Raw genomic sequence first — 72089 nt, 5'->3', positions numbered from 1 at the left:
AGATGGCCCGTCGGCAGATTTTTTTTTTCTCAGCTGGAGCTGCACAAAAATAAAGCCATCATCATACTGCCAGCGCTGGAGGAGTGAAGCAAGGCGGGGAGATTTGATCGGAGATGAAATATCTCGGCGCGGATGTAAAATAAGCCCTTTCGCATGAGTTATGGCCCGGATTTGGCGATGCTGAGAGGGGGGGGGGATGTATACTATATTCTCTCTCACCCCTCCCCATGTCTCTCTCTCTCTCTCTCTCTCTCTCTCTCTCTCTCTCTCTCTGCTCGTGTTCCTTCACTCACCCCTCCCTCTCCCCAGCAGAGGTATCGTCATAGTTGATGTATCGCCAAGCTCCATATTACCTTTACAAAACAAAAGATCATCCGTTCGGTTCGGGGGGGAAATATATGTCCTATAGGCCTATGTCCTTTGAAATAACTCACTTCAAAATTGTATTCAAATACAATTCAATTAAACAAATTCTTACTTCTGAAGTTATTATTATTATTTTATTATTATTATTATATTATTATTATTATTATTATTATTATTATTATTATTATTATTATTATTATTATTATTATTATTATTATTATTATTATGCCTATAGTGTTGTTGTTATTATTATTATTATTCATACACTGATGAGCAATTATCTCTCTCTCTCTCTCTCTCTCTCTCTCTCTCTCTCCCTCTCTCTCTCTCTCATTTACCGAGAGGCCTATTCTAGTTCCTCGCCACACGGACTAAATTAGCCCAAAAGATGATGAGAGGAGCACAAAGCATTATGATTCCATGGGGCTCCTCCCCTCCTCCTAACCATGCGTCCTAATTAATGGGACACCCCAACTCGCCAAAAAGCCCCGCACTGGACTGCAACATAGTCAAAGAGTGTGACAGAGAGAGAAACGGGGGAGAGAGAGAGAGAGAGAGAGAGAGAGAGAGAGAGAGAGAGAGAAGCGAGGGTGAAAGTGCCACCAGAGAGATAATTGATTACCTCCCCAATCAATGATAACTTGTTAGTAGTCGTCAGATCTATGTGCAACTCTTTTCGACCCTCGCCATTTTCAAGGAGGGCGTCTCACTCAGTCACTACTCCGGACCTGCTCTTTCCTTCTCCTTATCCGGGGACGATATACTTTTAAAGAACCATCCCATCCCGTTTTGGAATAAGAGCTTTTTTTCCCCTCTGCTCCGCAATCGCGCAATTATCCACAATGCGGGGTTAACTCCTTTACTGTTATGTGACTATTTTATATTTTCTTTCGATAGCCTTTTGTTGCTGTTTTTTATTATTATTATTATTATTATTATTATTATTTCATTTGTTTTGTTTTTGAGACTGCTGATATATTACAACGAACTTAGCAGCACTAGCTGGAAACATGACATCCAAAGAAGTGTCCAAATGCGGCGAGAATGCGATGGAGAACAGGCGGCGAGGCAGTCCGCTGGACCACCTCCCACCGCCTGCCAACTCCAACAAGCCGCTCACTCCCTTCAGCATCGAGGACATTCTGAACAAGCCGTCGGTGAAGCGAAGTTACGCGCTCTGCGGGACGGCGCACCTGATTTCGTCCGAGAAACACCACCGTCCCTCCGGCCTCAGCTCCCTGTCGAGCCGGGCCCTGCTCACGCAGACCTCCCCGCTGTGCGCCCTGGAGGAGCTGGCCAGCAAGACGTTCAAGGGACTGGAGGTCAGCGTGTTACAAGCTGCGGAAGGTATAGGTAACATGATGTCTTTAAATGTTTGCATGGCTGTTAAACATTGGATTTGGAAATTGGAATTGGTTGTAACCTATATTGGATGATGCTATTAGTTGAAGCCGCGGATCTCGTCCATTGTTTTTACTCTACCTCATTTTTTATATGGGCTAACATAATTCATTATTATTATAATTATTTTGCTGAAAACACCTGACCATTTTTCACGAGTAGCCTACATTGGCCAAAAAAAAAGAAAATAAATCACAATATTTACGTTACGTCGATCGTTTATATGATTTATTTATTATGACCTGCATGTTGTATAGAGGAAGAGTATAATTATACAAGATCAGATGTCACCACGGCATAATGCTATAGCTAGGCTATTGACGGAACTAACGCATTATGCATGCATTTATAAATCCAGTTAAAAAAGCATAAAATGCATTTGTGCACCTGCACCATGTTTGAACTATTTAGCCCTCTTCATTCACCTATAGGCCATAGGGCTGCTGTTTTAGCCTGCAACGCCCTTGGCGCAGTAAGAGAGAGAGCGAGAGGCGCATGAACATATTAACTGACATGTCGTTGAACTAAACCTTTTCTTTGTGTCTTCCCCACAGGAAGAGACGGGATGACACTATTCGGCCAGAGAAACACACCGAAGAAACGCCGGAAGTCTCGCACGGCGTTCACGAACCACCAAATCTACGAGCTGGAGAAACGGTTCCTGTACCAGAAATACCTGTCGCCGGCCGACCGGGACCAGATAGCCCAACAGCTGGGCCTGACGAACGCCCAGGTCATCACGTGGTTCCAGAACCGCAGGGCCAAGCTAAAGCGTGACCTGGAGGAGATGAAGGCGGACGTGGAGTCGGCCAAGGCGACGGGGGTAGTGCCGCTGGAGAAACTCGCCAAGCTCGCGGACCTGGAGAAATGCGCCAACGGGACGCTGGGCCTGCACTCGCGCCCGTCGTCCTCCTCCCCCGCGCGGGGTGGTAAGCGGGAGCACGAGCTCGCTCACAAACTGCGGATGTCCCCCCTGTCGCCGTTCTCGGACCACACAACGACTAGTAAAGAGTGTTCCGAGGACGACGAGGAAGACGTGGAAATTGACGTGGATGACTGATGGCACTGTGGGGTTGGAACAGTCAAAACGGACAAACAAAAGACGGCAAATATCAACCCCCACATGGAAGACTTGTATCTTGTTCTTGTACTGCTTATATATTGTATACCATCTCTCAGAAACATGTACCAAACTGTTATGACCTTTTTTTATATCAGGCAACAGATATAGGCCTATTCATAGTAAAAGCATGAAGAGAAGAAATGCAGTGGTACGATTTATTCATTGGCAAGGTATTGTCTCTTGCAATCAAAGCAATATGGTCTGAAAATGATAGGCTGTTAAGTTATTTATTTTTTATTATTTTGTCACATACACACACACGCACGCACGCGCGCACGCACGCACACACACACACACACACACACACACACACACACACACACACACACACACACACACACACACACACACACACACACACACACACACACACACACACACACACACTTAGGTCATGTGCGACACAATGTCTCCCTTATTTTTTTATTTTTTTGCATGGGAATGCATGTTTTGATTTGTGCCCATTATCATTATCTATTTATTTTTTTGCGTTTTAAATTATTTAGCTTGTTTTATGTTGAGCCAAACCACCGTGTGACACTCCAGGCTCCTTTTCTTGCCCATCTGTAACCTTGACTTGGATTTATAGGCCTATACCTTCTGCTGCAGATGCATGATCAGAGTGACAAACTCGGTTATTCACATTATGCATTTTATGGGAATGCTCAAGCGATGGTATCAAAATAAAATTAATTTAGCCGTGATTTTGACAGCTACACTTTCTAGATTTATTGTTTGGATACAATATATAGAGTTACGGCTGATATAACTTTATTTTTATTTTATTTTTACACCTGAAAGTGCCTTTCTAGAATCAGGACAGTAATTTGAAAACCAATGCACAAACTGTAATGTATATATACTATGGGAATAAATGGCTTTTTCTGAACATTTATTTTATATTGTTTAATTAATTCATTACACCAATAGTCGACTTTGTTACAACAGACAAAAACATTTTTAAACGCATCATTTGCCAATTTGGGCGTATCCTAATCAAAGCAACCTATTTAGCGGAACACTTTCAGCAGGCTCCACTTTTTCAAATATTTCTGTGCCATTCATTGTGCCTTTTCTAATAGGCTAGGGTTTCTTTAGACATTTGGTGGCTCGGAATCTCTCAAATCTTTCACTTTCTAAAAGCGTGTCTTGGCTTTTTGACCCCGCGACGTACTTCCCCCATTCGGGACAAAATTTATGTGAGAAACACAAATCTGGTCCCGGGAGAGGAAAAAAGGAGACGTGGATGCCACAAAAACACAAAGTTTGGGCCAGTTTTCTCTCGGGCCTTTATAGACCCCGTTTTTGTTCCAGGGGACTGGGCTATAATTTTAAGCGTAAAGCATGAAAACTGGGGACAAATGAGCAGCGTTCCCTGATGTGACAAGTCACAATGGAGCATGCCCAGTCTCCCGCAGGCAGCAATACTGAGACAAGTGTGTCCCGCCGCACAGAAAGGACGCAAACGTTTGGAGGCCATATGGTTTTTGAATTTTCCCCTCACAATTCGAGACAATTTGATGGATTGAGTTAACCCTCCTTTTTAAAGTGTTTAACTCGGCGCGAACAAAGGCCATAATGCATACATAGACTCTCGCCTTCACGAGGGCATCTGCGACTATTAATGTCGAGCCTCCTTTCTTCGCCTGGCGTTTTGAACAAGTCAATGAATTACAATGAAACTGACTTCTCTTTTTTTGTGAGCCACTTGTCTTTCTTCGCTTTTTAGCCCCGGAATAATATGTTTGACTTTTGTCCAAGAAACGTTTTCTAAACAAGAAAACGCCACACATTTTCGTTGAAAAGTGTTTTTCATGTTAAGCGGGGAGCCATAAAGAGCATGGAGACTGTGACATTTATGCCAAAGTCTGGTTAGGGAGTTCTTTTGTTTGTTTTCTTCTCATCTCTTTATTCTTCCCTGCTCTTTATTTCCTTTGTCTTTAAGGGGTTTAATGAGGCTGAAAACATGATGATGTGAGAAAGCGAGTCCAAAAAGCCAAAAGGACTAAAAAGATAGCCTATACGTCCCGTTTAATCGTGCCTGTTGTTGGAATAATTGATGATAACTTTGTGAACGTTTTTTGTTTCTTTTTTTTTTGTTTATTTGCTTGTTTAACCAAATAGAATATATAAGTTTACGCTATAGTTCCTGCAGTTTTGTTTGACAAAGTTTAACCACTTAAACCTGCATTGCACTTGGCCCACTCCGCATTTTCCCCTGTCACAAAATCATCTCTTCACCAAAAATAGCTTATCCAATCTACACTTGTAGATCAGATATTTTCTTTAAATGTTCTCACAGAATAGTTAACAGAATTAAGAATATCTTTACATTTGGCAGGCTATATTAGAGGTCAACATTATGATATGTGATATATGATATGATATGATATGATATGATATGATATGATACGTTTATTATTCTCTAACAACATATCTACATGCAGAAATGCTTTTGATATACATTGAATCTTTATCTGCAGGATCTGGACCCCTTGTAGTCTAAATTAATATTTAAATGCACAATAGCCATGAGATTATGTAGCATAATATATTATCATATAGGCCTAGGCCATTTTATATAGTAGCTAATATTTATAGGCTTATAGCTCATATTCACAACGGTTCTCGTGCAACTTTGTGTGCGTGCAAAGTGTATAGGCTACGTGCGCGCGCCCGTGTGAGCGCATGCCAACTCGCAAAGTCTCTCTCTCTCTCTCTCTCTCTTTCTCTCTCTCTCTCTCTCTCTCTCCCCTCTCTCTCTCTCTCTCTCTCTCTCTCTCTCTCTCTCTCTCTCTCAATCCCCTCCCAGTCCCATATCAGTCACTCCTCTGCCACCGGCGTGACGCCTGCTCTGAATAAAGCGTATTTATGACTGGGTTGGGAGGTAAGGCAGGCTAACTTTATGGATCTCACTAGTTTATTTTATGAGGGGTTGTCAGGCGGGCTCCAGTGATAAGTAATACCACCGTCTGAGGAGCCAGTTCATGGTAATTAATGCGGAGGTTTTAAGTGTATTTCAGTATTTTCAGTTCAAGATGGAAAAAATCACTAATTCAATCGTCCGGAAAATTGAAGTTTGATGCATGAGTCCCCTGCTGAAACAATAGGACCATGGCTGAAGCACACCACTCTCATTTCATCTCTGTGCCTCCCCCTTTGAACCCCTTCTTTTTTAACATTTCTATGGCTTTCTTATTCGGTGTTGTAGACTCAGGTGAAGTAGCCTGGGTGGGGAGAAATATTAGAAGCGCATGTTACACTCGTTAAGGGCAATTCACTCATTTTCAGGGTAACTGAATGATGGAACGTCATTTACATTTATTAACTTGCATTTACCCAGGTGGAGGTGGTCCCATTGAGAAACAGCCCTACACACATGCAGCCACAAAATATTGTAAATATTTATATAGAGCATTTTCTATTATGGCACTGCATGTACATTACTTTATAAAGTGCTGAAAGTTGTATTATTATTATTATTATTATTATTATCTTTTGTTAAAACCATAGCCTATACAACACACATACCTGTTGTAGGTCTGTCTGCACAATAACATAACATGCCTATAATAATTCTCCAATAAAACTTTGATCTATTGTAGCTAAATCATTCCATCCTCAGCTTAGCCTATGTGTCTTTAAGTCTAAATGGAGCTGAAAGTATATAGGCCTATAGCTGACTAGAGTTGTAGAGTTGTAATCAGAGCCTTCCCGTCGAGCCAGTTAATACTTCAAACTTCAATTTTACGGGCGATTGAGCTAAGCATGTTCCTGACAGAGTTGATGTATGTATTAATTTCCTTTAGCAGCTGATTAATTAGGCTCGAGCTGAAGGCCCGAACTGAACGCCTTTGCTTTCGAATTTGCATATTAATCAAATTCTAGTTGATCGTTTCACATGCGATCTAGACTTTATAGTATAGGGCCTAGGCTATATGTGATTTAAGAGACCTCGCTGGTGCTGCAGTCGTCTGTCCACTGTATAAAAGCAAAGACGCAGAACGGAACGGTTTGGCCCGGCATGCAGTTTGTGAGACGGCAGAAAATTCACCTGTCAGGCAGATCAGAATGTCTCCGACAGCCAGAGTTTTAGCAATTATACGTGTGTGTGTGTGTGTGTGTGTGTGTGTGTGTGTGTGTGTGTGTGTGTGTGTGTGTGTGTGTGTGTGTGTGTGTGTGTGTGTGTGTGTGTGTGTGTGTGTGTGTGTGTGTGTGTGTGTGTGTGTGTGTGTGTGTGTGTGAGAGAGAGAGAGAGAGAGAGAGAGAGAGAGAGATTCCCTAAACAATATAGCATGTGTGTCTGTCTGTGACTTGCGTGTGAAATAATTTCACATTTCTTCATATTTCTAATTATTATACAAATATCATGTATATTGTATAATCATTTTAGTGAAGATGGCGGGGGGCGGGGGTATGGAGAATGGCTCCATACGGGGATGCTGACTGTATTTGAACGGACGTTCCTGGATCACAACAAGTGAACTCAGTTTCTGTCAATGAGAAGGGGTAAATGGAGCCATCTGCTGGTATAGTGACAAACAACAGAGAATGTGGTCTAGTCAGGTGGGTTGGAAATTTAAAACGATGCATTTTCAGAATTACCATAATTTTGAATTCCAGTTGATTGATTGAATTGAATATACTTTATTAATAGTTTGCAGAAAAATATAATATAAAATACAGTTCAATACAAGGTCTGTTAAGAGGATTTAAACCCAAGAAAGCATATGGCTTGTTTCCATTTGGGTCCTTTATTAATCGAGACATTTAATGACATTTAATGACATAAACGGTTAGGAAAATAATAATACCGAATATAAATAAGACGACGCCAATATTTAATTAATTTGTGGAAAAAGAACACTCAGGTCAGGTCCCTTTTCCACCGGTTGGGAACCAGTTAAAGGATCACTTCACCACTTTTCAACGTATCTTCATATAATAGGTCCTCACTAATAATCATGATAAAATGGCACGATTTTTTTCTACTCAGTCTGTGTCTCATAGGAGGGCTGTGGGCAGTTTAGCAACCGTCTTCCAGTGACATCATCATTAGGCAGATTATTTTTTAAACATTATTTTTTTACAAAAATGTTTAGATTTTCATTATCGTGAGAACGATGGCTTCCATTTTCGCATTGCAACTTTTCAGGACTAGAAAGCCTGCAGTTTCTATTAGCTTGTATTCCCCATCGATGATGTCACTGGAAGACGGTTTCTAAACTGCCCATAGCCCTCCTATGAGACACAGACCGAGTCGAAAAGAAATTCGCCATTTTTTCATGATTATTAGTGAGGACCTATTATATGAAGATACGTTGAAAAGTGGTGAAGTGGTCCTTTAAGTTCAGAACCAGTTCTTGAGCCAGACCTCCACAATTGGAACATTAATTATTAATTGAGTGGGAAATACCATACCTAAATTGTTTATAGGATCAATATAAGTAAATTAATATATGATAACCCTTCCACAGGAGTAGCTTTCTCATATTTATCACACATGTAATTTTCACCTAGCCTATAGCCTACGTGATATAGATGAATAGGTAAGAAATAATAATTAATAGTTATCACCATGAAACTTCCCCAGTTGATTACTTACACAAGACAAGACAATGATTTATTGTATTACACATTTTCTGAAATTGTATAATTATACCTATATTTTAATATGAAAATTAGGCATGACTGCCTGCCTAAATATGTCCCAAACCGGCCCCTAAGGTCTTCCACTGCTGGCCTGCTCGCTTTGCCTAAAAGAAATGGCAACTAAAAAATACGGGGAAGCAGCTTTTTGCTTCTACGGGCCGTCGGCATGGAACAAGCTCCCAATGTACCTTCGTCAGGCAGCCTCTGTAGACATTTTTAAAGCTCAGCTCAAGACCTGCACCTCTACAACATTGCTTTTAAGTGATCTTTTATTTTTATTTATTATTTTTATTATTTTTATTACTGCTTGTTTTTTGATGTCGTTGCCTTATTTTATCTGTTCTTATCTTTGTACCACTGCCTTCTCCTGATTTGACACTGCGTTATTGTCCTATTGTTTTAACTGCTTGCCTTTTTAATACTGTTTTGTTTTGCTTTTGTTTTTATTATCTTCTCTGCTCTGTAAAGCACTTTGAGCTACATTTATGTATGAAAGGTGCTATATAAATAAAGTTTATTATTATTATTATTATTATTATTATTATGTATAGGAACATTATGAAAGACAATCACACCCGTGTGAAGTGAGGGGCGCTAATATATTAAAGTCTAACTCATCTTGATTAGGTGTCAAAACAAACATTAAATTATCTTTATTGTTAATGGCATTTAATGTTTGTGTTATAGGGACAAGATGATGTACATTTTCCCTTCATTGTGAATTGAAGTTTGTTTAACCTTAGCACCACCCACCTAATCCAGTCCCTCCGCCTCCTACTTTAAGACCACCCACCTGTCCTTGTCCCTCCCCCTCCTTACAAAAGGACTGCCCATGGCTCTGCCCAATTGTTTACAAAATGGCAGAGGGATGACAGATTGGTGAGATTCAGCCATATATGTTTGAGCCAGATTCTGGTTCAGATGAAGGACAAGGAGGTAATTCCCTCTTCATTGGTGGGGGGCCATCATCTGTAATAGGGGTGGCCGTAGCCACTCCAACTGTTTTATTGTGGAATTTCATGGAGACCTACATTTGACAAATAATTTGACATCACTTTATGATAGGAATGGAAGAATAGAGATGTGTATATTGCAGAGAGTGTTGTGAATTATCTGCATGCTGTCTGACTGGCAGCCTCTGGTGGACACTCCCCATTCCCTGCATCCACAATCACACATGTGTTTGCCATCACACCACTCAACTCACTAGCCAATCACAGTCTAGGTGTGGCACCTATAACCAGCAACTCACCCCACACTCCTCACTCAGTAGAACAAAATAAGAGGGCACAATACGAATACCGTGTAATTCTGATGAATAGCATGTCCAAAATTGTGTAAATATAGCATTTTTCACGACAGCCTGCCTCAGCATTGACCAACGTCAGCCAATCTTCATCATAGTAAGTGAATGACGACACGACAGACTTTTTTCCTGTTCCAACAAGGTTTTGGTTTGTATCATAGACATAGAGTAATGGTTCAATTTCATTCCTTACAGACTACCAGACCAGTAGCCTATCTGCTGCTCGCGAACGAGTCCGCACATGTTGACATAATATGTCAACATAGCCTCGCACATGACATTGTTTACAAATATTATTTGTAAACAATGTCGTGTGCGAGGCTAGCCTTCTAGGCTAAACTAGCTAACCACTAACCATGTTGGATATTGTTTAGCTTTTCTGTATTTGGTCCCACAGAAAAGGTAAACTAGGGTTAGGGTCCCCTCCCGAAAGGTGATAGACCTGTGCACACTTGAACCCCAGCATCCACAATAAGGCTAACATTAGCTAAACTTTAGCCCCTCTCGGGACCCTACGTAAAACTTTTCTGATATTTTGTTGAGTTTTACGTTGGGTCCCTGCTCACTACTGTATTTTCGTATGGAAATTCCTATACGCGGAAGTGGAGATTCTCTCTAAAATAGGACCCGCGGCATGTGACGCCATTATTTTCCTTGAGTTATTCTGAATTCGGTAACTTTAAGTAGCTATACATCCAGCTGCGAATATCTCCTGTGGCGCGGAAGCCGTTAAGTATTTTTAATCTTTGTTTGACCGATTTGGTCGCTTTATTTCTTCTTGTTTGTTTACCGTTTATTGTACCGCCTCCCGGTGTGCGGTTGGCTTGTGCGGCTACGTCCCTGCCTCTGATCTGCTGTGTCATAGCTATAGCGCCACTAGCTAGCCAGATAGGCGGTACAATGAGGTGTCAATAAACAAGGAAGGAAAAGAAGAATCCAAGCTTCCAAATCGGGCAAACATATATTAAAAATACTTAACGGCTTCCGCGCCACAGGAGATATTCGCAGCGGCATGTATGTGTACTTATACTTTACATATTCAGAAAGCCTCACACTGAATAATATCGTCATAGAGCGCGGGGAGCAGCGAAACATGGAGTAAATGTTTTAAACAGGTGGCATGGACGACGTGGAACAGGACCCAATGCACTGGGTCGAACAAATGTCAGAAACTTCAGTAGCATTTGGGTTCTGCTTGGAGGGCTAGCTAAACTTTGGCTATATAGAAGTGTCTATTTGTACGCCTCTAAATGTTTTGATGAATTGAACAAGTTGGTCGGCACTTTCCATAAAGATGCAAGTGGCGCAGCGTAAATGCTGCTTTACAAATCTGTCACCATTTTAAAATAACTTCAAATGCTTTGACTTGAGCTAAAAACTATAAATAAACAATCGTGCTAACGGTAGGTAATGTTGGCGAATGTTTACAGAACATATCATTAACTCTTCAGGTCTGCATGTCACTAGTTGTTCTTGTTGGCTTCCGAAGTACCACGTAAACAGTCAAAACATGGGGGTTATTAATGACTGCGTACGTGTATTTTTGACCTCAGTAAATTGAACATTATTGTTCAAATTCATTACAACCAGGGTCAATAAAACCATATAAACAATATAATGACGATGCTTTAGATCAGGGGTCTTCAACGTTTTTTCAGGTATAGGAAACCATAGACATCCCTACACATTGTGTTGCTTGCTACACGATAGATCATGATCACAGGAAACTTTTATGTTAGTGAAGTATTCAATCCATCAAATAGCCCATTTGATTGATCACATCAAAGAGTGAGAGGCATTGTGAGCTTGTGTATGTTCATCTTATGGTCCCATCATCCATGCTAGGCTTCCAGTGGTATGATAAAAAAGGTCCATGACTGTTGAAGACCCCTGCTTTAGATATTATTACATTTATAGTGTGGGGCATTTATAGTGTGGGGCATGCAGTGTTGTCTTATTTAAGCTGAAGAAATTTATACTTTACTGGTCTGTTCTGTCTATGTGCTCCACTCACAGCAACTGAGGGAGAAGCCAACCCTGGATCATCACAGAGCAAACTGGGAAGGTGCTTGCTGCCCATTGTGACTGCAAGGCAGGTGTGGTGAAATTTAGTATCGATCAATAATATGAATTGAAGGATTCAGAGGCCCTTGATAAAGGTGGTGGTTGTGCTATAATAGCAGCACATAAGTGGACAGGGGAGTTGTTTTAGTATGCACATGCCTGTGGTAGTCATTCTGGCAGGAGCACAGGCAATCAGACCATGGTTATACTGTCATGATACAAGGACAAGCTGTATCATAGCTATCACTATCAGGTCTATGTCATGTAATATATAATATATCATAGGGAACAGAGATGAACAACACAATGTACTGAAAATAAGGTTACATATAACATAATTTCTTCCTCACAGGACTGGGTGAGGTCTGCTCCCATGTTGGTGCAGTCCTCTTTTTCATCGAGTCTGCAGGCAGTGCAACGCTGGCTACCAACGGAGCCGTGCCTACGGCTCAGCCTAGCAGTTCGTAGTCGGCATGCCCACCACCGCCATGAGGCCCAGAAGCCTCTGCCAAGACTGTCATGGAGTCTGGCCCCTCAGCATCGCTGGCTACCAACGGAGCCGTGCCTACGGCTCAGCCTAGCAGTTCGTAGTCGGCAGACGGGATGACGTCCCTGGCACCAGGGTCCATTTGGTTACCAACACTCCATTTAGATGAGGACCACTTGGAAGGCGCAAAGCATACCATGAGTCCCGGGTTCCATTCACTTTCCCCCCCCATTTCCTGTCAATCTCTACTGTCCAGTCTGATTTTGAAGTTGTCCTCTGGATGCCTAACTGCGATGCCGTATAGAAGCAGAAACTCTATGTATGCCGGGTAGAAGGTCTCATCAATTGTCACATAGGGGTCATGTGGTGTCTGGAGAGCCTTGTTCATCAGGCGCTGGGCGTATATGTGAAGAGGGGGGAAATGTGTGTTTTCTGTACGTGCAGAGAAGTCGAGGGGCAACAAGTTGTTGCCCCTCGCACTAGCATTACTTTAGCAGGGAACCTTCACTTACTCAGTTACTCTCTGATGTTTGACGAGGGTGTCCCCCCATGTCCTGCGTGGGGGGGGCCCACTCCAAGCGGGGGGGGACCCACTCCAAGCGGGGGGGGGGGGGGGGGGGGGGGGTGTGTTTACAGTCAAGTGCCTCTGAGACTGTCTGAAAACAAAGCGACGGTCTGCGCATGCGCGGTCAGACTCAATCGGGGGGGACACTGTGTCAATGCCACAGACAGGGCCAGGCGCGCATGGCAACAACCCACGCGTATTTACGTGGGTGTGGTCATCTGCGTTCATCACTGCCCGTTTGAAAGGACCTTTAGTCTTTTAAATAACACACCATTTAGTTTTAGTCCCATTTAGTCATCTGAATTATTATTTTTGTCTTTGTCTAGTCTAAGTCGACTAAATATAAAAATCTTACTCAACCGAATTAACACTGGTGGAATTCAAATGACTGAAATCAGTCGTGGCGACTCAATGCTATTGTGATCTTTTTACCTCCTTTTGTGAAGATTTCCTGTTTTGTGTATATTTGTATGCATCTAAATGTTCTGAATTAAATGGTGGACCCTATTGTAAACAAGTGTAATGCTTTTCATGGTATCAATCAATCAGTTCTCATAGTTAACTGCCATTCAGGATGGAAAATGAAATCCTTTTGGATTTGGGGAGACGTAGTTTCATGAGGGGCTAGTGTGAAGTATAAACAGAAAACGTTCAGTTGGACACGTGCGTCTAAAGACAAACTACAGCTGCCTTCATCTCAGCTAATTTTCTATCTGGCAGGCAATTAATGAGCGATCGTTAAGTGTGTGTGTGTGGCGTAGAAGAGTGGCTTTTCTCAACTTGATTTATACTATTACTCCACTCTGATGAAGGTACATGTTTGATATATCATGCAGCCTTACTTACTACTTAATAGATCTTTAACTCTTGGGAGTAAAATTAAATCAAATTGACCCCATTTGGTCTATTTGGGTTCATTTTACGCTCTCAAGAGTTAAATTGTTGTTAAACATCTCTATTACTTAATTTACCTTGATAAGAAAATGGTTGAAAACCACTACATTATTGGTGTTGAATGGTAATGGTTTTCTCTGTTTTATTAACCTGAATGCAACTTGAGGCAACTTTTGTTATGGTTCATTTTTTAACATTAAAAGTTCAAAGTGCTTTACAGATCTATAGAGAAAAAAATTACACCAAAGGCATAAAACAACATTAAAATAATAGCAGTAATGCAATACAGTGATTGCATGATACAGTGACCCAATTGTTTACAAAATGGCAGAGGGATGACAGATTGGTGAGATTCAGCCATATATGTTTGAGCCATATTCAGGTTCAGATGAAGGACAAGGAGGTAATTCCCTCTTCATTGGTGGGGGGCCATCATCTGTAATAGGGGTGGCCGTAGCCACTCCAACTGTTTTATTGTGGAATTTCATGGAGACCTACATTTGACAAATAATTTGACATCACTTTATGATAGGAATGGAAGAATAGAGATGTGTATATTGCAGAGAGGCTGCAATTAATATAAATATAATGGTATAATTGCTTGCAAGACAATGGCCCGGTTTCCCAAAGGACACATGGTGTAAGAGTTATGATGTTGCACATGCTCAGATGCCTGGAGCCTTGTTTTTAGGGTCTTTGTGGTGCTACTATATGATACCATGATGAGGTGCATAGTCGAAGAAACTTTGAATAAGTGTTCCTGTTAGTCCTCAAAGTATATTGATTGTATTCTTTACTGATAGTATAGGCTGTTATGGCCCCTGGCCATTATTGTGATTATTATTAGTATACTTTTGGTTGATAGTTTGAGAGGTGATTATTAGTAGGATGGTGTTGGGTTGTATGTTCTGTCTTCAGTCCATGTGGAGAGAAGGGGCTTCGGTGTTAACCTGACGCTGCCAGATGAGGGCGGTATTGGGTAACCATGTTCCCCAACACAGCCTTCATCTGGGATCTCTCAGGGAGTTGAGCTGACAAAAATCCGTTCCGTACCGGACCAATCAGCGTGAGCTAAGGGCGGGATATGTGCGAAACCGGATGTGAAGCTATCTAGACACGTCAATATGATTGGTTGTGTTTGCACGCCCACACGGTGATAGACAGACGGTCCCATCCAATCATCTACCAAGTATCTTGAAAAAAAGGAACAGCCCCGTCATCGAATTTGCTTCCGCGATCCCAGATCCCAATAAGCTGTAAAACAAATTTGTGTAGCAAGCTTCTTGGATCTGGCAGCGTCAGGTTACTTCGGTGTAGGCTTCATTGCCAATCGACAATAGTAATAATGATCTGGTCACGGAGGCATGGCCAGTTTCCTTCTCACCTGTGAGGAGCTGATTACCCTCACAGGATTGGTGGGTCCACGTGTTGCCGTGACGACGCTGGTGGGTGGAAATTAGCTTGGCCTGTCTGCTCAGGTCTGGAAACACTGTCTATAGCTGTTTCCAGACCTGAGCAGACAGGCGCAGCCGTTTTCCGCTGTCTGCCGGCGTCTTTTCTGGGTTTTTAGACAGCTGGTGGATGGAAATTAAGCTCCAACCACGTGGCTGACTGCCGCTGGGGAAAGCGTTTCCGAGAATCTGGCCGTCGCGGCATTCTGCCGTATGGGTGGAACTTCTTTTCCATCCACCAGCTGTCTAAAAACCTGGAAAAGACGCCGGCAGACAGCAGAACACGGCCGTGCCTGTCTGCTCAGGTCTGGAAACAGTGTCTCTCATTGTAATTAGCAGGCAACAGTGCAACACTCTCAGCCTGGGCACACTTAAGGTAACAACCTGGGTAAGGTAACAATCTGGCCGACGTGGCAATCTGCTAGCCTGGCTAATAAGCCAGACCGAATTTGAGTCTGGGTTATTAGCCAATAGCCAGGCTAGCAATCTGCCGCATGGGTCTAAAAACCAGCTGTCTAAAAACCCGGAAATTACGCAAAAGACAGCTTTTGTCCATGCATGGAATCTTAGGTGTAGTTACAGGGATTCTCTGTTTCTAGCACAACAGCGCCACTTTTGCCCCTACTGGTACTCTAAACATAGACATAGGCAAGGACATAGACAAGAAGAAGAAGAAGAAGAAGAAGGATACAAGGCTACAAGCTCTTTGTGGGTAGCCTACTTTAATGTTTTTATTCGTCAATACTGGAGACGCTCTGGAACCCTATCAAGGACCCCTGGGGCTGGGGGTCCCGGCCGGATCCCACTTCCAGAACCACTGTGTTACATGTTTGCGCATACTGTGCAGTTGTGCGCAGTGTTGGGGTTCTACAACACATTTTGCACTGTCCCTTGAAGCCGCGCGTAACGTGACGTCATCAATGTTGGGCGGTATTTATTGTTTTGAAAATGAATCGTTGTGTATGTCTGCTGCGAACAAAATAAGAGAGCACAATACGAATACCGTGTAATTCTGATGAATAGCATGTCCAAAATTGTGTAAATATAGCATTTTTCACGGCAGCCTGCCTCAGCAATGACCAACGCCAGCCAATCTTCATCATAGTAAGTGAATGACGACACGACAGACTTTTTTCCCGTTCCAACAAGGTTTTGGTTTGTATCATAGAGTAATGGTACGATTTAATTCCTTACAGACTACCAGTAGCCTATCTGCTGCTCGCGAACGAGTCCGCACATATTTGTAAACAATGTCGTGTGCGAGGCTAGCCTTCTAGGCTAAACTAGTTACCTTTTCTGTATTTGGTCCCACAGAAAAGGTAAACTAGGGTTAGGGTCCCCTCCCGAAAGGTGATAGACCTCTGCACACTTGAACCCCAGCATCCACAATTGGCTAACATTAGCTAACCTTTGGCTATATAGAAGTGTCTATTTGTACGTCTCTAAATGTTTTGATGAATTGAACAAGGTGGACCCTCTTGTAAACAAGTGTAACGCTTTACTGGGTCGTCCACTCACAGCTAACAGTCTTTGTATTGAGTTGTGCTTGAAATGTACTGTAATTCTGCAAACTGTTTCAATCAATAAAATCTGGATGAGAGTTTCGAATGTTATGTCACCTGTTTCAGGGGCTATTTGCTCCATACACATTTCAGTTTTCCAATAAACTCTGTCAAGAGTGCTGTCAACTTGTCAAGCTATCCTTCCTCTACCTCTTTCTGGAGGTAGATCTCATCTTTCCTACTTCTCTCTGTATGCTTTTGAGCTGGCTGCTCTCCATCCATGCACAGTAATTGAAAACTGTTTAGTGTTCTAGTTTATTCCTCCACACATTGACACTACAGTGAAACATTGTTTTTTTTTGAGGGGCGCGCCGCCTGCCCTGGCTTTTGAAATTACGTCATGGCAGCCAAGTCTATGGACTTTAGTTTTAATGTTTGTTTAGAGCACTTTAAACTAAAATCAAATGGAAGCCAAGTCTATGGACTTTTAATGTTGACAGCAGTTAAACATTGAAGACGTGAGATGTCATGTGGCCAATATAAATACCTGTGACTGGATTTGTTTTATTAATTATACAATAACACACTGACTCTCATAACTTATAGTGGCAGTGAATCTGCAATGAATGAAAGTGACTGCACTGTCTGCAGGCTTCTGCATGTTGCAGCCACAGTGGACACCCCTCACTTCACGAGTATATGTATTTTTCCCTGAACTTAATATGTTTCTTGGAAGGGGTCAATTTTAGTGATGCATTTTAGTGATTTTCGGCCTATTCAGTTTCGGCCCGAATAGGTAGAAAATATATCACTGAATAGTGTATGCAATTATTGCATTCAAAATAACTGAATAAATGTTTTATGGACCCATATTAGTGATTATTATTTTAGTTAAGTTTTGCCATAACCATTTATTTTGCCATAAATCATAGCTTTAAGGTACGGCTATGACAGCAATGGTAGGAAAAAAAATATATATATAATATTAATCATATTCGGGTATTCGGTTTTCGCCAACTATTTCCTGTATTCGGTATTCGGTTTGGGCCAGGAATTTCCCTTTCAGTGCATCCCTAGTCCATTTGGTTACATTTTTAGTTATAAATGTAGGTTTTCCAATTTCCAGTCATGTATAGTGGCAGCTCTCATCTCAATTATTTCCTGTCTGCCCCTTCCTGTACTGTAGAATCAGAATGATTATGTCAGCTTCATTGTCATATCAGGTTCATTGCTATATAGCTACAATTTGCATTTTGCAACACTAGATAAAAAAAACAACAACAATATGTTGAATCTAGAGTTGCAACAACGACCATTGACACCATACATCCAATGATCCAAACAGAAAAGTCCTATCATATTGTATTAAACAATGTTAAACTCACCAACATTGCAGCTGTATGAAAAGCTTGAATTGTCTTTATTTCTATCTCCAAAGTGTTTGTTTCATAAAAATGCACCATAGACTTGTTATGAGCTACTTGCTGTCAATAAATTCTGTGCAGTTAAGCGCTCGTTTTCAATAACACAACCTCCTTCTGCCTCCTGTATTATGTGCAAATTCGTAGGGCCATTGAGTGACTTCCATCGAGTGCCGGGGATGGATCCTGACCAGGGTGCAATGAATCACGACCATGGTTCGATGGATCTCGACCAGGGTGCAGGTCCCACTTTGACCCCCTTCAACAAACTCTCTGAGGCCACACAGAAGGAATTGCGGGACAACTGTGAAAAGCAATTTGAGCAGCTTGATTTGGTAAAAGGATGTCTGAAAGATGGCAATTTATTTTACGGCATATCTATAACTGTAGAGTGGACATGGAGGGCTCAGGTTATGGAAGAGTATACAACAGACAGACCAGATTAAAATGTAGTTACTGTGTAAATGCTATGTATTGCCACATATACGGTAGTATAATGCACTTACTGTCTAAATCATCTGACTCCCCAGTAAAATGTTTGATGGCTTAGGGTAAGTAACACTTGGTTTTTCAGTAGGCTTCTTCCTGGAATCTGATAGATCACCATTGATTGTGTGAAAAGTAGACATTTTGCTTGAGGGTGATGATAGGTCATGGGTTCACTCATAGTTGATCCTAATTTCACATAGTAGATTTCAAGATATGAACATGGCCTAAAATGCTAGCAGGCCTAAAATGCCCAAAATGTCAGATGCCAATGAGCATTAAATACACATACACCATAGGCAACATATCATTAGTGATAATTGGTGTTGTATGTTTTTATTTTTCAGCTGCAGGATGAGATTGTGTCGTTGTCAGATATGCCTGGAGAGACGCTGCCTGAGGTGAGATCATGATCACTTAGGGAGCAAAGAAAGCTCAAGGCTATAGGCAGTAGGCACAATCTCGAAAAATATGTTGGTCGTCTACTATTTCTCCAATTATGAGATGAGATTAATCCTGCAACACCTGTAAATACAATAAATGCAGGTGTGCAAATTACTTTTTATTTTTAAATGAATTATATATGTATGTGTATATATATATATATATATATAATTTATTTATTGTATAATTTGTGGCTCTGTAGGAAGCAAGCTGCCTAAAAGAGGGTCAGTTTGTGTTTGTCTGCCAGTGAGTGTATTTATCTGGAGATAAACTCGCAAACTTATTACTCCCACAATATTTTACATGTATATTTATTTTAAAATGTATACCTTCCAAAGATTTTGAGTCATTCTTCATAGATCCGTCATACTGTAGATAACTCAGACGACGACTCAAGCCTGGCCACCCAAAGTTTGAGCCATACCGTAAACTCTGTACTACTACTAATATATGCTGTTTTTGTTTTAATCTCCAGTCAGTGAACAGACTGATACTGACCAAAAGTGAATTGTCACTGATTCTCAATTCACCGGCAAATTGTAAGTACTGTGATTAACTGTGATTAAGTCCAAAACATACTTAAAACAAAGAAAAAAGAACAGTGTTCCAGTGTAGTTAGTTAAAATTCTTTCTGTGCCGGCTAGCTGTTAGCATTTATAAAGTTCCCAGTGCCACCATACGCAGTTTGCCCGCCCCACACACACACACTTTAGTATTATTAGCACACTGTTTACCTGTCGCCAGAAGTGTTTACATGTCGGGAACGACGCGGTACAAAGGCACACCATGGACAGCTCTCCTGGATTCCGACTTATGGAGGTTTGAAAATCCTGCTTGTAACCGATTTAAACGGTGATCAGATTTAACGTCCCATAGCTGGTGGTGGGGTGTTGCCATAGCAACCGGACAAATGTTAAAAGCTACCGTGGGGCTCAACCATTATATACACAGAGTATATGTTGGGGTCCGTATATATATATATATATACACGAACCTGGCTGATAAGGTCCCCTAGCAGTAGCGGCAGGGTCCGCATATATACGGACCTGGCGCAAAATGTAATAATGTACTGTAATATTATCTGTCAATTAAATTATGTTTACTTTTTGCTTTTACTTATCTGCTTGTTCACCCAGTGAACACACTGGGTGTGTCATCAAAACATCCTGAAGTTTTACGTGAAGCTGTAAATGAAGAGGTAAAGTAAAGCCACAATATCCTTAATTACTTGTGCATGTTTATGGTTATTTTTATACCTGTGTGTAAAGTCTTACATGGATGTACAGCAAACCGTCTTGATTTGCTTCCGATGGTATAGTATTAAAGGATAAACTAGCATAATTGTCTCCACCAGGCCGAAGGCATGGGGGGAGAGTATGTTTTGCACTCCGTCCGTCCGTGTGTCCGTCCGTCCGTGTGTGTGTCCGTCCGTGAGGAGCTAATCTCGGCCACCGTTAACCCGGTCGATGCCAAATTTTGCACACACACTCCCTGGATGCCAACGATCAACCTCTGCCCCAAACTTTCCAGAACGGCCCGTTATAGCGCCACCAGGAGGCCGCTTTGTGCAAAACAAGTTTTTGCACAGTACACCTACAGATTTTGTCCAAACATCACGCAAATTGGTACACAGTCTCTCTAGAGCCATTCAACGAAACCGGTCTTTCAGATTTCTCAGACTCCATCCTGATTGGCTAAGATTGGCTTCCAAAGTTCACAGGAGTGCTCAGTTTCAAACAAAATGCTGCAAACGCATCGCGTGATTTCCGTGAAATTGTGCACCCACATTCCCACTAGGCTGAGGACGAAATGCCACATGAACAATTTCAACTCAGCCTCAAGGTGGCGCTATAACTGGCCCAAAAGTGTTTTTACCTCTAACTGCACGGATCTGTGGATAACTTTGTATGCCAACTCCCTAGAGGCCAAGGAAAAACCTTTGCCTGGAATTTTTCACATCTGCTCTTTATAGCGCCACCAGGAGGCCGACATATGTAAAACACATTTTCTATTATTACTCCTTCAGATTTTATCCAAATTTCACGCAAATCAGTACACATGATCTCCATAGTCATGTGATCAAGACAGGTTTGTTTGATTTCTCATATTCCATCCTGATTGGCCACGATTGGCTCCTACAGTTCTCAGGAGTAGCCCGTTTTGTACAAATCGCCACAACTCCTCAACGCAGCGTCCGATTGCGATGAAACTGCACGCATATTCCCACTAGGCTGAGGAAGAAATCCTGGTGGAGACCTGTGCCCAGAAGGGCACTTTTTCTAGTTAATTGTTTTTTCTTATTGTCAACATGGCCTACAAAGCATATCTTATCAACATATGCAATATGCAAAACGCACAACCAGTGCTTCGAGCCAGACCGGTCTGCAGAAGTCTCATGATAATGTCAATTCATGCGACCAATTCAGGCTAAGAAAAACTATCAATAAATAGAAAAATGTGCTCCTCGGAAAACAGGTCTCCGCTAGGGCAGGCAGCTTTGTGGGCCAGCAATGTTAAACGGCAATTGGACACTGTTCATGATTTGAACCTGCAAAAATTCAAAGCCAAATCTTAGCAATCAGGAGAGGCATATGTCTTGGATCACATGACTATAGGGATACTGTGTATCGATTTGGGCAAAATCTGTAGTAATATCTAAAAATATATTCTTTTTTCAAAAATCAGCCTCCTGGTGGTGCTATAACAAGCCGATGTGAAAAAACGGTAACGGGAAAGTGTACAGGTACACGTGATACCTGTACACTCCAGGGAGTGTGTACAGGTATCACGTCTATCGGGGCCAACGATGGCTTCGACAGTTGACTCACTGCATTGTTCCTTTTTTCGGCCTCAGATGGAGAAGCTGTGCTCAGAGCTTGAGATGGTCCTTTCGTGGAACAAAGCCAAGAAGGAGACGTTGTTAAAAGATTGTGAACGGTAACCTGTCAAATTTCTGTTTATTTTATTTGTTTGCATTTATTGAGAACTCCCCGTGTTGTAATTCCAGTAATAATAGTAATGATGACAATAATAATTATAATACATTCTTTTCTTTTGTTTTTCCAGTGAACAAAAGATTCTGGAGGAGAAACGTGAGGTGTATGAAGCCGCTGTTGCTCACACTGAGCAAATAAGAAAGGCCATAGTGCCTCGTTCAACAAAACAGTAGGTATTCTAGCCTTTTTACGTCTACTGTTTACCTCCTTGTTTTTTATCTAGCAGTACTAATAGGCCAGTTATGCAAGGATGCATTTTACATGCAGCTTTTATATCTCTCTCCCTATATTGTATTTGTGCCTATGTGTGTACTGTATGTATGTACTCCACAGATGGTTGCAGGACCAGTTAGACAAGCATAGGAAATTGGACGCCCACCATAACAAGATTTTGGATATAATGATGAGTGTAATGGAGGAACACTTCCAATTGCCAGACGATCAGGTGTGATGAAAACACAGGATACTAACTGGCACAAAGTGCAGTGGAACTTGTCTTGGTGCAGTGAATTGGACCGTACAGAACAATAGTTAACAAACTATGTAATAGTGTATTATTAACTTAATTATTATTATAATTATGGATTTATAGTTTTGTCCCATGTCCATAATTGGACATGGGACACACTTGTAGCCCTTTCAACACAAAGTGTTTTTAATGCTAATTTTTATATGCAACATAAAGAACATGTTGATAACAATACCTTGTTCTGTGTGTTAGTGTTGCACAATATACGGTATACAACTATTACTATACACATGTATTCTATACATTCAGCAAATTCCCAAGAAAGTGAACGCTATATGAGAGGTCTAGCAATTGAAAATAAACTTTGTTGTCTGTGTGTTTGCATTACCTGTGGCTAAACTCTTTCTGTTTTCCATATGGTTCCACAGGAAGGTCTGCTTCCACTTGAAACAATTTTGGAGGTAAGTTTTGATGTTCTACATGTCTTAATAAGAAGCTTAATGGTGAATGATACCCTTACTGTATACTTAGTTGACCTGATTGCCACATGCTACTTTTTTCCCTCTAAACCTAATCCAAATCTCCAAGCTCACACCGTCTGGCTGTGAGCTTGGAGACTGAGATTGTAGATCTGCTATTTTCACTGAACGTTCACCCCAGAATAGGGACGCTGGGGGTTCATGTGGTTAACTAAGATCACAATAGCATTGAGTCGCCACGACTGATTTCAGTCATTTGAATTCCACCAGTGTTAATTCGGTTGACTAAGATTTTTATATTTAGTCGACTTAGACTAGACAAAGACAAAAATAATAATTCAGATGACTAAATGGGACTAAAACTAAATGGTGTGTTATTTAAAAGACTAAAGGTCCTTTCAAACGGGCAGTGAGGAACGCAGATGACCAGGTGCACGCCCACGTAAATACGCGTGGGTTGTTGCCCCTCGACTTCTCTGCACGTACAGAAAAAAATAATCAAGAATTTGCTGTCAAAATGAACACTGGATTCCACAGCATGTCTTGTATGGAAGCATAATGCACAACGAACATAGCTAGCGCCTCCTATATTCAGCTATTAGTGTAGATTTTCGTCTTTCGTCTTGACCCATTTGACAATGAAAATCGGTATTTGTGTCCTACACACAGATTTTTTGATGATAAATTCCTATTGACAATGAATGAAGAATTTTACGTCATAGTGGCTGAGCAAATCGGCTGAGTGTCTATACATACACCATGAATTTTAATTCTGACTTGACACATTTCCCCCCTCTTCACCAGCACCTGATGAACAAGTCTCTCCAGACACCACATGACCCCTATGTGACAATTGATGAGACGTTCTACCCGCCATACATTGAGATGCTGCTTCGAAACGGCATCGCAGTGAGGCATCCAGACGACAACTTCCAAATCAGACTGGAGAGTAGAGATTGAATGGAACCCGGGACTCAACAATAAACAGATTTATTCGATTCATTGGTAATGTGATATTTAAAAAAGAAATAGGGAAGGGGGGGGGGGGCCCTTCCCTATTTATTTTTTTAAATATCACATTTGTTTTTGTGGAGATCTTCTCAGGGCACCCTCTTCCCCTCACTGTCTGGTTTTTGTATGTCTCTAAATGTTCTGAATTAAATGGTGGACCCTATTGTAAACAAGTGTAATGCTTTTTATGGTGTCAATCAATCAGTTCTCATAGTTAACTGCCATTCAGGATGGAAAATGAAATCCTTTTGGATTTGGGGAGACGTAGTTTCATGAGGGGCTAGTGTGAAGTATAAACAGAAAACGTTCAGTTGGACACGTGCGTCTAAAGACAAACTACAGCTGCCTTCATCTCAGCTAATTTTCTATCTGGCAGGCAATTAATGAGCGATTGTTGTGTGTGTGTGTGGCGTAGAAGAGTGGCTTTTCTCAACTTGATTTATACTATACTATTACTCCACTCTGATGAAGGTACATGTTTGATATATCATGCAGCCTTACTTACTACTTAATAGATCTTTAACTCTTGGGAGTAAAATTAAATCAAATTGACCCTATTTGGTCTATTTGGGTTCATTTTACGCTCTCAAGAGTTAAATTATCGTTAAACATCTCTATTACTTAATTTACCTTGATAAGAAAATGGTTGAAAACCACTACATTATTGGTGTTGAATGGTAATGGTTTTGTTCTCTGTTTTATTAACCTGAATGCAACTTGAGGCAACTTTTGTTATGGTTCATTTTTTAACATTAAAAGTTCAAAGTGCTTTACAGATCTATAGAGAAAAAAATTACACCAAAGGCATAAAACAACATTAAAATAATAGCAGTAATGCAATACAGTGAGGACATGAATAACAAGGATTTTTAAAGCTCAACTAAAAGCAAGAGTGTAGAAGTAGGTCTTGAGCTGTGCTTTAAAAATGTCCACAGAGGCTGCCTGTGTAAGGTTAGTGGGAGTTTGTTCCACGCCGTCAGCCCATAGAAGCAGAAAGCTGCTTCACTGTGTTTTAGTTGCCACATTTAGTTGCCTTCGGCCTGGCGGTGACGACTATAGGCTAAATTAAATAAATAAGCTGTTGTGTTTCACAAAATAATGTCTTGGTATTTACACATTTCCAATATTTGTATAAACTCCACAGATACAAAAGTTCACAGCCCTCGACTAATCAGAGTGACTGTATTTGTTTGAAAATCGGATGTAGGAGTTAAAACTTCAGATTCTCGATGTTTAAAAACATCAAGGCCACTGTGGGCTCATGGCATTTGATGTTGTGAGGGCCAGAAGGCCAAACGGTGGGGGTGGCTAGCCGCAACTTATAATGGGATGAATCTAGAGTTGCAATACCCTCCATTGACTCCCCACTCATCCAATTTGCTTTTGCGATCTGCTTGTATTAAACATTAAACTCACCAAATTGCAGCTGTAGGGCAAGCTTGAATTAACCTCTTTCAATCTGCTAAGCATTTGTTTCATAAAAATCATGTTATGAGCTACTTTCTGTCAAGAAAATCTCTGCACCTTATCTTTTTCTAAGTGTTGGAGTTTGGAAGCACTCGTCGAAGTTACTGAACGGCCCTGCGTACCACCTGTTTTGCATTTTCACATAATGCAGGAGGCAGCAGCACGACCCGTTAATAAAAACGAGTGCTTGCAAACTCCAATCACCTGCAGAGAATTTCTTGACAGAAAGTAGCTCATAACATGTCTATGGTGGATTTTTCTGAAACAAATGCTTGGCAGATTGAAAGAGGATAATTAAAGCTTGACCTGTAGGCTGCAGCTGCAATGTTGGTGGGTTTAACATTGTTTAATACAAGCAGATCGCAAAAGCAAATTGGATGAGTGGGGAGTCACTGGAGGGTATTGCAACTCTAGATTCATCCCATTATAAAAAATCCCACCCGTGTGAACTGAGTGGTGCAACTCCCTAGCCTGGGTAAACCCACTCCCCCTGCTGGACAACATTTCATTCTGCCAGGAGGGGTGAGTCTGGCTAAATGGTAATACAAAGTCCTTAAGATTGTATCAGCTTTGGTACGAGCCAATCCGCGACCGAGCTCAGGGCTCTGTGATTGACAGCGCACGTTGGCCAATCAGGAACGATTTGAGCAGTTGATGACGTGTGAACTCCTCGACTCATTCACAACAACAAACATGGGAATGAGGAAGTAGGAACGGAACGCGTTTAGATGACGCCTCTTGTTTTGATATACGCTGATTGGCTGAAGGGGTTGTCCGTCAACGCTACTCTCCCGCCCCACGGCTAAACAGCCACACAGGCGATTATGCCAGACTCACCCCTCTTGGCAGAATGAAATGTTGTCCAGCAGGGGGAGTGGGTTTACCCAGGCTAGCAACTCCCCCCCCCCCCCCCCCCCTCTCTGTTTCTGGTACAACAGCGCCCCTACTGGTACTCATAGTCATACTGGAGCTCATTAACCAACACAAAGACGGACACATAGGTACATAGGTGAACACGGACGTTGCTGTTCCTTGGAGTGGTTGCACCACTCCAAAATCTAGAGTTGCAAAAAAAAGAGTTGCACCCTCTTAGTGTCAATTTATGAAGGGCCCATTCAAATTTCAGCATCTTGGGCCCTTCTCAAGGTGTTAATGATATGTGCAGCGGCACATGGATGTAACTGCACCATCAATGGCACATACGGTCCTGAGTCCTTGGCAGGTCAGTCTTCAAGGTAAGTTTAAGTACCTAATAGCAATTCATTGGATATCGATAACGGCCAAAGTGTCTCATCGGTACATCCCTAATATATGCCTAGTATACAGTAACTATAGGCCTATAAGCAGTAGATACATTTTCTACATTTCACTTGCGGTCTCTACCACTCCCAGTCTCCCACCAGTGACCAGATAATCAGCTGTGCTGCTCATGTCATGCATGACATTACAAAATAAAGCTGACATCACTGTAAAGGAAATGGACAGGCTTTTCAATCCTCTATTACTCATTTCCAAGGGGTTTATCAATTTAGATCGAAACATAATTAGCATTGTGTCATGCTCAATAAGGACACTGTCAAAATATGTTGGCACACTTCCGCATGAAATAAAAATATTGAAATTAAGTTGATAAACATTTGCGTCACGCATAAGCGTCATATTGACTCGTCCTATCACAGGAGTCCGCCTCAGCTCAAGAATTCATGTGGGCGGAGAGAGGATTCCGGTTCCGGGTGTATTACTGTTTTCGTCCAGTTTCTCTCGGGAGGATTTCTCACCTCTGATTATGATCTTAAATGAGAAAGTTGTTACGACTCACCAGCACATCAAGTAGATAACCCTTTTAACTTAAGGCAACAAAGTAAAGCCGCAAAAATGACGACCCGCTCGGAGAGGGAGAAGGCCCTAAAACTCAACGAGCAACACCAGGCCATCCTGTCCAAAATGCTGAGGGAGGACGATAACAAATACTGCGCCGATTGTGAGGCGAAAGGTAGAGACGTTCAGCTAACACTTATTTATATCTTCATTCATGATATGTATATAATTCATAGCCCGGCCACTTGCTTCAAGTCGATCTATATGTTCTATTCCAACTGGTTAAGCTAAGCTAAACAGCTAACTCATTTGTGTAGATGGCTCAGGGCAAGTCAGCTGACAACCTTCTTCCCCTTTAGCTTCGCTAAGTAGCTAGGTGGCTAACTTGTCTAAAGCTCTAGCAATATCTATCTATACAGGGCAGGGCGTTTCTAACCCACACCCTGGTGTAATGTGGTCTGGTTATACATATCTAGATACAGATGTATATACAAATCTTAAAGCACAGTAACATGACCCTCCCTAACCAACGGATCTATCCTATTTACTGTCATTGGTGAGGAATGCAGCTTTTACCTTGGCAGGTGTGACACTGACAGTACAAGCTCATGCATGTTTACTTTAACCACCATTCATCCACCACTCCCTTTCTTCTACCATCCCTTATTATCACCCCCTTCCTTACGCAGTGCTGTCCATGCCTACTCTGATCCAATTATTGATCATGTATAAGACAAATGGCACAGTGGAAAGAGACAAGGAACAGTATTTTCTGTAGATGGTGGACGGGTTCTGTTTTTAACTCGGGACTATGCAGGGGTGTAGAGGGAGGGGAGGGGGGCATCTACATTTTTTTGGGGCAAAAATATGTTTTTTGACTTGTCATTTACTTTTATGGATACATTGTAACCCTGTTTCTAAATAGGCTATACACGTCTGCATGTTTTAATAGTGTGTCTGCATGCACGCAAATGCGTGTGTATGTGTGCACGCACGTGTCTTATGGAGCGTCCCCCGCTTCTAAAAGTACCACTACAACACTGGGACTATGGGATCAGCAGATTCAGCGCACTTGAACAACACACCTGGGTCATAAGTAACAAAGTGATCTTTCTCGTCTTATTTCCAGGTCCAAGATGGGCGTCTTGGAATCTTGGTGTGTTCGTCTGTATCCGGTGTGCCGGAATTCACAGGAATTTAGGGGTGCACATATCCAGAGTTAAGTCTGTCAACCTGGACCAATGGACCGCAGAACAAATTCAGGTTGGACTGCTAGTGCTACCTGACCCACACAATTGTTTTATCCACATACGATTACCATACGATGTTAATTGTTATAGGACTGCCCCAAATATTCAATTATTTTAATGCTTATTTGACAGGTTGATTTTCAAATATAATTTCAACATTTGGATACCTCATTTTAATCATTACATGGTGTATGCTTTCAATAGATCTGTATCTGAAACTATTTCGGCAAGGCAGGACATTGGCCAGTTTTCAGTAGGCTTGTCTTTAAATGAACATTGCAGCAATTCTTATTCTTTATAATCTTCAACAAATAATAAAAGAACAATGTTGTTGTAACTAAGATATAGAGTGAGAGTGTTTGTGCAGTAACAGGGGTCTCCCTGTGTCTTATTTTCTTCAGGTATTCCACTTAATTTATTCTGTATCCTGAGAGAGTTCTCTATACTGAATGGATACATTTAATTGTCATGCTGACCGTTAAAAAAAACAGCTGGAGAGACATGGAGACCCCTGTTACCGAACAAACACTCTATAGCTATGTGAGAATGTCAGAATATTGAACTCTTATTTTAATCAAAGAAAATCACTTGCCTTGCCTTTAACTAATAATGAATCCACTGAGCTGTCACTTGCCCTACCTTTCATTAATAATTAAACTACTGAGCTGTGTTTGCAATCATTAGTATTTGTCAGATAAAATCTGCCTGATTAATTAGAACGGTTTATAACTTTGTTTGTGATTATCACGTTTATAATTGATACACAAAATTGTCTTATGAACTGTCTTTCTTCTACTGTCCCTTCGGGTCCTGTTCTACAGAGTGTAACGGACATGGGGAACACCAGGGCCAGGCAGCTTTATGAGGCCAACCTTCCAGAGAGCTTTCGCAGGCCTCAGACAGACCAGTATCCTTCACTGTCAAACCACTTACACAATGATAGACTCACTTACAGACGTATATATATACCCTTATACCAAAAAAGAAAGTTTATAAAACATACATGATACTACTGTCATCTTATTGCCTTTCTCTTCTCTGGATCCTACTCACTATATTATTTTTATTTTATTCACTCTTTCTTTTCTACCACATTGTTACAGTGTCTTGTTTTTGCCACTAAGTTACCTGTTTGTTTTCCTCAACTCTGAACCTCAGAGCCGTGGAGTTCTTAATCAGGGATAAATATGAGAAGAAGAAATACTACAGCAAGAATGTGACCAATGGAGGCAGTGTATGTATAGATATTTCAACATTGTTGTTAGAAGCTGGGTGAAAACCCATGTAACATCCTGCTTGTGAGCGGTTTACTTTATACCACTACGAAGCGTTAATTTAAAGCCACAATCCGTAACTTTCATGACCTAGCCGCAATTTGAATCTGGGTTCCCTGCGCAAGCTATAAAGGAGAGCTTGTTTGGGAAGGTGAGATATTTACCTTTGAATTTCATTCAATATTTACCAGTAGTGGCCCTACTTGACACAACTTTACACCCTAAAATAAAGTTTTATTCCTCTAAAAAGTATGGATTGCAGCAAATAAAGCCAAATTTAAAAATAATAATGGATACAATCTTTTTTTGTAGTTTATATATGGTTACAAACAGGATGTTAACCAAAGTAGGACGGTGCAGCAGTGTTAACTGTTTGTCTTTGGTCTGATGTGAAATTCAGCAATGAATGTAAGGGAGTCTAGGGACCTTGTTGAATAGTGCCTTTTGTGTGGTCTCTGGTTTAGCCAATGGTTGACTTCATTTTTATGTGTCTCTAGCCAAAAGAGAAGGAGAGTAAGACGGAGAAGGAAGTAGACAGGGGGACCAAACTGTCATCTTATTCCAAGGTAAGCAGACCCAAGGTCCTTTCTGTATTTAGTTTGCACATTCTCCCCATGTACCCTAGGGTAGTTGCTCTCGTAAAAACATGCAGTTTAGTCCTGGTCTCTATACTGCCTCTCCCTGGTCAGCCGAGGTGCCTGATGGAGGGGAAAGGAACTTGTTGGAATAACGTGTTCCTACCAGGGAAACTCCCCCTGTCAGGTGATAAGAAGCGGCCTGCTCACTGCTCATGCATTGAATGAAGCATGAGCTCAGTTTGCGCCTCTCCCTAGGTTGTCAGAGGGAGTAGCGCCCTGGATTACAGTTTAGGAAATCGTGGGATAAAAAAATCAAGGAAATAAGTATTTTGTAATACAGGATACAGTGGGATGTGTCTTCCAAGAGGAGATTGACAAACATTTTAATCAATCATCCTTTTTATGCGGCGGCCATCTAAAGGTGCTGTATAATGGTTGTCTTTGGTCTGTAATTACTGTTTAATGTTTTTGGCCAACTGCCGTACATGCCATTAGTAGATGCTTTAATTCATTTAATCAGAGTTTTATGCTAAAGCTATATATTGTACACGTCCTCGTTGAGTATAGTGCTAGCCTATTACCATGCTTTGTAGTCACTAACCTACACATGACTACTTCATTTTCTTCAAAAGAAAAACATTTTTTTGTGTGTGTGTGTGTGGGGGTTTGTGTAGAGTGAAGAGCCCCGGACAGTCCCTAAAATCAGTCCTGTGAAGAGTTCAGAACCGGCAGTCAACCTCCTAGGCCTCGGTGAGTCTCTCCTCTTGCTGTGTTTTTCCACACTGTGGAAGTTGTGGAAAGTGAAACCTTGTTGTAATAACCCATTCTGACCTGAGATCAGATTCATACGAGGTTCCCGCCGGACACACACTGGTCTGATGAACCCATTCTGACCTGAGATCAGATTCTAAAAATGTCAGTCGTTCTTCGATTTTTCAAAAAATAGCAGACCTACAAGCTCGTATCGCGCCACTCGGTGGCGCGATATGAGCTTGTAGATCTGCTATTTTTCAATAGCTAAAGCATAACATGATGCCAACACCAAAATGGGTGCCCGTTCAGAATGGGATAATATATTTTTAAATTATCTCTATTTCAATGAGGATAGATAATCCACTCCTTATTTTGTATTTATAATGAGATGGATGGTTCAGAAAGTTGAGAAGGCACATTTCCACCATGCCATCGACGAGCCCATAAACTGGTTTCTAAATGAATCGTCAAATTGTTATATGGTACAATTAAGAAACAGCCAGTGAGTGACTTGAGTAAGAAACAAGGAGAGATTGCATTGTTATGTAAGCTAATGTAGCCCACCTGTAAAACCAGTTTATTCTACTCCTTGTTGCAGATGCACCGGCAGCAGTATCGACTAACAACAGTAGCACAAGTCAGAACAACGACCTGGATATATTTGGTCCCATGGTGTCCAACCCCCTCCCAGTTTCCACATCCACTGCTCAGTTTTCTCAGGTAAAAAAAACCCCACATGAACTGAATCATAATTTGAAGATGCAAGGCTATGTATCTATTTTCTTGATAGTCAGTGTGCCATTTCAACATTTTCCCCATATACCATAAACTGTACATTTCCTTTTGTTTCTTATTCTTCTTTTAAAATACAGTGCATCCGGAAATTATTCACACCCCTTCACTTTTACCACATTTTGTTTTGTTACAGCCTCATTTCAAAATGGATTAAATTCGTTTTTTCCCTCATCAATCTACACACAATACCCCATAATGATGAAGTGAAAAAAGTTTTCTCAAATATTTAGTTAATTTATAACAAATTACACCCGTGTGAACTGAGTGGTGCAGCTCCCCCCACCTCTCTCTCATTAGCAGGCAACATTGCAGTACTATCCCTCTCTGTTTCTGGCGCCCCCTACTGGTACCCTATAGTCATATTCTGGTGCTCATGACCACATGGGTACATGACCACATACATACATACATATATACATACATACATACATAGGTGTACACGGACTTTGCTGGTCGTAGGAGTGGTTGCACCACTCAAAAATAAGAAACTGAAAAAACGCATGTACATAAGTATTCACACTCTTGACTTGGTACTAAATTGAGGCACCTTTGGCAGCAATTACAGCCTTAACACTTGTTGGGAATGATCCTACAAGCTTGGCACACTTGAATTTGGGGTATTTTCCCCCTTTTTCTCTGCAGATCCTCTCAAGCTCTGTCAGGTTAGACGGGGAGAGTCGCTGCACAGCTATTTTCTGGTCCTTCCAGAGATGCTCAATGGGGTTCAAGTCTGGGCACTGGCTGGGCCACTCAAGGAATTTCACAGAGTTGTCCTAAAACCAATCCTTCATTATCTTAGCTGTGTGCTTGGGGTCGTTGTGCTGTTGGAAGGTGAATCGTTAACCAAGTCGGAGGTCCTGAGCGCTCTGGAGCAGGTTTTCATCCAGGATGTCTGTACACTGCTCCATTCATCTTTCCCTCTATCCTGACAAGTCTCCCAGTTCCTGCCGTTGAAAAACATCCCCACAGCATGATGCTGCCACCACCATGCTTCACCGTAGGGATGGTATTTGCCAGGTGATGAGCGGTGCCTGGTTTCCTCCAGACGTAACGCTTGGCATTCAGGCCAAAAAGCTCTATTTTGGTTTCATCAGACCAGAGAATATTGTTAATAATGGTCTGAGAGTCGTATAGGTGCCTTTTGGCAAACTCCAAGCACGCTGTGACGCCTGGCTGTCATGTGCCTTTTATTGAGGAGAGGCTTCGGTCTGGAGGAAACTAGGCACCGCTCATCACCTGGCAAATACCATCCCTACGGTGAAGCATGGTGGTGGCAGCATCATGCTGTGGGGATGTTTTTCAACGGCAGCAACTGGGAGACTTGTCAGGATAGAGGGAAAGATGAATGGAGCAGTGTACAGACAACCTGGATGAAAACCTGCTCCAGACTTGGTCAACGATTCACCTTCCAACAGGACAACGACCCCAAGCACACAGCTAAGATAATGAAGGATTGGTTTTAGGACAACTCTGTGAAAGTCCTTGAGTGGCCCAGACTTGAACCCCATTGAGCATCTCTGGAAGGACCAGAAAATAGCTGTGCAGCGACGCTCCCCGTCTAACCTGACAGAGCTTGAGAGGATCTGCAGAGAAAAAGGGGGAAAATACCCCAAATTCAAGTGTGCCAAGCTTGTAGGATCATTCCCAAAAAGTCTTAAGGCTGTAATTGCTGCCAAAGGTGCCTCAATTTAGTACTAAGTCAAGAGTGTGAATACTTATGTACATGTGTTTTTTCAGTTTCTTATTTTTTATAAATTAACTAAATATTTGAGAACTTTTTTCACTTCATCATTATGGGGTATTGTGTGTAGATTGATGAGGAAAAAAACGAATTGAATCCATTTTGAAATGAGGCTGTAACAAAACGGAATGTGGTAAAAGTGAAGGCGTGTGAATACTTTCCGGATGCACTGTATGTTCTTTCACATCAGCACATTGTAAGGCCTAAAAAAAAAAAACTTTGGTTTCCGATTGGCTGTCATTTTTGGGCTGAGTAGGTAGGGAATTTATTTTTTATTTTATTTTTTCGTGGGAAGGATGGGTAGCAAGGAATTTATTTTATTTTATTTATTTATTTTTTCGTGGGAAGGATGGGTAGCAAGGATTAAAAAAAATATATCCTACGGCAATGATGGATAGGCTTCTACATATTTCATATTTTGGCTATGTGAAATAACTGGCAGTTTTAATGGTTAATACAACTTTACATTGTTTTCATTACACAGTGACATACCTGGAGTAGAGGCAGCAGGTTTAGAAAATAGGGTTGCTGATATTTTCTGCTGCCCTGCGGTTGGCTTTGGCAATTCTTTTTGGTGGCATTTTAATGTGCGGTGGCAGTGGCACCACAACACACACGCAACAGAAACACAACAATATCGGCGTGTGTTATTCAATGTGTGTTTGTGTTTCCCATTGAACCGGGTCTGCATGTCACGTTAAAACATGTTCCCCTAAATATTTCTGTCGGAGGCAGCGCGGTTTAGTTGAGAGAGTTGCGACATCTCCGTTCACTGCTTATTCGTGGGGCTGCATGCGTCATTGATCAGTCCATTGTTGTCACTCTCTGTCTTTAAACAGCTCTAGTCTAGAGGCTGCGCTCCGCTCCGCGGTCAGAGCTGAGCAACATGGCGGCGCACAGCGCACTGTGTTGACAGTGTTGTTACAAACGATAGTGTTTCCTACGTGGATTTTATTTTTTATAACGTAGGATGAGGTCGCTTGTCCCGATGGTCTCATCAAAGAGAATTTTAATGATCAATGACCTTTTTGGTTTTGACTCGGTCGTATTCTGAGCTTTTTTTTATTTATTTATTTTCCCCCACCAAATGCCAATAAAATAATATGGGTCGCGCATATTTAATAGAGTCGGTCGGCAACCGGAAACCAACGTTTTTTTTTTTTAGGCCTAATGATCATTATCATGATCATAAAAGAAAATATATTTCTCTAACCCTGTGCCAATGTTGGCACCTGTGCTTAACATTGCCTACCCCCGAATAGGGAAGTTTAGTTTTCAAGAATTGAAAGGTTTCATTTCCTATAAGGGAAGTTGGTTTGCAGACATGATTTACAATACCTCACTTAAAGAAGAAAGACCATTTACAAGCTGTCCTGCCCGGAGAAACCTTTTATCTACAGATAGGAATTGTTTGGTGCACTGCTAAAAAGCGATCCTCTATAGTCTATTGTATTTGTATTTCACTAACACTTTAATTTGAAAATGTAATCTTTTAATTATTTTGAATTGCTTAACTTAACATTGTAATTACAGTATTAACTGCAATTTCACATTACCTTTTTTTTGTGATGTAGGATGCACTACTTTTTGAGGTTGGGCTAATCTCATGGATTTGTACTCTTATTGACTAAGAGAAAATGTTTGCAAAAGCAGAAAAAACCTGCAGTGCTCCAGATTAGATGAATAGTCTAAAGTACAAGGCTCAATAATGCAATAGGAATGAAGAGGTAGCCAGCCCAGCACACAATCCTTTTCACATGTTTTATTTACCTTTTATTTACAACGGACGGCCGTGTTTCAACCTGATAGGCCTTCCTCGGGCCTTGCTCACGCTGACTAAGGCCTATCAGGATTGAGGAACGTGTCCGTTCCGTTGTCTGTCCATCCGGTAAATTAACATGTGAAAAGGTCATTCATTGTGTGCTGGCTACCTCTTCATTCCTACTCTTATTCACTGACATTGTAACATCATGGTGATATGCCCCGGTGCCATTATATCACAACATAATGTTATCTCATTGACCTAAATGGCATTATTTCAACAAGGATAAGATGATTAAAAAAGGTTATGTCTGTAGGAGTGCAGTGACAGTGACGGATTGCTTTACCTGGGGTTACATCTTCTGATAATTGTACTTGTGTCTCATTGTACTTGTTGACATGAAATAATCCCGTCTAGTGTTTCATTAGCACGAATGTGACAAAATAGTCTACAGCTTGTTGTTACACTGCTGATCATGAACACGTTGAAACTAAGAATACGGTAAAGATACCAAGGACTCGACAGTGATGTCACTGTTATGCAACACAGAAGTAGTACGGACTTGAAGCCATTTATAAACAAGTTGTCTTAATACCACAAAACAATTTTCCCTTGTGGATAATAAACACATCAAATCTAAGGGCGCCATGGACAGCGATACAATGGGCTCGGCTGGACTTGATGCTTGACCATAATGTTAACACAAAAACTGCTCATGACGGAACGTTCCGCCATATAGAATCCAACCGGCAACTGCTTCTGGCGGAACGAAAGTCTTTTCTGATTATCGGGTGATCCCGATTGGAACATCGGTGCTTTCTAGAGCAAGGATGGCCTCGTTTTAGCTCACTAGCATTGGCGCTAATTATTTAGCATCTAAAATGGACGCCCAAACCGGACGTGCATCACACTAAAACCAAGTACCGGGTCGGCAGTCAAGCGTTGGCTCTTGTGTCCACCAGGTGACAGTGAATCGGTAAAGAGATGCATTATGAACATACCTATCGGGAGCAGCGTTCCTAAATAACATTCTCTGCATTTAGCCATAAGATAAATGTGTTCATATCATGCTAACGTAAATCACGACCACGCGTGCTATATCTGGATTTTGCGGAAATGCAAATCTTGAATTGCATCTTAAAACCCTGATTTCCATTCCTCTACTCATTTCCACTCTGTAGGCTAGCATCACTGACCCTGCCAGCACCCCAACACAAGCTCCAGCAGGTGTCCCCAGTACAGTCTCTGGCCAAGCAGAGCTGGACCTGTTCAGTGAAAGTAGCAACAGTAAGGCAGAGGACACGACCAAGAAACCTCTGTCCAAGGACTCCATCCTGTCCCTATATGGAACAAGCAGTGTGCCCCAACACTGCCAACAGACACCCACAGGTTAGCATTCAAAAAGGTCAACCAGACAAAGAGTTTTCCCTTAGTACCACGTGAACCCTAGCATCCCTATTCTGATGCGAATGTTTGGCTTAATTAGTCTATTGACTGTAGATTATTAAGAGATGCATTATTTAATAGACGTTCTACAAGCTCCCTTGGGCTTTTTGGGTGAAGCAATTCGGTGAAAGGATTTGGGGAGAGAGTGGGCCTACTATAGACCCCTTGTAAGTTATCTAGGTACTGAAGTTTATTTTGCATTTTCAAAATGACGTCACATTTTGTCCTACTGGAGTGCTATCTAGCCATCCAGATAGTTTGTGTAATTTACTGATGTTTCGCCAACGGATGACATGACACGCATACAAAATTCACCTCAATGTGAACAGCGTTTACTACTACTCTATGATAATGAGTATATGCTGTAAACGTAAAATGGTGTCTTATGAGTATTGGACACTTTGTGTGCACGGAAATAATATAATCAATCAATCAAGAATAATGCAAAGACCTCAATGTGAGGTCTCTGTAGCAGAAATCTCCAAACCTCACTCTCTGAAAATTGCACCAAATGCAGGATGTTTTTGTTTTTAACCCCAATCGCCCAGGGGCCTATTTCACGAAACTTGGATTAGAGATTAAGCCGGGCTTTAACACATATCCTGGCTTAATATATCCTGGATCAGTGCTTAACCGGTTTCATGAAAGCTGGTTGATCTTGCCAGATTAACTTAACCAGTTAACCTGGATATGTTGAGGCTTGATTCGGTTTCATGAAAGTGATGCTACATAAGTTACCATGGAAACTAATGCTTTGGACTTAGCCTGCTCCGGACCAGGCTAACAGCCAGGTTTAACCTAATCCTGATGTCTTTACTGTTCATTAAGCAGTCAAACTGATCACAAACCAATGATGTTTTCCAGATTTATTCAATTATTATGGGTTTATGTTGCCTTATTTGTATCGGTCTGCATTAAAGGACTAATTTAAGCACTATATAAAATCAAATAACCAAAATATATAGGCTGCACAACATCATGACAGCTTGTGAGCTTGTAGATCAGCTGCTTTTGGTGAATGTTCCCCATGAATAGGTTTGCTGTCGTGCAAGTGCAGTGCACGGTTAAGAATAATTATTATATTATATTATTATTATTATTTTTGTAAAAGTGAAAACCACTAAATATTACTCATTGTTTTACAACATATTACCATTGTAACGTTTCACCCACTACTAGTCCTACATACTTACACCTAGAAACCCCATTCAAACCTATTTAGGTTCATCCTATGGTGGACATGTGTACCTGAAAAGGAATCTTTGAAATGTTTAATCGTTTTAGAAATATAGTGCTTTCAAATTTGAGACATTTATAGGCAGATAGTGGCACTTCAAAAAATCACTTTCACCTAGAAACTCCATTCACACTTTGTAAAATTCAGCTTACTGTGGAGACACATGCTGGAACTTTTTACTTTGAAATGTTTTGTAGTTTCTGAGTTATTTAACTTAAACGCCCAATGCATTCTCAATGGCAATAGCACAAACTTTGGCATGCTACATGAACCCATGACCCTCACCAGTCTGGCCCCTGTCTGGACAACAACCCCCTTCCCCAAAGGTAGCTCCCTCAGAGGAGGGAGTTATGGCCAAATATCACAATGCGACAATATCATTATGCTTACAATATTAAGAATTCTGTTTTAAGTTAATAAATTGGTAAATTGTAAACTATATTTTTGGGGTAGTTAATCATTCAGTCTATCCACTATTGAGAGTATGTTCTCTCTTTAATTACAGCAGCAGTATTTATTTTAGAAGCTTAAGTCCTTGTATCAGTAAGTCTTGAATAGATTAGTAAAGATAAAGAGATATACAGAAGGGGGCTGTAATGCAACTATTAAGGATGCAAACTGCCTTAATACCCCATGAAGAAGAAGGATCAGTAAATCTGTGTTCTACAGAATGGGTCTAGAGACAAAAAGCCAGACTGTCTATTCAGCCAGGCTTGCTGATCCCGGCTTGCCAAATCCGCCAATTCTGAGCCTCGCTTGGCTTTAGTGGAACGGAATAAACCAGGCTGTAAAGATCAGGATTTAAAAAGCCTGGCTTTGGCCTAAATCGCGGATTAGTTAATCCAAGATTCGTGAAATAGGCCCCAGGACGATTGGGGTTAAAAACAAAAACTATAGTAACACCCAGCACCCAGGACGAAGTTTTATCCAAAAGACGAAGTTTATTGATATGAAAACCAATCGCATTGCTCCACAGCCTAGGTGCACACACACACACATACCCCCCAAGGACTCTGAACCTCATGCTGAGAACCAATGTTGTCATTGAAAATGCCCCCCCCCCCTTCCTGTTTAGCCGACGACAATGAAAATCTTAAAACGTTAATAACTAAACGAGATTTAAATCATCCCGTCCAATTCTAAGAAAAGGTCCTGTGTTAGACGGCCCCCCCGCTGTCCAGTCGCTAGTCGCGTTAGATTTAATCATGCCTCCCGTTGTTGTCGATCACCTTTAGAGTATTTTGGCTACATTTAGCTGCTCCAGCCACATCCGGTATAACTTCCGGTCCGTCGGTAAAAGTGCTCCGTTGCTATAAATTGATTCGGCGCTATGATTTAATGGATTAAATAACCCCGGGCAATCGGAGTGTTAATTACATATTTAGGTTGTATGGTCCCTTTAAACATATTTTCTCTTGTTGCAAACCTTTCTTTGCTCGATGCTTTCTCGATGCCTGAAGAAGGTCAGTAGACCGAAAGCTTGCCAAAAATAAACTGATTGTGCGCAGATCTGAGTGTGCGGAGCTTCCCTTTATTTTTCTGCAAACCTTTCTTTGTAAACTAACTGTATTTCTTCCATATCTCTTCTCTTACCCCCTGCAGCTGGTATGTTCATGGGTCCATCGCAGATGCCATTTCCTGTCCAGGCTACAGCTGGCTACCAGGCCTACCCTGGTATGGGTGCAGCCCCACCAACCACAGTCATGGGTGCCATGATGGCTCAGAGTGGGGCAGCCATGATGCCACCAAACGCTGGCATGATGGTCGGTATGACGATGCACAATGGCTTCATGGGTAATGCCCCCACTGCAGCTGGAGTGATGGGCATGGCACCCAGGATGATGGGACCACAGGGGGGACCGATGCCTGGCATGGTGCCTGCCCAGGGCATGTACGCAATCCAGCCTGGGCAACAGGCGCAGTGGAGCATGGGGCAGGTAAGGTGTTGCAGTTATAGTACTATACTAAATGGGTTGGGGTTTTTTGGTAAGGTATTGTCAAGGCATCCCTTGTCTCTTTTGGTGACATGATAGCAGTAGGCATATGTTTGTCAGTGGCTGTGCACGCCACCTTGCGTGGCAAGAAGAACACTACATTTAGAAATCTCCAGATTATTGGCACCCTGAGGCCTCCATTTGTCCGGTATCGCAAGATTTATCATCTAAAAAGGTTATATGAGTCACATGAGTAAAGAAATAAGCTGCTGATGAAGTAAAAGAAAAAAGGGGAGCGAATTAATTCCCAGGAGGAAATGCAGGTGTCAAAGCAGCAACGGTGATAATGAAACATAGGAGGAGGTACTGGTAAAAGTCCCAAAACCAAGATAAATAAGAATAAAAATACTAAAGCTGCTCATCAGTGATCGTGTGTGGTCTGTAAATAAACTCTACAGTGAATATATGAATAAACGTATATTTATAGCTATATGTCCATCGCCACTGAACACAGTATATGCATGTATGGGTAAATGGGGGCTGGCAATATATCGATATCATATGAGAGACTATCGTCTAGGATTTTGGAGCTCGTAAATAAGTCTCGCCTTTTCCTGGATTTGAAGGCTGCACTACAGTAAAGTGAAAACCTTCCTTTGCATTTTTGTAAAACATCTCATTCCTTCCCTACGGTCTACTGCTGTAGTTATGGCAGTGCATTGAGTTATGCTGTGGTTTTAATGTAGTTTCTCTTATCTCTCCCCCTTCCCCTCATTTCCTCATTTTCTTTCTCGTGCCCTCTTGGCAGATCAACCAGCAGATGTCAGGGATGAGTTTTAATGGAGCCGGGGGTCAGATGGCCTTCGGTCAGCCTGCCTCGGCTATGGGAGGCTGGGCCACCGCTGCAGCCTCTGGTCAGACCCTCAGCACCCAGCTGTGGAAATGAACCTTCCAGGGGTCGGAGGTCATTGCTAGGGCAGCATAAAGAGTAGGGAAGCAACACCACATCCGCATCTCTGCACCCTGCTATGAACTGATGGATGAACTGCCCGTTTCCAAAATATGACCGCCCCTCAGAACATGCAACTTGTATCTCTCTCTTCCCCTCTCTTTCTCTCTCTCTCTCTCTCTTTCTATTGTGTGAGTGAATTGGGAGTCATTCAGCATTGCAGGCTCAGCATTTTATGCCTGCTGTATGTTTTTTGGATCATAACATTTATTTTCCTTTTTTGGAAAAAGAAGATATAATAAAATACAGTCCCGATAAAAAACAACATTGACAACATATCGGAGAGGGAAAAAAATGCTGCAGGACCAGTTACACAAGCTTTTATTGTATCACTGTATCATTCTGAGATAATACAAAATTTAAAAGAATAGTATTTAATGGGAGAAGATGTGGTTACCATGTCTGTCAATACGGCTCCCGTATGTACAGCACTGTATAACCTCTTTTAAAGTACCTGTGGTTCCCCTATAAAAAAATAAAGTATGATAATCCAATAATGTTGCTTTAACGAGTTTTCTATAATTGATCTCTTGGCTTGCACTGTTTTGCAGAATGTACAATTCTTAAGTCTTATAAATGGGGATGTTATAGAACACTATATCACAACAGTACAATATCCAAAATCATACTATACAGTCTAATATCATGATATCGATATAATATTGATATTGGGGATACCCGATCAAGTTTTTCTTGCTCCTGATCCGATCATTTGGAAATGACGTGATCGGATCCGCACTACCCTACTTATAAAGGAAATACGTTTTAACGTTTTAACCCATTCTGACCGGGCACCCATTTTGGTGTCAGCATCATGTTATGCTTTAGCTATTTAAAAATAGCAGATCTACAAGCTCATATCGCGCCACCGAGTGGCGCGATACGAGCTTGTAGGTCTGCTATTTTTGAAAAATCGAAGAGCGACTGACATTTTTAGAATCTGATCTCAGGTCAGAATGGGTTCATCAGACCAGTGTGTGTCCAGTGGAAACCTCGTATGAATCTGATCTCAGGTCAGAATGGGTTAATGCAATACATGAAAAGGTGGCTGTGTTATTTTATTCACTTCAGGAATTTTCATTATTTGTCATGTCTGTTCAATTTGTAGTTTTACATTTGTAGTTCTGTTTCCATCAATGGTTCTAATCCCTGCTCCTGTGGGACCTCAATGCTATAGTATATATGTTTTCTCTCGCCTGCCTGCACTGCTGCTAGTGTTCTTTCCTGGCACTGCTGTTTTTTAATCCTTCCTGGTAGTTTATTAGTGCAGTAGTAGTTCTCAAACATTGTCAGTTTCAGTACCCACTTTGCCTGACGAGAACATTTTGCTTAGAGAACTAAGAGAAAAGCATAGCTAGTATAATGATGCTGTGATTGAATTGCACCTTTTGAATTTGGAAGATTACAAAATGGCTTGAGAGTTGCAATGTGTGCCCCCTCAGTAGTTCCTACAAGTATTGCTTTCTATTCAATAACAGTTGTATTAGTCAAGTTTTAATTTAATTTGGTTTAACACTTCACAGATTAGGTATTATAGAAAACCATCAATATCGGGGGTAGAACAGAAAACCAGTAGTACCGGTTGTACTGGTCGGATAAAAAAACAAGTAGTACCAGTTGTACTTTAGGATACCAGTAGATAAGAAGCAGTACCAGGGGTACTGATAGGATGGGAAACCAACAATACTATGGCTACCACAGACCAGAGTTAGGAACAACTGTAAATATCCTCTTGGTGTTATTACCTAGGAGGTTAGGCTGAAATCCACCACTAGATGGAGGTATTATACACCACAAAACCTTAACCTAGGGCCTAGGTAGTAGGACCCCTTTAATTTAGGGTTGACGCCACATCTACAGTACCCAATGCCATCTGTCACAAACCATGCTCTCCTATGCACCAGCTTTTTTTCATTATTTGTGTTGCTATAGTGCATACAATGGTTGTTTAGTCCTTTTTGCCAATCTTTGGGGATGAACTATACCCAAACTCTGGGGGATTTGGAAAATGTGAGTCATACTTTTTTAACCACTACCAGTTTGGTTTAGGAAAGTGTACCTCACTGTATGTTCTGTGGCTATAGTGTTGTTCAGTTGTTCCTTCAGTGGGTTGCACAGTGCCCTGGCTGTGGGTACTGGACACATTTACATGATGTCAAGGACGATGTTTGTGTTCTCTTTTGTTGAACTTTGAATATTATGTCTGTGGAACAATGGCTAACAAGGCCTTTGTAAAGCACTCAGCATGTTTGTTGTTACTGTTGTGCAGTACAGAGCACATGCAGTGTATGTGCTGGTGAGCTGACACCAGGCACTGGGAAAGTAAAAACCTTGGATAACATAACAACATCCAGTCTTTCCACTTTATGCCAAATTTTATGTTTATGTTAAGTTACTAATTACCACCTCTTCTTTCATTTCAACCTTTAGTTTCAAAGCTTTCATGTTGTGGTACACTGTGCTGTGCCAATTGCAACACTAATTATAGGCAAAATGTTACTAATCCATTATAACTACTTTAATCTGTAGCCAAATGTCGACATTTAGAGTTCTGCATCTGTGTAAAAGGTCGAGAAGAGTGTTGATCAGAGTTTGAACCAGTTCAGCCTTATACAAATCCCACCATTATACAGTACACAGTTACTGTAGGCTAACTTCAAATACCCGGGCCCAGAAAATATTCCTGAGACCATTAAACGAGGGGTACCTATTTGGTGACAGGGATATTAAAACTGACACATTTATGTGTTCCCGTTGCAATGTAGATGCTGTGCAAATGGTTTCAAAATTCACATACAAATAATACTTGGCCTTGCTGTTAAAGCTTTTTGAAACATACTTGATGTTGTTCCACTGCTGACTCTCAAGTCTCAACACTTTGAGAGCCCAGGCAGATGTTTCCAACTTTCACAGCTACTTCTGATGCCGTAGCCCTGTCTGAGACCTTTAGCAAAGAGGCTAAGCATTCCTCTCGGCTTCTGTGTCAAACTTATAACACATGTAACCCAGCACTGAATTATATTCTTCTCTCTATCTTTCTTCAGCCATTTGTTGGCAGTACTTTCTGTTTCTGTTCTCTCTTTGTCCTGTGGTTAGAGATATCAAGTTTTAGGTTACTGTACTTTTTGAGAATTCTCAAAAATTTGGTTGGTAGTGGTACATATACGATAGCAGCATTTCTATTTTATACATGGATACCAAAATGTCTTGCTTTAATTGTAAAACGCTTTGTTTGCGGATAAAGGAAATGTGTCAGTTCAGTTGCCTTCATGCAATTCTGCAACTACATTTTCAATAGGAACTGTGTGGAATGTCCAATACAGTACATGCAAACTGACACCCTGGTGTGCTGAACCTGAGCCAAGATGTGTCATACGATGTGTCATATGGAAATAAGGACGCAAGGACCCCCTCGAAAACCAGAGGATGCATCTTAAGGGACTTATCCAAATAAATGTAATAATGTGGGCTCAGCCTCAGTTCTTGCAATGTAGTTTCTTCATTCTTCTCCAAATCTAGCATCGCAGGCTTCACCTTCTGAGAACTGTTCACATTTCATAACTTCTCACATTTCAGCTAGAAGGATTCTCTGTGATTCTCTGTAAGACAGTTTGAACGGTGAATATCTGTGTTCTTTCATCAACTTCCCTACATTCCTATGCCACTTTGTATTCATCACAATATTTATAAATATACAATACACTGTTTATGCAGTAAGAGGGAGTGGACCCCTCACTAGGGCCTCAAAAGATAACACGCCTCTCTTTATGACACTGCATCATTCATATTGATCATATTGATCACCTTCCATAGTCTGTGTTCATAAAAAGGCACAAAGTACAACACCAATACTTAAGAACTCTGTGAACAGAGCTGGCTTTGTTCTGTTGGTCACTGTTTGCATTCACAGTCCCTGTTACGAAATGTTACCAGGCAACAAGGACTCCTGCAGACTTAGACATACTCCATGTAACATTGTGTTTAGAGTTGCCAGAGCAAATATTAGTCACCGAAGTTGGGCGTGTCCTGTTTGAAAAGTCCTTTCACTGTATCTCATGGGTCATTAACGTTGTTGTCACTGAACTTGCACTTTTCTTTGTTTATTGGTGTGTTTGATTTAGTAACCATTTAGTATGTTACATGTGGTAACACAGGGTGGTGTAGTTGTACTGTATGTGAGCAGCTGCCATAATGGAAAGCTTTCCTGCTTACACCATGTCCTGACTAATACTGTCCTTGAGCTACACACTGAACCCCTACCATTGTCTGACCGATCACAGTTCCGTGGCTCCAGATAAGAGCTATAAGCATATTGAAGAACAATATAAAATAAAAAAGAATGCATGGCCGAGACCCGTCTTCAGGTCTGTTCCCAGCATGGGATGTTCCATAATGGGAGTTGTGAACCATTGTTCACCCCTTCCTGACAAAAGTACCCTCCCCCATATTATAGTTTGGTTAGTATGACAACTGTGTAAACACTGGTCAGTGACGGAAAAGATACCGTGGGTTCATGTTTCATCTGGCTGTGGACTGTCCACATTTCCCCCAAAAAAGTTGCCTTGGCTAAAAGTTCACTTAACAACACAGGAAGGTAGACTTCACCAGCAGATTTATTTTTCAGAGACATCAAGTCACACAAACAAACACGGGAGCACACTCATAACACAGACATTTCCTTCGATTCGACAAATGTTCCATACTTTACTTTACTTTTACTTTACTTTACTTTAACACAACACAACACTCTCTCTTCAGGTCTTATAAGTGGCAATCTTCATTTCATCTCCTGTAACAGCTTGAGTTTGCAAGTTTGAGTGTGTGAGTTTGTCCATGTGTGTGTCTTCTGAGAAATGCTTGTTCTGCCAGTAGGTGCTCCTAGCTGGACGAACGCACTGTGGTGGTTGTGACTGTGGTCTTGGCTCCCCCTGTAGAAAGAAATACAGATCATTATACCAGTGCTATAACAAAGATTACACTGTAAAATAATGCTTGGTTATATATATATATATATATATATATATATATATATATATATATATATACTGTGTGTGTGTGTGTGTGTGTGTATATATATTTTTTTTTCTTCTTTTCTTTTAGTGTTAAATGGATGCTTACCTGAAGGCCTACATCAGGGACAGGAAGAAAAGAACAGAGGAAAAATAGATGTTAAGAGGTGTTTTCTGAATTCCAGTGACATATGCAATGGTTTCTAAGACTGCAGAGTACAGTTGACCGTATGCTCTAACAGTTAAAGTCTGACTAAAGGTTAAGTTTGTGGACTTATCAACTCATGTAATTGACTGACCCCATTCAGTTCAGACAGTTCTGTCTGTCTCTTCTTTTCCTATCACTCTCATTTCAGACATGCTTGTATAACAACTTGGGTTTGAGTCCTCATGGCTTGGTTCACCTGCCATTGTTTGAGTCTGTACTGTCCATGTGCTGAACTCTGTGTAATTAAATAATGCCTTTTTAGAGAAAACCGTAAATGTTTACCTAGACTCCTCTCCTTCCAGGAGACTCCTGTACATGGCGATCTCGGCCTCCAGCCTGGTCTTGATGTCCAGCAGCATTCTGTATTCCTGTCCCTGCTGCTCCGTGCTGGAACGCACGTTACCCAGCTCTGACTCTAGCATGTGGATCTGTTCTTGGTATGACTGCAGCATGGCTCCGTAGCGTGCCTCTGTCTCTGCCACAGTGTTTTCTAGTGCCCCTTTCTGTAAAAGAGCAGAGTGCGTTTAAAAGACGTGAAAATGTACAACCATGAAGATATTCTTCCTCATTTATTTTATTAGTAATTTTATGTCATTACGAAACGTCCGGTGAGAAACCTCTATAATGGGACTGAACAGACATTCTCTAAGAACAATTATTCACCAGCTTCAGCTTTCATGGCTGCTGAGTAAGGATTCTAAACTAGTATTGGTTATTTAAACAATCTCCACCCTTGAGCCACTATGCGAGACATTTACAGCTTGTCTGTGTTTGGATAGATTACTGGTCTGCAGGGGGTATTCAACATAGACCAGACACACGTACTTAGTGGTTTTCTTTTTTGTAGTTTTATCTACAACGGAAACACTGTACTGTACTGTGGATTACTGCCCCACAAAGACACAGTAGGCCTATATGTACTTTTTGTTCTTTTTGTACATGTACTGTACTGTATGAGTAAGTGTTAGTGGTAATGACTGGTGTCTAGCATTTCCAAATGATAAAGAACAGAACTCTACTGTACAGTACTTGCATCAGGGTGGCTGTTCTGTGTTGAATGATTAACCCCAGTTGGGTCATGATAGCCCAAGGGAGTACAGTTTTGGGTTGTCCGGTTCTCCACATTCCTTTTCGCTTTGCTCATGCTCTGTTCTGTCTCCCAGAGTAGAAGCAGATGGCCTTATAACGTCAGGCTTATAGAACCCTTCCACTCTAAATAACTCTTCTTCTCTCGCCAACCCCACACCGACCCCCCCATCCCTCACCAAATCCTCCTCTTGCGCTAATATGTATTAAAAACCTTGTTCCTCCGTCTCTCAGTAGTTTTCTTTTGGCCTCAGTGTAAACTCTATGCCACCGTTCATCACAATCTGTTCCTCCATGCGTTCACACACAGGGAAAAGGCTAATGGATGTTTTGTTCAAATAAGGCATGATGTTGAATTCTGAAGAGCTGGCGTGTGCTCTGGAGTTGTTTAACTTTTATTTGTCAAGGGCAATTTAACTCTCCATGGATGCTCTTTTATGGCAATGCTACAATTTACACGCATACATTTTGACAAATGTGTTGGTAGTCGACTACTACTGAGGATCTCCACAGGAGGGAGGGAGGGTTGGGTGCCTTGCTCTTGGGACACCTCAACAGTAGTTTTTAAAGGGAGATGCGTTTCCATTTCACTTTAACCACACACACATTTAGAGCCATAAACTTTAGGATCGTAAGACTGCTTCTGTAACCTCATTTTCCACCCTCTCCCACCCTCAGTGTGTTTGTCGTGTGTCTCTCTCACCATGCTGAGCTGTGACTGCAGTTCGATCTCCAGGCCCTGCATGGTACGCCGCAGGTCGTTGATCTCTGTCTTGGACGTCTGGACGGTTTCTGTGACCATGGCCACCTCCTTGTTCAGGGTCGCAGACTGCAACGGGACGCATACATTTTGTTTTAGCACAATTCTATTGTAAATTGAGGGCAGCCGGGGGATGTTCACAGCTTGTCTGTATAGCTACTATATGGTTCATGGTTTGTTTGATACGTGTTGCTTTAATTATTGAAACGTGATTTATCTCTGAATAATACCATATTTATCTTCCCTACAATTACATTTCCTATTGTCTTAATTAAATTCTTTAAACTTGTCTCAAGTTGCATAATACTATAGCAACATTATCAGACCTCCCAGTGAAGGTCTTGTGTGGTCTAATTCACAGAGTATAGATAAGTAGGCCTAGTTAAATACCAGTCTGCAGGGCAGGTGTTGTGTTGGGGCTTCGGGTGTGGCTTTGTCTTCCTACCTGGTTATTAAACCACAGCTCCTGGTCCCGGCGGTGTTTGTCTGTGATTCCTTCATACTGGGCCCTGACGTCGTCCAGGATCTTGCTGAGGTCTTGCTGTGGTGCAGCGTCAACCTCCACATTGACCGTGCCTGAGAGCTGAGAACGCATAGCTGCCAGCTCCTGTGGATGCAAGGAAAATGTGAGTAAGTATAACAGATCCAGAATCCATTGTTATACTCTCTGAGTTAAGTTAACATTTGGGATTTAGTGTCTGTTATTGAGTGCTCAAAGGTTTCCCCGTTCTCATGGAAAGAATGTCGTTGAAGCGGCAATTGTCCTATAAAATCAGCTACAGACTTCTCTAGCTCCAAGCCAAACTCCCCACACGGCCTTGACTAACACTAGAAGAACATCCTGTCTGTGTACATAGACTGTGTGATGGTGAACACCAACCTCAGCATGGTTCTTCTTGAGGTAGGCCAGCTCATCCTGCAGGCCTTCAATCTGCATCTCCAGCTCAGCCTTGGTGAGGGTCGTCTGGTCCAACAGACGTCGCAGGTTAGCGATGTCCGCCTCCACTCCTTGGCGCATCATCATCTCATGGTCAAACCTAATTGGTTGGGGCGAGATGAGAGAACATGAGAGATGTTTCAAATTAGATCAGATTGACCTAATCCACTTAAAGTGCTGTGGCTGTGCAAGGATGAAACGGGCAAGAAGTGGACATTTCCATGTCGGTTCCGTACTCTATTGATGTAGCTATCATATATGCTAATGGTGATCAGTACCTACAGTACTAGGGACCTAGTTAAATGGAAACAGGGGGGTTGGTGATAGAGGGTGTGTGGGGATATGGAGTGGGCACTTCCTATCCCGGATGTTTGGTTTAGTTAGGTCCACAAGGCCTCCAGAAGGCTCAACAGTGCATTCAGTCATCCTAGACCCACACCCACTCCTTCCTTACCCATTTTCAAAATCGAACCAAACCTCTGTGCGTTTGCGGCACACTTATGCAACCCTGACATCACAGCCACTCTCACTTAGCACCTCCTGTTTTGTACAACAGGACCATACAGGGGCAACACAATACATTCTAGACTATTCATCACAACATATTATGTCAAATGTGTACTCGCAAAGTGCTATTATGTGTTTCTTTTCCATTTGTGTCTGTGTGGGTGTTGAAGAGTCTTACTAGAGTAAGAGAGTGCTTACTTGGTCTTGAAGTCATCAGCAGCCAGTTTAGAGTTGTCGATCTGCAGCAGGAGGTTGGCGTTGTTGATGGTGGCACCATTAATCTTAAAGAGAGAGAGAAGTTAGAACCATTGGTTATTTATCAGCGGACAATAGACACATCGCGATGTCGATAGATCGGAAAATATTACACAAATTGCCTGAATTGTCATTGGTCATTTTCTTTTACTCACAAGTCATTGTATATTGCTACGGTTTGAATACTTCTATGCCGCATACAACTGATTCAGATAGAACTGTCTGTCTTCACTGTATAAATACTGTCAATGTTATGTTCCAACCCATGGCAATGATTAACAGCAAGCATTACTTGCTCCATACGTAACATAAGATATAGTATAGAGACTGGTCAAAGCCCAATACTGCATTTATCTACAGTTATTCATCACTGTACCTAACCCTGTTCAGTGGCCTGTTAGGCAACAGTTCTGACCACTGTTCCCTTAACCCTGGGGTTGGAACAGTGGTTCCTATACTTCCTACCTTGTCCTTGAGATCATTGATGATGGCCCAGTAGTTGCTGTAGTCCTTCTCGGCGGCGGGTCCCTTCTGCTCATAGTACTCTCTGATCTTCACCTCCAGCTCGGTGTTGGCCTTCTCCAGGTTGCGCACCTTTTCCAGGTACGTCGCCAGGCGGTTGTTGAGGTTGTTCATGGTGGCCTTCCCGTCTGTCCCGACTTGGTGCTGGTCGACGCCGTCGGCCAGGTCAAAGCCGCCGCCATATCCGCCGCCGTATCCGCCGCCATATCCGCCGCCATATCCGCCGCCATACCCAGAGGAGACGTTGCGGACGCTGGACGAGGAGATGCGGTTGCCACCGTGCATGCTCATGCCGGACACGCTGTAGGCCTTGGGGGCGGAGGAGACGTAGCCCACGCGGCGCTGGGAAATGATGGATCCCCCTCCTCCACCCATACCCATGCCCATTCCACCACCCATACCCATGCCACCACCCATACCCATGCCCCCACCCATGCCCCTGTTGCCGCTGCTGGAGCTGTAGCTGTAACTTGTGCGAGTACTAGACATGCTGGCTGGACGTGCTGATCAGGAGATGAGAAGAAGAAGAGAGGAGAGGACCGTTATACAGCTGCAGGCTTTCAGAACCACTGTGTGGAGATGGATGGGAGCGGGCCGGCTCCTCATATACTGGCTGGCTCTGGGGGGGAGGGACCGGATCGGGGAGGACGTTGGAGGGAGGAGGGGACAGCAGAGAGAGTTTGAGAGTGGAAGGACGGGAGGGAGGGAGGGAGGGAGCGGAGGAGAAGGGAGGGTGATGGAGGGAAGGAAAGGGAAGAGAGGAAGGGAGGGAGGGAGGGAAGGACGGAAAGAAAGAGAAGGGAGGGTGATGGAGGGAGTTTTTAGCCTTTGCAGTGCAGCGATAGCCTTGGCACCGCCACAGTAGATTTCACCCCAGTGAGGGAACCTTTATGGAATGTGCATGCATGCGCGTGTGTGTGTGTGTGTGTGTGTGTGTGTGTGTGTGTGTGTGTGCACGTGCATGAGAGAGAGAGGATATAGAGTTCCCTAATCTCTGCTGAAATTGTGTGTGCGCACACACACACACACACAAGTGTATACTTTTACAGTAAGTCCCTGCCAGTCCCTGGTACAGAGTTCATTATGATATTTGCTAAGAGAGTGGTTATCCTTAGTTCTAATGCAAACACAATTGCCACTATAATATCATGCTCCACTGCCCCGCCTGCCATCGGTGTTGTGTGTATTTCTACTTAAAACTACACACACTTCTGAGATGGAAGGCATCTTGAACTTCATATACAGTATAGGCCAATATGTTTAATTCAATAGACATAGGCATTGAGTTACTGTAGAAATGGTTAATATGTAATCCGCTTATTGCTTGATAACTTTCCATTATTTTTCAAATGAGTCATGGTTCATATGAGGGAACATGTCAGCACCCCATTGTTCACCATGTCCCTCAAAACATCCCCTTTGTGTGTGTGTGTGTGTGTGTGTGGGGGGGGGGGGGGGGAGCCCTATATCCTGTCTGTGATGAAGTGTGTATTGCCGTATCTCCTGTGTGTATTAAGTTCATGTGTATTTGTGCTTAAGTTTGTGTGTGCGTGTGCGTGCGACGAGAGAGACAGACAGACAGACAGACAGACCGAGAGACAGACTATTGACCTCCCACTGCTATATTGTTCTGCTCTTGTGTGTGTGTGTGTGTGTGTGTGTGTGTGTGTGTGTGTGTGTGTGTGTGTGTGTGTGTGTGTGTGTGTGTGTGTGTGTGTGTGTGTGTGTGTGTGTGTGTGTGTGTGTGTGTGTGTGTGTGTGTGTGTGTGTGTGTGTACTTGTGTGTGTGTGTACTTGTGTGTGTGTGTGTGTGTGTGTGTGTGTGTGTGTGCACTCCTGTGTGCACTCCTGTTACATCACTTTTGGATTCTGGCCCGATGGCCTGCCCTCTTCCTGTAACAAGTCAGCTGAGAATGGGGTGGATCAGAAGGGAGGGCAGATGGGGGGAGGTTATGGGGTCTCATGCTTTAATCACATCAACACGGGGTCATCTCTCTGTCAGACAGGGAATTGGAGAAACAGGGTGTGCATATTGAGGCTTAATTTCATGTATGTATGTCATGTGTGTCACTATGGCTTAAGGGTTTGTGCAATTGTAAAGAAAACGATGATAATTCACTCACTTTGATGGGGCAGCCAATAAGCGTCTCACTACTTAGTTCAGGAAATTACCTTTGAACTTGTAGGACATAGGGACAGTTTTCAGAATACCAGACCTGTACGTGCCCGTGAGAACGATGCAACCTAATAATACCTGTTGTCAACTTGTCATAGCACCCGTTTTAAGTAACTGTCTGTCTGTGTCCCACATGGAGATCTCTGTTGTATCTGCCTGTGTCTGAAGAGGGCAAACTGACTGACTGTGAATAGTGGACTGGTTAAGTAATCAATTGTCAGGTGTGGGGTTGCCATGGCAATCAATTGGCTGAGGCAGAGGCTGTAAATTGCACAGGTGAGGGGATTTAGGCTGATTAGGCCCACTGGCAGAGCCTGAGCAGAGCCTTTTGTGGTGGTTCTGGAGAACCGTGTGTCCGACCAACTCGCTACCGGGCACTGCACTCCCTGCAGTGGTGTGGAACGTGTGTCGAATTAGAAGTCGGTGGGGCAACCGTACACACACACACACAGAGACGTGGTGCATTTAAGGATACATCCAGATATTGCAATAATGTTTTTTTATCTGTTGTTTCTGCACAGAAGCAACAGATAAAGTTGATATCATGCTGCAGGAGCACCTGCAGCACCCTTGCCAGTTCAACATTTCAATGTTTTTTTTTTACACAATGTCTCCAGAACTGCACATATGGTGTGACATCACAAGTTGACCTGGTCTGTGTGTGTACTTAAATATTGTGAAAATGATTAGGGATGACTGCTTAGATAAAAGTATTAAAATACAATCATTATATGGGTTTCTATTACTGCAATCATGTACCATACAGTAATGGCGTAGCAGTCAAATCCATGCACCCATGTGTACCAGTGTAGAAAAACCACACCTGCGTGAACTGAGCGGTGCAACTATATACATTTATTGGTATACTGCTACTGTACTGTACTGTGCTCAACATCCAGACCCCTGGGATACATACATACATACATAGGGACACGCATAGCAGCGTAATGCAGCGGAGGCGCCACTCAAAAACACCAACGAGAGCCTTTCCTCTGCCTCTGCTCACTATCTTGAAAATTGGGGAAGCATGATGATGTTATATGATCATGTATTTTGGGCAGACACAGAGGTGCATGTCTAGACATATAGACATTTCAAACACAATTATCACATCCTCATGATTTATGGGTGATTAAATTCACTGAATTGTATCATGTAAGTAGTAAGTAGCCTTGCCGAGCCATGAGGCCCATAGGGCAGGAGCCTATCTCCTGTTTCTGTAGCCATGAGGCCCATAGGGCAGGAGCCTATCTCCTGTTTCTGTAGCCATGAGGCCCATAGGGCAGGAGCCTGCCTCCTGTTTCTGTAGCCATGAGGCCCATAGGGGCAGGAGCCTATCTCCTGTTTCTGTAGCCATGAGGCCCATAGGGGCAGGAGCCTATCTCCTGTTTCTGTAGCCATGAGGCCCATAGGGGCAGGAGCCTATCTCCTGTTTCTGTAGCCATGAGGCCCATAGGGCAGGAGCCTATCTCCTGTTTCTGTAGCCATGAGGCCCATAGGGCAGGAGCCTATCTCCTGTTTCTGTAGCGTGAGGCAGCTTGATGTACAAGTACACCCCCTGGACATGACGCTAGTATGTCGCAGGGACTTACCCCCAATCCAACCCTTGATGCCTAGTGTCAAGCAGGGAGGCACTGGGTCCCATTTTTAGAGTCTTTGGTATGACCCGGCCGGGGATTGAACCCCGACCTCCCAGTCTCAGGGCGGACACTCTAACCACAAGGCTATGGTGAATTGCATCATGGTCCCCAATATATTTTTGTTCTAAAATCCTCCAGTGGACTGGTGTTGAAATTGTGCACTTTTGCTATAGAACACGTATCAGACAACTTGGGGACCCCGGTCAACGAACTATATACGGTTCATAGTACAAAAGGTCAACTGCATTGAACAAATAGCTTAGTCTCCTAATTGGGGCCGGTGTATGTGTGGTATATATGATGTTTTTCCCAGCAGCGTATCTATTTTAATACATGGAGTAGGCTATGTGATCCAACTCAGGTGTTTACAGATTAAAATCTTGAATTAACTTGAATGTACATATAGGCTTCAGTGTGCACTCAAGACATGATGTTTTGAGAAAGTCCAATTGTATATTTATTCTGGTCAGACAAACAAATATCTTTCCCTCTGTACTGCAGATGATCTGGCTCAGGTGGTGGTATGAAACAGACAGGGCTGGGCTGATACTTGGCAATGTGAGTCGTCTGCTGAGGCACTATGTTGCGTAGTGATGATGACAGTGACAAATGAGTAAAGGCTGGTAGATTAACCAACCACACGTTTCCCTTCAATCACGTTAGCAACGTATCAAAACAGAAAGATGATGAGATGATCTCCACGTGCACTCACACCTGGGTGCTTGTTTTCACTTGAACAGAATGAATGACTCAGAATGCTCACTGAACAGATGTGAGAAACGCTGTCTATTTGTTAATGGATTTCCTGCACACAGAATCTAAGGTTCAAGGTTGTACTTTATCTTGTGTAGCCTATAAGAGTAAACTTATTTTGGTTGGGCTTTCTTCAGACAATGCAGCAGCATAGATAATAACAATAGTAGAATAATGATAAAACATGTAAAGAAAGAAAGGTAAGCCTTCATTTTACGGTACGGTAATAGGTTTACCCATTAGTTACCTGGTAATTACATGGTAACTTTCAGATACATTACTCAATTACTACCAAGTATTTCCCCTGATAACAGTATGTATAACTATTTACTGTGTAATCTCCTTGTAATTACATGGAATTTACCATGGTAAAATGACACACTTCATGGTTGCCAGGTAATTACCAACTTACTACCCAGTATTTATAAGTATTTACTCTGCTACCAGGCACAATACCCATGTAGGTAAAGTAAAAAAGTAAGTAGCCTTGCCAAGCCATGAGGCCCATAGGGGCAGGAGCCTATCTCCTGTTTCTGTAGCGTGAGGCAGCTTGATGTACAAGTACACCCCCTGGACATGACGCTAGTATGTCACAGGGACCCATGTAGGTACTAGGTCATTACCAAGTATTTTCCTGATAACTACCAGGTCATTACATGGTAACTGTATTCACTGTGTTTACATGGGTACTACCAGCGACGTAGAGTCTGTGGGGGCCACGGGGCCATGGCCCCCATGAAGAATCCTAGGGCCCCTTTCGGCCCCCATGAAGATTTTCGTGGACATTTTACATTTACATTACATATTTTCTGGGAATTCCGAACATTTTGGACCTCTCCGCCGGCAATCTGAGAATCCCATCGTCAAATATTCGGGAAAACAGCGCCTCCCCTGTTGTTCCTCAGGCAACAGTCTGTCTTGAGAGACACCGGCCGTCCAAGAGGTGTTAAAAAGTGCTAATCGGGTTTCTTTTGTAGTTGTTCTTGAGGCGTGACATAATAACACTGATCAAGAATTCACCAAAGAGACCTAACCACAGACTAGTGAGACTACACACTGACTCGAGAAAAGACCCATATCGTCCAAAATAGGCTGATCAGTCGCTGTCTGTGTATAGGCTAATTCATTGGTAAAAGTATGCTAAAGAACTCATTTTTAGACCATTTGGGAAATAAATAAATAAATAAATCCGCAGCGGCGGCCTCGCTTCGCTCGGCCGCGACAGTCCCCCCCAACGCAATTCTGTAGCAATTCTGTAGCCTACCCAAAGATATTGGCCTATAGAAGCTGCTTTAAAAGTACCAGCGAAAACAACTTATTTTTGTCCGCGCTGCGGCGGCGGGGGGGGGGGGGGGTGCGGGGAGGCGGGGCTGCGGGGGGGGGGGGGGGGGGGGCCTTGAAGATTGATCAAACTCTTCGGCTCTGGGTACTACCCATGAAACACATGGGTAGTAGCCTACCAGGAAATTACCAGTTGTTACTAGGTCATTACTGTACCGTAAAATGAAGGGTTACCGGAAAGGGATATATAAAAACAATAAAAGTAAAGATTTAATGAAAAGAGTGCAAAAAAGAGCTAAGAGAGAATAAAATAGATTCAAGAGCATCATCAAATGTATGCAACAACGCTGGTTAACAAACTGCCTTCCCACTCTGGGCGTTTTGGTGTAGAGCACATCAAAACCTTCTACAAAAAGTCAAAAACCTAGGTGTTTGTAAAGATGATTTTAAACTGGCAATGGTAACAACTAAGGAGGTACCGGTACTTAAAAAACAGAGTGCCCTTCAACCCCACAAGGCCACTGGCCATGACAATATTCCCTCCACATTTCTCAGAGACTCAGCCATCTAGCCCCAATCATCACCGACATAATAAACCTCTCCATCAAACAGGGACAGGTCCCCCAAGATTTCAAACTGGCCAAAGTAACCCCCCTGCGCAAGAAAGGGAGCAAATTAAATTACCTGCCTAAATTCCATCCTGGAGGCAAATCTTTCCGATGATAAAATGGCCACCAACGCAATCAAAGTCAACCAAAGAACAAGATTCCTGTATAGCATCTCCTCACTGATCAACAAAAACACCTTGAAGACCCTAACAGGAGCCCTCGTACAAGGCTTCTTCTACTATGCATGCACCTGGTACCACAGCACCTCAAAGGCCCTTAAAACAAGGCTCCAGACTTCCCAAAACAAACTGGTCAGGCTACTATACTTGGCCTCACTCCCCGAACCCACCTCACCCCTGCCCACTTTGACAGGTTGAAATGGCTTAGGGTTGACGACAGAGTACACTAGTACAGCATCTTGCAATGCGTCTGGTCCACAAGATTCGATACACCACCAAGATACCCATGTACCTGTCTAAATAAATACTTCCTTAATGTGCAACAAACCATGTGCAACCCAGATTCGGCACAAGCAAGGGACTAAATTATTTTCGCTCCTATGCCACCAAAATGTGGAACGCCCTACCAACAGTCATCAAAGACATGCGAATCCCTTGACTCCTTCAAAACCGCTCTCAAAGGGCACCTATATGGACAGCTGCAATTCGAAACTAGCCCCTGTAAAATCTGAATCCCCCCACCCACCCCTTTTTCCCCTCACTGTATATGTTTTCTTTTCCCTTTTTACCTCCTTTATGATTTCCTGTTCTCTGGCTATATAGAAGTGTATATTTGTACGTCTCTAAATGTTATGATGACATCACTACTCTTGTAAACAAGTGTAGTGCTTTATTGGGTCGTCCACTCACTGTTAGTGTTAACAGTTTTTGTATTGAGTTGTGCTTGAAATATACTGTAATTCTGCAAACTCATATAATCTTTGTATATTTTCCTTCAATCCTTCAATTGTTTTTCAAAAGAATAGGACAATATTCTACAATCACAATCTTAAGGATAGATTCCATAAAGTTTCCACAGCAACAGGTTTATTCATGTCCCTTGTCCATGGAGCAGAACGAAAAGAAAACGGTTGTTGCTATATGCAGATTAAGGGGACTTTTCTGCATCTTAATATGAAACATTGCAGCAGATTTAATGTTGTGGGTTGAGGTAGTGATACTTAGGTGCAGGCCTCTCCCACAAAATGATGATAAATGAGAAGGGTGTCTTTATTGTAATGCCTATGAATTACAGTGAAGTCACGGTGCATCAGTCAATTTAATCCAATTAATTTCGTCACATTTATCCCCTTAGGGAAATTTGGTATGCAGAATGTACCAATGTGGCACAATACAAAGAAAAAAGTGGTTCTCGGAGCACAAATCTCCGCCAGGGCAGTTAGGTTATTGTGGGCCAGCAATGTTCGGAATTCGCCAATCAGGATGGAATATGAATAAAGTGGACAGATCCGTCTTGATGACTTCACTATAAAGATAATGTGTACCGATTTGCGTGATGTTTGGACAAAATTGGAGTAAAATGTGCCTCCTGGTGGCACTATAATATGTTAAAACCGTAGCATTTGTTCCTCAACGTAATGCAAATGTGTGCAAAGTTTCACCGCAATCGGACCGCTGCGTTCATGATCTATGGCATTTTGTTCAAAACGGACTACAAACTTTCGATGTCAATCGCACACTGTGTTTATGTTTTTAGGTACTTTGTCCAAAACGGCGTGCGCAGTTGCGCACTATCCGGCACACCAAAAGTCTGACATGCGCAAATCACCCGTTGCTCCTTGGAGGCAGACTTTGGTTTGATATAGGCCTACCATTGGTCCGACTGGATTAAAATTGGTGAGGGGTCCGTTAAAACGACCGGATTAAGGTTGGTGAGGGGTCCGTTAATATGACCGGATTAAGGTTGGTGAGGGGTCCGTTAATATGACCGGATTAAGGTTGGTGAGGGGTCCGCTGTCAGACTAATGACGTTCAAAACCGATCTCTCCTGCAAACATTGGAAGCCAATCTTAGCCAATCAGGATGGAATATGAAAAATCTGAAAAAATACCTATTTTGTTTAATGACTATATAATACTGCATGAATGTCGTGATAAAATATATGCATGAATGTCGTGATAAAAAATATGCATGAATGTCGTGATAAAAAATATGCATGAATGTCGTGATGAAAAAATATGTGTAACAGACGTGATCTTGCGTTGTGTTATGAAGTACCATAAAGCAGGATCTCAGCAGTGAGTAGATTTATTCTGTACAAAAGACAATGAGGCAATCACTGCTCTGCTCTGACTTGTATGTTTTCCACAATACATTTGTGCTTTCAAAGCCAATATGAAATAGGAAGTAGATGACAATAAATACAATATGTACCTGTACAAAAGACAATGAGGCAATCACTGCTCTGCTCTGACTTGTATGTTTTCCACAATACATTTGCTTGAAATAAAGCAGATGCAGTACCATGTCTTAACAACTTTGGGTACATGTTATTTTATTATTTTCAATTACAATTGTGTAATATATTGATACATATTATGTATCAATATATTGTGTAATATATTGATACATATTATGTATCAATATATTACACAATTGTAATTGAAAATAATAAAATAATCTGCAGAGCAAAATAAACACAACCTACGGTATAGGTACTGTAGGTTACGTCATTTCCTTAAAGGCAACCGCCTGAACTCTTAAAGTCACAGAACACTGGATCACAATACAATATAATGCCTGGGCAAGTGGAAGCACTATAGTCATGTTACCATGTTACATATGCATGAATGTCGTGAAAAAAAATATGCATGAATGTCGCGTACCAATTTGCATGATGTTTGGACAAAATCTGTAGGAGTACTGTCAAAAAATGTGTTTAGCAAAAATTGGCCTCCTGGTAGCGCTATAACAGGCCCATGTGAAATATTTAGGGCAGTGGTTCTGCTCTGGCATCCAGGGAGTGTGTGTGCAGTTTCAGTGCCGTGTCATTAGTCAGAAGGTTCATTGTTCCGAAATTACTATCCCTATCTCTAACCCTAACCTAAACCTAAACGCAAGCACGGGAGCAAACCTAAACCTAACCGCAAGCACGGGAGCAGTGCATGTTCGGACTAACGGGACTAACGGTTCCCGCAGTTTCACTATACGATCAAGCTGAAGATTAGCTTGTTCACAGATGGACACACACAGACACACACGCACACGCCTTCGGCCTGGAGGAAACAACTCGAAAAACTAAAAACGTGCATGTTTTTCGAAAGAATAGTTTCACAAGGGGGCAAATTCTATAATGTTTAATACATTTTGGAGAAAGCTTTTCCCCCTGTCTATAGGGACATGGAAGTTGGGAACGCCACCCGTTTATGCAATATCTGTTGTACTTGTCAGAGTACCCGTACCTTCGTCTCAGATTGCTCAGTGTATTACCCACTACAATACAACCAATCGGCTAAATATGGAGCTCCCTGATGTCGTCAAGAACTGTTGACATCAGATTGATGACCTACATGTGAATACGCGAATACATGATCCCACTTGTATTGACTGAGAGACACACCGTTACTCAAAGGTCGGCCAATCCATGATGACAATGCGTTGTTGGGGTGACCAATTAAGGAAGCCAATGCTTACACCCCCCCACACACAGATTTGGTGAGTCCTCCAGACCTCCACAGACTCGCGGACAGACACAGATATGTTTTTGTTTTGTGGTTTTCAGAAACCGTAGGTCCGATCATATTCCCAATTGGCACTGCACACCCTCAGGTTATCTGGGACTGGGACGCACACCAAGTTTGAAAAACAAATACAGCCCTGTCCATCCCCATGCAAAGGGGACATGGTGCAGTCCAATTACCCAGCTCCTTATAAGTCAATGTGTCAAACTCCCCAGTACTCATTTGAACTGATACTCAAAACAAACAAATACAAATTCAATAACTCCTGATAAAACAACTTGGCATTGACAAAATATAACATAATTTGTGTACTCCTCCAGTCTGCAACTTTATCACCAAACTCGAAATAAACAGTGTGTAACTGGTTGTGTGTTAGTCCTTTATGTACGTAGAATGTAGTGGTGCTTAAAATTAATAAATATAAACTAAATGAATAAACCAAGTGTCCACCATGTTTTACAAACGTTGTGTGGCTGCTGGTGTGGCCATCACACAGACTGACCATAAGACACGTGCGTGTGATCAGATGCCATGGCTTATCACTGTCTACTCTACCGCATATATGGGCCTGCACATCAGACCTATATGAAGAGAGCAATACTTTACCCAGTTACTAGGCCAGCATCTCAATAAACAGAGCACCGTGTGTGCATTAACACATTCTGACCTGAAATCAGATTCATACGAGGTTTCCGCTGGACACACACTGGTCTGATTAACCCATTCTGACCTGAGATCAGATTCTAGAAATGTCAGTCGCTCTTCGATTTTTCAAAAATAGCAGACCTACAAGCTCGTATCGCGCCACTCGGTGGCGCGATATGAGCTTGTAGATCTGCTATTTTTCAATAGCTAAAGCATAACATGATGCTGACACCAAAATGGGTGCCCGTTCAGAATGGATTAATAGAGCATTGTTCGAGCAGTCCAGAATATTGAAAATCAGCACCCACCCACTGTGCAGTTGTACCGTTTGACTGTCTGAGTTGACTATAAGTTCAAGAGTCCTTTAATATAATATATATATTATTATATTATATATTATTATTATAATATATAATATATAATATTTCTGCTGATTTTAAATTATCGTGAAACCTGTGTTAAAGCTTCGACTCGGAGGCATTAATTACCTCCATGTTTGTGTAAGACTCAAGGTGCTCTCTTGTCTCACTGTGTGGGAGTGTTACAGTACAGGCCAGCTAAAGGCGTGACTCGTAACAACAATGCTGCCTCACCCATTCCCTTCTCTAAAAGCCTACTGCTTATTCAAACACATGGTTGTAAAATGCAGATAGATAAGGGTCTCATAAGGACTCTTGAGTAGGGGAGTGCATTAGTGCAACCTTTGGAATGTTTTTTTTACCCCTTGTTTTTATCTAGGGAATGGATTTAGGGAGTAACCATAAGAGTGCACTGAACAGATTTGTTGCATTTGAAGTTGCACAGTGTGTCTTCTTATCACTTTTATACTTAATGAGTTGAGCATATACTTTAAGGCGATCACTTGCAGCTTTTGTCAATTTTAAGCTACTGAGAAGGCAAACGGTAATGAAGTAAAAGTAAGTATAGCCTCTGGAACTTAAGCCATCTGACCCATAGGGTGCATATAGGCAAACAGTAGTAACTAATGAAATCCCTATGGGAGAAAAAGGGTATTCTACTATGATGAGTACATTTTCATACTTTGCTAAAATTGCATTCTTATGCGTTTCAGCCAAAGGCCTTCCTCAGTGTTATGTTAGACAGCAGATCATTATGTGAGTTGTGAGATCAAATTGCATAACGTTGTACAACAGACCTTCAATCTTGCTTTAGATATGTAATCTAGGTGAATGTGCTGTTACGCGTATAGTTTGTTGTCAGTACGTAGGAATGAAAACAAAGGCAGTGAGTGAGCGGCCGACATCCGTACTCTACACACATTCTGACCGGGCACCCATTTTGGTGTCGGCATCATGTTATGCTTTAGCTATTTAAAAATAGCAGATCTACAAGCTCATATCGCGCCACCGAGTGGCGCGATACGAGCTTGTAGGTCTGCTATTTTTGAAAAAAATCGAAGAACGACTGACATTTTTTAGAATCTGATCTCAGGTCAGAATGGGTTCATCAGACCAGTGTGTGTCCGGCGGAAACCTCGTATGAATCTGATCTCAGGTCAGAAGATGAACTTTAGTGCAAAAATGGTTCCTATCCTGGAGAAACGACTGATTTATAAAGTCAAATGTCAGTGACTTCACAGCTATGCAATCATGTTTAGCAAACATTGACCCAATTATTCTGATGAGTTTGATGAAGTTTGAATGACAAATTGGAAAATATAAACAAAATACAAATACAAAACGAAATATAAAAACAGACAAAGGAAGCATCCTCATCATAGTCCAAGTACTGGACAAACGGCAGATCAACAATATCTCTGGTGGTTCTCACTAGCTATACACTTTTTTTTATTGCTGTTCAACCTTTTGATCTCTCAATCTTCATGTTGAGCAGCAAGAAGTGGAGATGGGAACCAAATCTAAAAATAGAGCCATTAACTATATGTTTATGTATAATATGTCAGACTCAAATATTATTATAGCATTGGCAGGGTCCTCCACACCTGGGCCAGCCCTGGTGTGTGGAGCCTGTCTAGCCAAACTGTCTAGCCACACTGTTTTGTGTATGTTTTCAGTGTTTCTCTTTCATATTTTATGGTTATTTCCAGGCATTTTATGGTATATTTACATAGGAGAGAGTACTAGAAAGATGGTGAAATTGAGTGCAGAGAACAACAGAGACCGCAGGAGTGTGAGGAGATGGAGAGGGAGGGAAAGGGAAAGGATGAGGGACGGACGGACGGAGAGAGGGGGATAGAGTGCCTGCAGTATGTCAACACATAACCCTGGCAACGCTGTCATTATCGGCCCAAATATGAACTTGTCTGATGTCGGCGCAAATAAGCACATCACGTGTCCATAATGTATATGTATATATACTAACACATGAGTGTGTGTGCCAAGATTAAGTGCATATATGGAGATCCCTGCCATCAGCGCGAGTCAACGTTGTTTAGGCAACCTTTACAGTCCATTGCTGTATAAGTGCCTGGATTATGACCAAATATGGACATATGCCTGATGTCATAATGACTATGACATCATAGCTGAGTGACTTCATCCTGTTATGATGGTACTGACACGTGAACATCCTGATCAAAATGTCGATGTCTGTGTTTTCACTTGTGAACATATTGAACACAACGTCTGTTCAATGTAACATTTTCGCGCGTAAAATCATCTTGGTCGCAGTCAGGGTTTTTTTTCCTAGCACATAACCATTTTACCTAGACCAAATCTATTTTAAATTGAGTTTCATTTTTTCAGCTCAGTGGATGAATAATGATTGAACACATGCATTTCTGTAAATGGTGCTATTGTTGTTATAACATTGTTGCCATAAAGCCCTGAATACAGTGAATGACAAAGAGTCCATGCCAGTGAAACCAAAGATTACCTTACATGACCGTTTGAGTGACTCATCATTCAACATTAAAACAAACACGACAGAGGGTTGCGTAGTATGCGTACCCATACAATGAAAGACAACGTGATCATGGCCAAATACTTTATTCATGAGGTTATCATCTGGCTCTTCTTCTTGTTGTTTTACAGCATGAAGAGACATGTTGTGCTACACTCAATATGTTTCCGTTTAGACCTGTCATTTATAAGTCACCAGAGACCCGCACAGAATCAACATATACCACCTTTTGTTTGAACCGTAGCAACCATGACAAATAAATTATGGGTACTGGGTGTGAGAGTGTGTAGTCTATTGTTTGAAATCTGGAAGTGCTAGATTCCTACACTTGAACGCAGACAGATACAGATGCTCCGTCCCTGACATCAGCTTCCAGTGGGCGTGAGAGTTGGGTGACTATACCGTGACTTTCCCATACCTGTCAAGTGTCAACACATTGGTCACTTCCTGTTAGGAAAGATTGAAGTGTTGAGCAACCAGGTTTCTGTATGTACCCCAGGCTAAACACTGCTTCTATTATCCAGGTGTGTGCAGGTTTGTCAGTAGGCTAGTTTATAACACTGTTGCCTGCAGTGCTTGTAATCCCTCATGGTAAATGGTCTGCATTTCTATAGCGCCTTTATTCAGTGTTTTGCAATGTGAGTTACACTCACAAGTCACACCCACACACATCCACACTAACTGTAGAGGCGACCATGCAAGGCACCAATTAATGCCATTAGGAGCAGATAAGTGTGTTGCTCAACTTGGTTAGTTCGACATGAAGCAGATCTAACTGGATCCCTGTGCCATAACTGCCACTCATAAATTGTACTTCATTTGTACAATTTATTGTACATGTCATGTCAGGACACATGGAAGAAAGGTGTGTGTTCAAATATTGACTTAAATTGTATAATCTCACACACCATCTACATCTGTAAACCGACATGGGGTAGGTACATACTGTACAGACTCCTTTTAATGTACCACACCCCGACACCCCTCTATCAATGTTTTGCAATACTTGCACAGTCTGTTGAATCTTTCCAGTTTGTAGAACTGGAAATCACAGTAGGTCTATGTATTGACTTTGCATCCCAAACATCAACAATTGAAATAGCATTGGTGTGTGTGTGTGTGTGTGTGTGTGTGTGTGTGTGTGTGTGTGTGTGTGTGTGTGTGTGTGTGTGTGTGTGTGTGTGTGTGTGTGTGTGTGTGTGTGTGTGTGTGTGTGTGTGTGTGTGTGTGTGTGTGTGTGTGTGTGTGTGTGTGTGTGTCCATATCCTATGAGCATGCCTTAAGTGTGCATGCAATAGAGAGGCGTTTTCCATTCACATGGCTCAAAGAAGAAAGGAATCTGTCGTCTTTAATACTGGCAATAAACTTTTGGAGATATTCATTGCCCTCCTCAGAGGCCCACGTCTAGCAGGGCAACATTTTAGATTCGTAATGACTTTGGGTCTATGATCAGATGTTAAAAACACAATGCCCTGAATGATGTAGTAATTAAGTATGTCGGGAGTCTGTTCCCGTTACAATGCGCTAGACCCCTGGGAAATGGATTGCTGAGGTTGAGCGCCACACCTACCATCTACCCAGACACTTAATATTCATAACATATTATGAATTAATATCATGTGACTTTTTGGGAGGCTATGGTTTGAATTTGAGCTGAAATGGTTCTGTACATGCAGCACAAAAACATGCACGCACACATGCAGTGTTGCATGAGTTCCTGTGAACAGTGTATTGTTTCAGCGTCTGTGGGGAAAGTTAAACATAGTTAAACATTCACTATTTGGCATTTTACACAGCTACTCTTTGCATGTCATTATGCACTACATTGTCAACTGATACTGACTGATCTCCTCTATTCTGCTTGTGTACATACTGTAAGTGTGCTGTGTCAATAGACTTCTTTCACCTAATTTTAAGGGAATGTATGTTGAAAATAACAGGTTCATGATAGAGATTTAACTTTTTCTCCCTTACAGTGCTTCTGTTTCTGATTATTTTTTTGGTATTCAGGAGAAATCATATATTAGCAGACATTTTAAAAGATCATTTATGCACAGAGATATTTAACATTTAACACTGAAAATCTAAATTGTTGCTAGCCTGGCATGGCCAGCAGATTCGGTATCCAGGCTAAATTGTTGCCATTTATTGAGGCTTACTGTATGTAAGCCTACATTATGTGACTTCATATAACATGATTACATAACCGAGTTTTGTGAGACCCTAGTTTTCAGGGCTGAATCTCTCTGCATGTACTGAATGCCCTTCCCTTCTGTATACTGGAGTCATTTAGCTGAGTAAATGAGTAGCCTACTATAGGTCTAAAACACTTCTGGGGACATTTTTAATGTCTACTCGGGTTCTTTGATCAGCCCAGACAGTTTTTAAGTTACTTCTGTTCTGACAGTAGCCGGGGAGCCAGTCAGTCACCCAAACTTTGAGAGGACTTTTTATTTGTGTTTTTTCTATTAACTTGGTCATTAGGGTCCACAGAATGAGAGGTTTGGTTTTGCACGAAAAACACTCCTTGGCCTAAAAACGGCCATATACCGTCATCACGAATGTGATGAGGTCAGCACATTTGGGCACATCATTTGGGCAAGTGGCTATATGGCCGAATTTAGGCCAAGGAGTGTTTTCCGTGCAAAACTAATGCTTGGAATGGATTCAGAATCATGAAAACCCCCCTAGTTTGACATGTCACATACTAATTAAAGTATGATGAAATTTGGACCTTTAATGACCAAGTGAATAGAAAAAAACACAAATAAAAATAAAAATATGACATCACAGGTTAATCTCTATTCCTTGAGCCTTTGGGCCTGTGGCTCCCCGGCTACAGTGAAAAAGTCATCAGATCAGACCTTCAAATGTAACTCGGTATCAAAATGACACATGCAGAGTCGCATACCTGACAAAATTGCCGCGTTGATACTTTATTTATTTTGGAATAAAATCCCACAGGCAAATAAAGCTGTATGGTGCTCACCAACTGAACCTGAACCATTGTGTTTTCAATGGGTCTAAAATAGTTAAAATGTAGTTTGAAGTTTAATGGGTTTATATAGGTGGAGGAGCCTGATGTAAATATTGAATCAAGCCACTGTCTGCACTGGTGCACATGCACACACCCAGTCATTAACACAACCTCAGAAGTGTTTTGAAGGCAAGGACACTTCAATACATGACGATTGAAGGTCAAATTAGCTATTGCAGGTAAGGGAATAAACTCACTTTGTTTAACCAACCCACCCACCCATATCCCCCCCCCCCCCCCCCCCCACACACACACACACAGACACACACACACACGCGCGCACGCACGCACACGCACACACTTTTAACCGCATGGGTCTTCTCAGATTGGCCAAAGCATCAATTACGCTGTCCCAGTGACTCATGTCATGTGTTGGTTGAAGTGTATGGTTTTAGTACACATTTATCCACGTGTCACATTATCATCATGCCATGAAATGCATGGCAGTAGTCTTTCAGCTACTGTGTGTTGGGCGTTGCCTTTTCACTCTGCCACCATTGTGCCACACCCCTCTGTACTACACAGACTTCTAAAGATTAGTTCCAATGGCACCTGTGCACCCTCTAGTGCCAACGTGGAGAGATTCTCCTAAGTCAAAGATGGATAGTGTGTGGCTACACTGTGATGACAAATTTGGCACCGTGTCGTAGATTAGAAGCTGCCTTTTCATCTCCCTTGATGTGTTCCTTTTTTGTGAAATTTTGCCTTTTAGTACATGCAGTTTATTTAGTTTACATGGATTGTAAGACATTGGAGCAATATACAATTATGCACAGCACAAGATTCATTGTAGGCCTACTAGTGATGATTATAGCGTTCATTTTAACCCATTCTGACCGGGCACCCATTTTGGTGTCAGCATCATGTTATGCTTTAGCTATTTAAAAATAGCAGATCTACAAGCTCATATCGCGCCACCGAGTGGCGCGATACGAGCTTGTAGGTCTGCTATTTTTGAAAAATCGAAGAGCGACTGACATTTTTAGAATCTGATCTCAGGTCAGAATGGGTTCATCAGACCAGTGTGTGTCCGGCGGAAACCTCGTATGAATCTGATCTCGGGTCAGAATGGGTTAATTATAACTCTTCCCAACAGGAGGCCGTTAAAAAGATAGAATGACAAAAAAATGTATGCTCCTCAGAGCACAGGTCTCCGGTAGGTTATTGTGGGCCAGCAATGTTCGGAAATCAGTCACGACCTCGCCCGCTTCTTTTTTATAAGTTACTGGTACTAGTCCTTTAATACCCGTCCTGAATATATGAACAGCAAATGATGTTCGCCAGATGGGGCAATAGAGAGTACTCTCTACTGCCCCATCTGGCCGAGTCAGGTTAATATAAGGAAGTGTAGGCTACTGGACAGAAGGACAGACTGACTGACAGACATTTTTTGATAGATAGTAATTTCTGAGTTCCCAGAAGTTTTATTTTGCGCCACTCGGGGGGGGGGGGGGGAGAAAACTGGTATAGTAATATCAAGAAATGTGTTTAGCAAAGGTTGACCTCCTGGGGTCGCTATAAAAGGCTAGGGAAAAATGCCGCTCTGCGCCGATGGACGGACAGGGGGAAAAACACAGTCTCGGCCACACCTTCGGCCTGGCAGAGCCAAAAAGATAAAACATTTTAACACTTTCTTTGAGGCCCATGTTTATGATATCATACTATAATTCTAACAATGTCTGTGTGTGTGTGTGTGAGTGTGTGTGTGTCAGAAACAATTTAACAAAGCATTATCTCCTCATTGCCTGCACCAATCGCCCCCACGTTCAACACAGGCATTGACCATATGAATATGGAGGGCGTAACGGAGCCCTTTTTTCGATTTGACACATTAATGATTAATAATGAATTTATTAGTGAATAAAAAATGCGACCAGGGCGCAAATATATCACAACGGGTAAGGGCTAGTATTATAAACATACTCATATTTTTATATTTATGTACAATACATACTTTTTCTCCATAGGCTGCTGGTAAGTTTCAGACATAATTTTAAGATTTGAGTACCTCCAAGGCCTAGATCCTCAGAAAAAGCCCTCTTAGTTTACCTTAAAACTTATTATCATCATGGGACATTGGGACGAAATTAAGTGTCAGGACAGGAGGTCAAAACGGAATGTTCCTGGTTCGGCACCTTGAAGTGTCCATGAGCAAGACACTGAACCCATGATGCTGCTCCAGATTAGAAGGTTGTTGTCTTGCACTTGCACGGTAATAATACACAATGTAAAGAGCTTTTGAGAAGGTGGTATTACATTTCATACATTGTCCATAAGGTGTGTTATGTACTGTATGTCGCAACCTTGTATGAAATGTGCTCAAATGAATAATGCATGTCTATACTTTAGAGTTTAGAGATTTGTGATTTTAAAGGGATATAGCAGTGGGAACTTTATTACATACTCTTGGTCCATTATACAAACATACAGTAAAGTATACTGTAGCCTACAACAAAACAAACAAACAGAAAATAAGTACACAAACATAAAATCATTGTCTCCACCAATGTCTCCACAGGGCTGACTGGTATCGCACAACACTAAAACTAGAATTGAAGCAGCATGACTGAGAATCATTCAGTCGGCAAATTAACCTTTAGCACAGATTTCTCAATAAAGCCTGCAGACTTCTGCATTACAAAACAAGTCGAGGCAACCTGATACTTTAATTCTCAAATTGTTAAACTTGGTACACAAGGCGGCAGTATAGAGAGGAGTGCTCTTCTAGACTATAGAGAGAGACAGACTAGCCTCGGTATACCCACTATTACCCAGGTTTACTGTAAGAGAGACCTATCTTATACCATGGTCTTCTGAACATACATATAATTTTCAGATATTTAGTTTTATTACAAACACATAGCACCTGTCCTGACAGATTGAGGTCCTTGCGTGCGTGCGTGCGTGCGTGTCTGTGTGTGTATTTGAGCGGTTCCTCCACTCCATTACGCAGCTTTGTGTGTCCCTCTATGTATGCGTGTCCCTGTGTCTGTCCAAGCATGGAAAGCTGCAACACGGTAACTCTGTCACTTCTTAATCGTTTCGGAGGCGGGAAGGCTTGCCGGACCTGGCCCGCCCCCCTGGGTTCCTGGGGGTCTGGAGTTTTTGGGGACCCCCACACGGTAACCCTGTAATTTTCTCGACCGTTTCGGACCGCCGGCACAGGGTCAAATCGCTGCTTCATTAAATGTAGCATTTTAAAGTCTTTAAATAAATCACCTCTCCTAAAAAGGTCACCCATAGCCTGTAAAATATCATACAAGAGGGTGTCCAACCAAGGTCTTGTTTCTTTATAAAACTTATACCTCAAGTATAGCCTACATTTTAAAGTTATTTATGTAACCTTGTGCAAAGATAGAACCAAATCTCACCAAAAACACAGAAACAAACTTGTGTTTGTTTCTGTGCATGTTGAAACTTACAAAAATATCACTCTGCGTGCAGCATAGGTGTGTTTTTTTTAAACATTTCTCAAGACTTATATGTTATGTCAAGGTCATGAATGGTTATTATGTTGTTTTTATACTGAAATGTCAGTATGACAATTATACCACTGGCACTCTGCGTGGCCACTGGCACTCTGCGTGGCCACTGGCACTCTGCGTGGCCACTGGCATGACACTCTGCGTGGCCACTGGCATGACACTCTGTGTGGCCACTGGCATGACACTCTGCGTGGCCACTGGCATGACACTCTGCGTGGCCACTGGCATGACACTCTGCGTGGCCACTGGCACTCTGCGTGGCCACTGGCATGACACTCTGCGTGGCCACTGGCATGACACTCTGCGTGGCCACTGGCATGACACTCTGCGTGGCCACTGGCATGACACTCTGCGTTGTCACTGGCATGACACTCTGTGTGGTCACTGGCATGACACTCTGCGTGGCCACTGGCATGACACTCTGCGTTGTCACTGGCATGACACTCTGTGTGGTCACTGGCATGACACTCTGTGTGGTCACTGGCATGACACTCTGCGTGGCCACTGGCATGACACTCTGCGTGGCCACTGGCATGACACTCTGCGTGGCCACTGGCATGACACTCTGCGTGGCCACTGGCATGACACTCTGCGTTGTCACTGGCATGACACTCTGTGTGGTCACTGGCATGACACTCTGCGTGGCCACTGGCCTCTGCGTGGTCACTGGCATGACACTGCGTGGTCACTGGCATGACACTCTGCGTGGCCACTGGCCTCTGCGTGGTCACTGGCATGACACTGTGTGGTCACTGGCATGACACTCTGTGTGGTCACTGGCATGGCACTCTGTGTGGTCACTGGCCTCTGCGTGGCCACTGGCATGACACTCTGTGTGGTCACTGGCACTCTGCGTGGCCACTGGCCTCTGTGTGGTCACTGGCATGACACTCTGCGTGGCCACTGGCATGACACTCTGTGTGGTCACTGGCATGACACTCTGTGTGGTCACTGGCCTCTGTGTGGTCACTGGCATGACACTCTGCGTGGCCACTGGCCTCTGTGTGGTCACTGGCATGACACTCTGCGTGGCCACTGGCCTCTGTGTGGTCACTGGCATGACACTCTGCGTGGCCACTGGCATGACACTCTGTGTGGTCACTGGCATGACACTCTGTGTGGTCACTGGCCTCTGTGTGGTCACTGGCATGACTCTCTGTGTGGTCACTGGCCTCTGCGTGGCCACTGGCATGACACTCTGTGTGGTCACTGGCATGACACTCAACATAGATTAGACTATAGAGGATATATGTCCATTTGACATATCGTTGATGTCGGGAGGCAACCCATTTATGAGGTTTTAGATTTTTCTTTCATAAATCAGTGCTATTGAACACCCTTTATGTCTGTGTGTTGGTTAAAAAAATATTGAACTAATAAAACGTATTAAAAAGTGCTTTGGTCCATTGGACCAAA

At 42.2% G+C, this 72089-nt stretch overlaps 4 protein-coding genes across 5 annotated transcripts; 3 read left to right on the top strand and 1 right to left on the bottom strand.

The window, feature by feature from the left end:
* Positions 1 to 1376: 1376 nt before the first annotated feature.
* LOC310858503 (transcription factor LBX1-like) lies at positions 1377 to 2827 on the top strand (the record flags this gene model as incomplete). The annotated part of the gene is made up of 2 exons (XM_083764637.1): positions 1377 to 1713; positions 2322 to 2827. The coding sequence occupies 2 exons, from the start codon at positions 1377 to 1379 to the stop codon at positions 2825 to 2827; spliced, it is 843 nt and encodes a 280-aa protein (XP_083620763.1).
* Positions 2828 to 16269: 13442 nt separating this feature from the next.
* Positions 16270 to 24072, top strand: cenpk (centromere protein K). Of its 2 annotated transcripts, none has more exons than XM_083765476.1 (10): positions 16270 to 16413; positions 18380 to 18567; positions 19066 to 19119; positions 19638 to 19701; positions 20299 to 20360; positions 22017 to 22099; positions 22229 to 22327; positions 22492 to 22603; positions 23056 to 23088; positions 23911 to 24072. In XM_083765476.1, the coding sequence occupies exons 2-10, from the start codon at positions 18412 to 18414 to the stop codon at positions 24064 to 24066; spliced, it is 819 nt and encodes a 272-aa protein (XP_083621602.1). In that variant the 5' UTR covers positions 16270 to 16413; positions 18380 to 18411; the 3' UTR covers positions 24067 to 24072. The 2 variants fall into 2 exon arrangements, with proteins under 2 accessions (XP_083621602.1, XP_083621601.1); XM_083765475.1 differs by lacking the exon at positions 16270 to 16413 and adding an exon at positions 17304 to 17506.
* Positions 24073 to 27305: 3233 nt separating this feature from the next.
* LOC310858499 (stromal membrane-associated protein 1-like) lies at positions 27306 to 41678 on the top strand. Its single transcript, XM_083764632.1, has 10 exons — positions 27306 to 27577; positions 28532 to 28665; positions 29474 to 29559; positions 29811 to 29886; positions 30424 to 30492; positions 31179 to 31254; positions 31856 to 31977; positions 36737 to 36944; positions 39841 to 40175; positions 40981 to 41678. The coding sequence occupies exons 1-10, from the start codon at positions 27460 to 27462 to the stop codon at positions 41116 to 41118; spliced, it is 1362 nt and encodes a 453-aa protein (XP_083620758.1). The 5' UTR covers positions 27306 to 27459; the 3' UTR covers positions 41119 to 41678.
* A 4963-nt stretch (positions 41679 to 46641) lies between these two features.
* Positions 46642 to 51045, bottom strand: LOC310859532 (keratin, type I cytoskeletal 19-like). Its single transcript, XM_083766116.1, has 6 exons — positions 50409 to 51045; positions 49887 to 49969; positions 49125 to 49281; positions 48690 to 48851; positions 48188 to 48313; positions 46642 to 46901 (listed from the first exon to the last, which is right to left on the bottom strand). The coding sequence occupies exons 1-6, from the start codon at positions 50952 to 50954 to the stop codon at positions 46677 to 46679; spliced, it is 1299 nt and encodes a 432-aa protein (XP_083622242.1). The 5' UTR covers positions 50955 to 51045; the 3' UTR covers positions 46642 to 46676.
* Between the last annotated feature and the right edge of the window lie 21044 nt (positions 51046 to 72089).

Source organism: Protomyctophum parallelum (assembly GCF_964188405.1).
Source record: "Protomyctophum parallelum genome assembly, chromosome: 5".
In the NCBI taxonomy this organism is placed as follows: Eukaryota; Metazoa; Chordata; class Actinopteri; order Myctophiformes; family Myctophidae; genus Protomyctophum; species Protomyctophum parallelum.
This window is presented reverse-complemented; position numbering and strand designations above follow the sequence as displayed.

What these genes read in the sequence shown, in the direction of transcription:
- cenpk (XM_083765475.1), top strand. Translation starts at nt 17,434, where the DNA reads ATGAATGAAAGTGACTGCACTGTCTGCAGGCTTCTGCATGTTGCAGCC. An exon ending in GGACACCCCTCACTTCACGA is followed by an intron (nt 17,507 to 18,379) that starts GTATATGTATTT and finishes GCAAATTCGTAG; the next exon opens with GGCCATTGAGTGACTTCCAT. An exon ending in TCCAATTGCCAGACGATCAG is followed by an intron (nt 22,604 to 23,055) that starts GTGTGATGAAAA and finishes ATGGTTCCACAG; the next exon opens with GAAGGTCTGCTTCCACTTGA.
- LOC310859532 (XM_083766116.1), bottom strand. Translation starts at nt 50,954, where the DNA reads ATGTCTAGTACTCGCACAAGTTACAGCTACAGCTCCAGCAGCGGCAAC. An exon ending in TCAATGATCTCAAGGACAAG is followed by an intron (nt 49,970 to 50,408) that starts GTAGGAAGTATA and finishes TCTCTCTTTAAG; the next exon opens with ATTAATGGTGCCACCATCAA. An exon ending in GCTGATGACTTCAAGACCAA is followed by an intron (nt 49,282 to 49,886) that starts GTAAGCACTCTC and finishes CCAACCAATTAG; the next exon opens with GTTTGACCATGAGATGATGA.
- LOC310858499 (XM_083764632.1), top strand. Translation starts at nt 27,460, where the DNA reads ATGACGACCCGCTCGGAGAGGGAGAAGGCCCTAAAACTCAACGAGCAA. An exon ending in GGACCGCAGAACAAATTCAG is followed by an intron (nt 28,666 to 29,473) that starts GTTGGACTGCTA and finishes CCTGTTCTACAG; the next exon opens with AGTGTAACGGACATGGGGAA. An exon ending in CCACTGCTCAGTTTTCTCAG is followed by an intron (nt 31,978 to 36,736) that starts GTAAAAAAAACC and finishes TCCACTCTGTAG; the next exon opens with GCTAGCATCACTGACCCTGC.